This window comes from Atractosteus spatula, unplaced genomic scaffold (assembly GCF_055471065.1).
Source record: "Atractosteus spatula isolate fAtrSpa1 unplaced genomic scaffold, fAtrSpa1.hap1 Scaffold_8, whole genome shotgun sequence".
Taxonomy (NCBI): Eukaryota; Metazoa; Chordata; class Actinopteri; order Semionotiformes; family Lepisosteidae; genus Atractosteus; species Atractosteus spatula.
Genome location: NW_028296912.1, coordinates 443947 through 516035, shown reverse-complemented (window position 1 = coordinate 516035; position 72089 = coordinate 443947). Strand labels below are relative to the sequence as shown.

Here is a 72089-nt window from a genome sequence, read left to right as displayed (position 1 = left end):
CGTGGTTCGTTGGTTTGTCGTAGAAAGACTTACAGTACAGTAAACGTCTTTGCTGTGCCCGTTGTAGATATTGAATTTTACCACTGAAGGGAAATCTTAGTAGCTGAGCATAAAAAGAATAGGAGCATACTGTAACGCGTGTGAAGGCCATAAATGATATTAATTTTGGAACATAGACATACAGTATATAGCTTTTCTTGGTACTTTAAAGAAAAAAATACACACCAGTATTCCATTTCTCCCTAACGATTTTAAGCATCGAAGTATTTAACTAGCATGTGAAATAGCGTGTGAAAAAGTGGTAGTTTTAAGCTTTTCTGCTAATATAATATGGAATCGCGTATCTAAAGAATTTAATAACGGTATTCGTGTGCTGCGACAGGGCTGTGTAGGGCTGTTTCGCCTGCCTGTTCATGCGTGCTGTCTTGTAGCCGACTGGTCTAGGTGCGTGACTACCAGCGGGCAGGTTGTGTGTTCGAATCCAGCTGGTGCTAGACTTTTCTTTTAACAAATATTTCTTCGAAAAAATAGAATAGCGATATTATGGACAATCAATTGACTTTTATATTTCAAACTATCGCAACATGATCGATATTTGCGATATTTTGAACATATCTTCCCTTCTGACAGTGGCTCCTGCTTCTATTGTGTGTGTCTGTGCAACAGAGTAAATTTTTATAGAGAAATGGAGGCTGGACAGTATGCGTTACAATATAAACATTTATATTGATTTAAATCGTGTTCTGATTTAAATCGCAAACGCATGTTTAATTATATGTGTTTTTTAATCATAATCAGGCTAATGCAACATAAATTGATACAGTATCTTTGTCTTCTAAGTATCTTAATAAACTTTCAGCATAGCTTTCTACCCGTCAAGATTTATATTTCTTGGGATTTTGGGATCAAATGTGGAAGGATTAGATTATAATCGTTTTTATTTGTCAAATACGTGATTGTATTACTGAATGTTATGTGACACCTACAGCAGTTCACTGCTTTAAATACATCGAATTAAGAAAGTTATGAGTAGCACTTTAGAACTTTTTTCTGAACCAGGGAAAATCTGATCATGTTTCTCTATAACAATAATAAAAAACTTTATTTTACATATCGCCTTTAAAAGTGGCATCTCAAAGCAATACAGTAGATCGAAAAACAGTTAAAAGGGACCAAATTAAATACCAGACAATCGCAAACGCGTTTTCAATAAAATTATTTTATTCATTCAGCAGTTTGTGAGAGGGACATCCAGCAGGGAGAGACACACACACCGGTTTTCATTGACAAAATTGTTTTTTTTCAATTCCTCTTGTCTAACAGGAATGTTTTGTTTGTGGACAGACTGTTAGACAAAAGGAAAAGACCGCCTCCTCCTATGAAGCATTAATCGCGTATCTAAGGAAAATTGCAGTATACCTTTGTTCATGCACATCATTATACAGTACAGTATCTCAATTTGTATTTCGATTAAAAAAAATCGTTTGCCCAGCCACTACTGTTGTTATTGTTTTTATCCTGTAAAGCGTTTCCTTTTTCTGCGTTTTCCATTTCCTTTTTCTGATCACTCGCTTTCTGGATACACATCTCACCTGTCCTGTTCTTTGTTTTCCTGGTTTGCTGATTATGCCTGCTGCGGTCCACTCCTACCCTCACACCTAAAGAATACTATTTTAAATTTCTTGGCGCAGTTCATTAACCCTTGTATGTGCTGTCCGCGCCGAAAATGCAATTAAAAAAAAGTCAAAAAACGCGCTCAAAATACAATTTATAGCTTAATAAGATACACTCCACAGGCAAATTTAATTGTGTGTTAGTTTCCTGACTCCCAGTATTTAAACTGCGACACTGATCATTCATCTCTAAATAAACTTTATTTTATATAGCGTTTTATGCGAATAGGTAATAAGATTGCTCATAAACCTAATCGCTTTTTCTACATAAACACAGCGTGATTGCTCTCTGAAAATGCTTTTCCTTTATTTTTAAAGTAGGCTCAGATTTCAACTATAGATCGTATTATTATAAACTTTCTTGGAAAAATGTATTTTATGTAAACCATGTTTGCTATTAATTCATTTAGGGCTAAAATACGTTCATTGTCTTCCAATCGAGTCGAGTTGACATTGGAAGCCTGCCACACCCGGACTGTTAAACCAACGCATTAGCACGTCAAAGCCCGTATTGGTATTGAGCCAGTATTGTCTTTAGTATTCCCCCCCTCTCCCCTCAATTCAATTCAATTCAAGGTGTTATATTTGCATGACAGATGGGTACAAGCAGTGTTGGGTATGTATGTTGTAATGCTTTCGGCAGACAGGCACTGTGTAAGAGCCGGCGCACCAGAGGAGCGCACTGAGGGAGCGTCTGCATTTATAACTTAGTTTTTAAAATTAGACAAGCAATATGAAGCATCTCCTTTTACGTTTAAGTCCCTTAAATACATTGAGCCAGCCACTACTGTTGTTATTGTAGTGGTTTGTCATCACTTAAGATTGCTTTTGATACCATCCTTACACAAAGCAGAAGGGAGATCTTAGTGCCTAAGCATAAAAAGAATAGGAGCATACTGCAACGCGTGTGAAGTCCATAAACGATATTAATTTTGGAACTTAAACATACAGTATATGGCTGGTCTCGGTACTTTAAAGAAAACATACACACCAGTATTCCATTTCTCCCTAAACATTTTAAGCATCGAATTCTTTAACTAACGCGATACCGGAGTCAACAAGCATACTTTTAGAATTTGATTAAAAGGGAATATAATATGGAATCGCATATCTCAAGAAATTAATAACGATATAATTATATTCATGTTGCAAAAGAACTGCAACGGACATAAAAACTCCCTTGCTTTTAACAGAGCGTTCCATAATTTCTAACTACGAAAATGCCAGGTGAAAGGATTTGTAAACATATTTTGTTAAAGCGAGTCAGTTTTTTCCGCAACACATAAAAGACATTTTTCCAAGAAAGTTTAGCCTTTGTCACTAATGAAACCACTAAATAAAGACATAAATCTAGAAATCTTAAGATTTGTTTTATTTAATGTTGGTAGCAGGATGAACTGTCAGAGTGTATATTTTGTCGCAGAGTTGCTGCAAGATGTTAACAGTGAAAAAGGTATTTAGAAATGAGTTATTTCAAGATGAAAATTTTCAGAATAATTGCAAATCTAGCAGGATAGAGAAAGCACAGAAAACTGGCAGTTAGATTGATCAGACTAGTATGAAAAGTCATTTAGCAAAGGGAATGAGAAGAGTGACAAACTAGTATACTTTAGATCTTTTTAAATCTGATCATTTTTCCCTATAACAATAATAAAAAACTTTATTTGATATATCACCATTAAAGGTGGCATCTCAAAGCAATACAGTAGATGTAAAAACAGATAAAAGGACCACAGATTACAAAGTAAATGCATATAAGAAAGACAAGCAGTTAGAGGTGCTACCAAAATTAGAAAATGAAGCAGATACAGACACTAAGTCTTCTGAAAAGATTCTGAGGTTAGATTTAAACTGGCCCTGGTGTGTGTGTGTTTGTGTCTGTCTGTCCTGTGATGGACTGGCGCTATGTCCAGGGTGTATTCTGCCTTGTGTCCGTCGCTTACTGGGATAGGCTCCAAATCCTCTGTACTGGATAAAGAGATTAGAAATGGATGGAAGTAAAGGCACTGTGTGGATGGAACTATACACAGTGTTAGAAACCCACTATGAAATGGCAGCATCTCACTGAGAATAAAACATTTTATAGGGCTGGCTTAAGGAAACAGCCTTTCCACCTCTCTTGCACATCAGTATCCATACCTAGTTATTTAAACAAATTGCCTCTAATTATAAACATCTTAATATGCTGGCTCTGTGGATCCGCATCAGCTATGTTTGCCCATTCCTTCAATTCATGTGCATCCAACACACAGTTCAAAGCTAGCAACTACACAAAATCTAAAATATGAGCTCTACTTGCCACTTACAATACCAACAGTACCAGCTAACTTTAGTAGTGACATTTTCATGGATCTTTTTAACAATAAAATTTACAACATCAGACTTCAGACACAATTAAACAGGGCTCAAAAAAGTCTGGTACAAACATTTTCAGCATGGAATAAACCTTTACTTTATGGTATAAACCTTAAATGGATTCATATTCTCAATAAGATTTGGTGCTCAGTAACATGACTTAGAAAATGACAGAAGACATACGTATCATGCTTATCCTTCTATTTTTCATAATTGTAAACTCCTTAAGGCAGTTACATTTTCTCTGTTCTGACCTGGAGTTACAGAGAAATTTAAATTCTAATAAGAGATTTGTAATGAGGAAAGTCATACCAATCACTCATACCAGGATTTGCAATCACAATACAAATACTTTCTTTCTGTATGTGTTTATTTTGCAGTTTGAGTCTATGGCATTCCTTTGGGGGTCTATACTCCAAGGCATGACTTTTTTATGGGAACATGACATTTTTTTTAAAGTCTTTTAATGCAAGCTTCATATAAACCCTTAGCAGTGGTTACTGTCTGGAGCAGGTACTTGAATGGCACAGATTCATTGAAATGATTCAATTTCTTTTGAAAATATTTGGGATAATACATATTCCAGAAATCACAGCCGTTGAATTATCCAGAAATTAATTTCTCTCAGGGTGTATTTAACCCCTCATGGATGGCATTGTATGAAATGAGTTTGAAGTTCCCCATTTGCCTCTATTATGAGATGCTGTGGACACTATTTTATACATTTTAGGAGTGTCCATAGGAAGGTATGTTCTAGAAAGAGTGAACTTCTGTTTTGCCATTATTTTTAATAGGGGCGTTACATGTTTACACTTGGTGCTCCTACTAGAGGAGAGGATATGATTAATCTAGGCTTATCACAGAAACTGAAACACATCTGGTTGGTGAGTCTACTGTGGGTAAAATGTTACTGGTACCGCATGTTGTAAAGCTCGGTATTTTCTCTCTTGGCCTGACTTTTTTTAATGTCTGAGTGTTAGAATCCATGTTGTTGCTGGTAAGGGAATGGTAGGTGCTGTGATTGACACAGTCAAAGCCTTGTACAGAGATACCATTGTAGCTGTTTGACAGTATTTTAGATGCCCTTAGTTAAAAGCATGGGAGGAAGTACTGCCAAGGGAAGGGGGGGAGCAAGGATTTTTTCTTTGATTTTGTGAGGTTATTTTTTGTTATATTGTGTTTCAGAAAGCAAGAAAATAAGATTTACTGTATGATAAAAAGAGAAAGAGCTGGAGTAGATCCTCAGATCAGTTTGCTACCAGCAATCAAACAAAAAAATGGAAAGAATTGTCTCCTCCTGATTGGAACCTTTCTTACTGTCTTATTATAATTTATCAGGCTATCTTTTAATTTCCACTGAGAGAAGGAAGTCACTTGTCATGCAGCTATTTTATTCTTCATTGCACAATATGCTCTAAGTTAGCAAATGAAACATGAAATAAATCAAGAATACGATTAACATGAATGTATAAACATCCAAACTATACTTTATCACATTTAATTATTGGGTTAGCTTTTTATTGAGCCAAAATGTTATAAATGTGTGAACGTCTGTAAAATGGAAATATTTATATTTTTCTCTTTTCTGTTACCTGCCTGACAGCATTTTGTATCCCATTCAGTATATTACTGGAAAATATTAGACCCAACCTAAAGAATTCATGGGGGTAGTGGGACACAGTACTGCAACGAGTCTCCTAAAGGGACAGAGCTATTAGTACTTATGTGTTTGAGTCTGGAGAATATAGTAAACTCTAAACATTAAGGGAATGCATGGAATCGGAAAATATAAATTGCATAGTACACAAGACTTAACTGGTTTTATTCTAGGAAAGCAGACAAGACTGAGTCATGGGACTCAGAGGATCCAAGGCTAGACTGAGTATAATAGGCTTCGGGCTTCTATTGTGACATCTACTGTAAATTACAAAAATGTTAAAAGTAAACAAAATAAAGTAACTAGAATGTGGTCTGAAATCACCCCTTTAGACACCCCTTTTACTTCACTGGAGTCAGATATGAAAGGCAATAGTCTCCCGTTCTGTCTGCTGTGTGTTGCAGCAGAGGGACTCCCTGCAGCTGAAAGGGGCAGAGTAACTTGCATGCCCTCTAGTACAGTTTACACATGCACGACTTTAAAAGCTAGCAAGACAGGTTTCGATTCACATTAGCTGGCGAGCCTTGTTAAAAAACGAATGATAATGTAACATGCCATTTGTTCATGAACAAAGTTATACTGAGATTTCCTAAGATACGTGATTAAAAAATAAATAAATAAAAATTTGAATCTCCTGCGGAACACATTCCATAAGAATCAGCGGTTTTACAGTATATATCGCCTTTAAAGGTGGCTTCTCAAAACGCTTTACGGGATAAAAACAACCAGAACAGCAGCAACAACAATATTGTATTTCGTTGCATTTTGAAAACCAAGTAATAACTTAACTATACAGTACGTGCAAACGTTTCGTATGTTGCTGTCGTGAATGCCTGCGTACCCATAAGTATTTTATTTGCCTTGAGTCTGTCTACAGTATCTCTGTCCCACTACCCCCCTCTCTCCCTCAATTCAATTCAATTCAAGGTGTTTTATTTGCATGACAGATGGGTACAATTCTTGTTGGGAATGTATACTTTGATATTTACACCCGGCGCGGCACCGAGGGAGCGTCTGCATTTATAACTTGGTTTTTAAAATTAGTCAAGCAATATGAAGCATCTCCTTTAACTTTTAAGTCCCTTAATACATTGAGCACAGCTTTCTCACCATCCTTACACAAAGCAGAAACTGTCCGATGACTCACAGTACAAGTGGAAAGATTACAGATTTTAATCGTCTTTAATTTTGTCTTTAATTTTGCCTGTGGAGTGTATCTTATTAAGCTATAAATTGTATTTTGAGCGCGTTTTTTGACTTTTTTTTAATTGCATTTTCGGCGCGGACAGCACATACAAGGGTTAATGAACTGCGCCAAGAAATTTAAAATAGTATTCTTTAGGTGTGAGGGTAGGAGTGGACCGCAGCAGGCATAATCAGCAAACCAGGAAAACAAAGAACAGGACAGGTGAGATGTGTATCCAGAAAGCGAGTGATCAGAAAAAGGAAATGGAAAACGCAGAAAAAGGAAACGCTTTACAGGATAAAAACAATAACAACAGTAGTGGCTGGGCAAATGATTTTTTTTAATCGAAATACAAATTGAGATACTGTACTGTATAATGATGTGCATGAACAAAGGTATACTGCAATTTTCCTTAGATACGCGATTAATGCTTCGTAGGAGGAGGCGGTCTTTTCCTCTTGTCTAACAGTCTGTCCACAAACAAAACATTCCTGTTAGACAAGAGGAATTGAAAAAAAACAATTTTGTCAATGAAAACCGGTGTGTGTGTCTCTCCCTGCTGGATGTCCCTCTCACAAACTGCTGAATGAATAAAATAATTTTATTGAAAACGCGTTTGCGATTGTCTGGTATTTAATTTGGTCCCTTTTAACTGTTTTTCGATCTACTGTATTGCTTTGAGATGCCACTTTTAAAGGCGATATGTAAAATAAAGTTTTTTATTATTGTTATAGAGAAACATGATCAGATTTTTCCTGGTTCAGAAAAAAGTTCTAAAGTGCTACACATAACTTTCTTAATTCGATGTATTTAAAGCAGTGAACTACTGTAGGTGTCACATAACATTCAGAAATACAATCACGTATTTGACAAATAAAAACGATTATAATCTAATCCTTCCACATTTGATCCCAAAATCCCAAGAAATATAAATCTTGATGGGTAGAAAGCTATGCTGAAAGTTTATTAAGATACTTAGAAGACAAAGATACTGTATCAATTTATGTTGCATTAGCCTGATTATGATTAAAAAACACATATAATTAAACACGCGTTTGCGATTTAAATCAGAACACGATTTAAATCAATATAAATGTTTATATTGTAACGCATACTGTCCAGCCTCCATTTCTCTATAAAAATTTACTCTGTTGCACACACACACACAATAGAAGCAGGAACCACTGTCAGAAGGGAAGATATGTTCAAAATATCGCAAATATCGATCATGTTGCGATATTTTGAAATATAAAAGTCAATTGATTGTCCATAATATCGCTATTCTATTTTTTCGAAGAAATGTTTGTTAAAAGAAGAGTCTAGCACCAGCTGGATTCGAACACACAACCTGCCAGCTGGTAGTCACGCACCTAGACCAGTCGGCTACAAGATAGCACGCATGCACAGGTAGGCGAAACAGCCCTACACAGCCCTGTCGCAGCACACGAATACCGTTATTAAATTCTTTAGATACGCGATTCCATATTATATTAGCAGAAAAGCTTAAAACTACCACTTTTTCACACGCTATTTCACATGCTAGTTAAATACTTCGATGCTTAAAATCGTTAGGGAGAAATGGAATACTGGTGTGTATTTTTCCTTTAAAGTGCCGATTCCTGGAATCTGACTGGCTGACACCCCTCTGAAGTGGTTCCATAAAATCTGGTATACGGAAAAGAAAGCGTTGATAAATACAAGTGTCTTTTAATACACTCTTTGCTGTGCTCTTGAGGATCCTTGTGATATTTTAAGCTCTAGTTGAATGATAGGTGTCGCATTTTAAATCATTTTCGTAGTTAGAAATTATGAAACGCCCTGTTAAAAGCAAGGAAGTTTTTATGCCCATTGAAGTAAAACAAAATGCCTGACAAAGTATGGCTTGGACAGATTCCAAGTGCTTGTACAAATGTGCTAAAGAAATTATACTTTGAGTATACAGCTTGTCCAAAGTCATCCATTATTAATACTATTAGTAATATCTTCAGTAAAGGCTTTGATGCATAAATATTTCTGATAAAGGTAGGTTGTGTACTTTTGTCCAACTGAGCAATCTTGCTTTCATAAAATATACCAACATTTTAATGACTGATGATTAACATGCTGTAATACACAGTTCAAAATTAAAGGCTCAAATGCTGTACATGAGAGGTTAAGCTCCCCCTGGCGGTTTTACAAGGCGACGCCGGATAGTTAACCACGTGACACCACGTTAACTGCGTCATACTGCGTGATACTGCGACACGCCCACCGGGGTATGCCGCGAAATACCTCACTCATTTTGAATGGCTGCATCTGTATACTGTCCTACAACTGTTATTATTGATCACCGAATTATTGTACTTGACATGACTTCATTCAGCCTTTCCTGAACGTCTATGACAGGCAGAGAGAGTGCTGTTTCTGGTGCGATCTTTTGCAGCTGACATTTCACTGTTTTAAACGAACAAGAAATTAGATTGCTCATAAATCAGTTATTCTATATAAACACAGCGTAATTGCCCTCCGAAAATCCTCTTTTTCTTGTTCGTTTTAGAGACCTTGATCGAAACTGATTTTAGATGTCAGAAAGGATTTATTTTCTCTGTATTTCCTACATTGCTTTGTCGAGATTTTAACTTTATATCTAACTTTATATCTAGGCTCAGATTTCAACTATAAATCGTACAGTAATTAATAGCAGTAAATACTGATGTTTTGCGCCCTCTTACCACAAAAATATATGTTTTGTAGTTGGGATTAACTTTATTTCGTACGCGTAGCTACTCCGATTCGGACACCGAACAGTTAAAGATGGCGGCAAATCAGACACCCAGAGAGGGGGCGTCTTCTCGCCTCCATAACTAAAATGCCAAATAGGAGTGGCTTAAGCGACATACACAGTCGTGTAACTGACAGTTTGAGGTAGCCTATCGTGTAAATTTCGCTTTGTTGCTGATAGGTTAAGCTTTCGAAACTCTGCCCCAAAGTCATGTGACTGATTTTTCGCCCTGTTTCGTTGGTTAAACGCAATGATCACAAGCACCACCATGGTAACTGGGATGTGTAGTTTTTAATTCCGTTTGAATTATAACTGTACGTACTGTCTTCATATTTGGCCAGGGCTTTAAAGAGAAGGTGCGCCAAAAAATTTCGGTGCCGTCGTCTCCGCTTTAAAGGTACCCCCGTGCTGGAAGAATTTGACCTCGGAACGTTTGCCCAGCGTAGTTATAGTGGACATAAAAACAAGAGTTCGCTGGCATTATATCCTAGAAGACACAGACCGGCACCAGACCGGTAAATGCTTGATGAACTAGGGATTGGACAGTTTCCAAGTGCTTGTACAATCGATGGAAATGTTCAAATAAATGTGCAAAAGAAATAAACAAAATAATCATTTATTTCTTTATCATATTAGCTAGCTAATATCCTCTCTTTGCTAGTTAGTGGCTGTGTTTCTGCGTTGGGTAGCAACGGGTGACTGTTCTCAGGCGGAAGATGTAAACAGCTTAATTTTCGTGTTAAATAATTTTTAAAAATTAAAATTCATTCTATACAGCAATCACATATTTGGGTACCGTTTCATACAACTTTCATGCTTAAAATGTTTAGGGAGAAATGGAAGACTGGTGTGTATTTTTTCTTTAAACTATCAAGACCAGCCATACACAGTACAGTTAATGTACATACAGTAATGTTTATGTTCCTAAATTAATATCGTTTATGACCTTCAGATGCGTTATGCTCCTCTTCTTTTTATGCTCAGCTACTAAAATTTCCCTTTAGTGGTAAAATTCCATATAAATATTCAAAACTAAGCAGATTGAAATGTGCACAGTAAAGACATTAGATGATTAAATCTTTTCACTACCAACCAATGCACCACGAGTGCCCCTGTCGGTCATTTTGGCCAGCCAATCACTTACCGCGGTGCCCTACGGTGCCCTGCGGGTTGGTTACTGTACCATGGGTTTTTACCGCTCATTTTGAATGGCTGCATCTGTAGGTTGTCTCTCGCAGTGTTCAGGAATTGCATTCCGAAACTGAGTCAGATCAAAAGTTGTAAGAAAAGCACCTATGGTGTCGGTTCGAACAGCTTTATTGATTCGATGTTAAAGGCCGGAAATGGGGCACAAGACACGCGACCGCAAAAAGCGTCGCCATCTGCTTCCAGCTGCAAAATGCCGTTTGTGGACGCTGAAGCATTTGAACTTGAACTTTATTGCCATATGTAACCGGTACTGGTACAATGGAATTCTTACTTACAGAAGGTCTCTCGATTGTAAAACAAGTGTAAAAAACAAGACAAAGTGCAAACAGTGCATCAAGACAATGTACAAACAAACAATAGACAATGTGCAAGTAAACATGTAGACATTTCTTTCCAAGGCAGCGGGTACAAGCGATCTCGCGTTTTAAAACCACCAGGAAAAGCAGAAAGGCACTTTTCCTTGCTTGCGCCAGCACACGACGACGTGAGGAGGACACCGTAGTCGGTAGGATTCGAGCCTGCGCGGGGAGACCCCAATGGATTTCTAGTCCATCGTCTTAACCACACGGCCACGACTACAGTGAGCACCGCTGTTGCTGCGTTCTTGCTACAATCTCACATGGATCGCGAGGCGCTGGCGGAAACCTTTTTCAAAGTCGTTCTCCATTAAAAAAAAAACCTTTCCAAAATACAAGCCTTGCAGACAGACACGCCTCAGAGGACTTAAGGGTGGCTTCATGTGGGAATGATAAAGTCTCCCCGTCCGGACAGGAAAATGGCACTTTGTTAGACACAAAGAAACAATCAACAACAGAGAAATGTCCACAAGCATTTAAGAAGCCGCACCATGTTCTTGCTACAATCTCACACGGATCGCGAGACGCCGGCGGAAATCTTTTTCAAAGTCGTTCTCCGTTAAAAAAAAAAACCTTTCCAAAATACAAACCTTGCAGACAGACACGCCTCAGAGGACTTAAGGGTGGCTTCATGTGGGAATGATAAAGTCTCCCCGTCCGGACAGGAAAATGGCACTTTGTTAGACACAAAAAAACAATCAACAACAGACAAATGTCTACAAGCATTTTAGAAGCCGCACTTGAAATAGCTCTTATATTCGTGTTAGACGCAGGAATCGCCTTTTTATTGACGTTCTTACGAACACCATGGAAAGCAAAATAAAGCAAAGCAGAGCAGAACAAAACGAACAAAATAAAACCCTCACGTCCTGCACTTGAATATAATGCCGTTACGTGCCGAAGCGGTATTGGACGTCATCCTAGCACTGCAACCCGGGGCGTACGGTATATGGGAACGAGCACACGTCACGAATCGTCTCTAATCACTCCCTGCACTGTAAGGCGCCTTGAAGCGTGCACCCTCAACATTCATCTTTGCGCATCTGTGAAAGGTAAACTCTTGAGCAAACTCTGAACCAGACGCTCAAACTCCAGCTAGGATTAGGGGTCGCATTCCCATGCTACTTGAACACTTTGTTCAAACCAGGCTGTCCGGACATGAGTTGGCGCGCTCCAGATTTTCTTTTTTATTTTTTTTCCCTCGTACTCGAGGGTCATTTTCCTGTTCCACATGCAATTTCAACATCTTCCTTGGGAGATGTCAAGCCAGCAAGCCACTGCTGTGCTTCAGTGGCCGGTGTGGAGTTCAGTGGCCCTGTTGTACACGGAAAGCACATTGAGCTCCTTGGACATGAAAAGTTCCAGTTAAAAGCCATTTGTCATCCTTTCTCTTGGTGTCGATGTTGCTATTGTATGTAAAGGTGGCAACTTGCTCAGCGAGCAGGCGGAGCGCACAGCGAATGCAGATGTGTCTGAGTTGTGTGCCCAAGTGGCTGCAAAAGGACAGAGCTCCTGGCGCGCTGTGGCTTAGTTGGTTAAAGCGCCTGCTTAGTAAACAGGAGATCCCGGGTCCGAATCCCAGCGGTTCCTTTTTTTTGGTCTGTCTTCTCGAACAGGACTGGTCATTATGGACAACCGCCTACGGCTAGACTTAATTAAATGCAAGTATTCATTTCCTGTCTTGAACGACTTGTTTTTCTTAGAATGCAACTTGCAAAACATGAAATGCAAACCTTGCTAATCAGCGCTCGCGGCTGGAAAACAAAAAAGAAGTCAGCAATGTTTTTTCTTTAACCTTAACCCTGCTAATGGAGAAGAGTTAAACGACCGAGTCTACGCAGCTTAAACGGTCCGCACGTCGGGTTCTTAGCTGAAAGGGTGGTAAATCAGGCTCACCCAGTCCTTAATCTTTTAAAGAGGATAAAAAATTGAACCTAGTCGCCACATCACATACATCCTGTTCAATGATAAGAAGGTGACATCTGTCCTCGCTCCAGAGTAAATCACACGTTGAGGGCATTTTTTTTCCACTTTACCGTGAGTCAGGCTCGGTTGCACACAGGCGAGAGCAGAGCAATGAGGTCACGGGGACAGGGGAGTCACACGCTGGCGGTTTGAACACGCGGAAGATCACTGAGGGATCTACAGTATATGGACCCTCTGTGCGCCACCCGTCCAAACTCTGGACTCTGAATCCTGCCATCCGAGTTTAGATCTCGGCGGAACCTGAGCCGCAGTTCCTTCTTAAAACGTAATCTGGTGAGCATTTCTAGAATCGTACTTGTATAGATGCAGCCTTTAATGTGTTGCTAGGTTAAAATTGATGACTTCTTGAACTTCAGTAGGCAATTGCCCTCTTGATTTCGGATTTAATTGCTTTACTACAGGGGTGCTTTTTTGATGACAGAGTCATGTTCAGGTACTTTGCTGGATGGAGGAAGCTCATTTCGGACTCTGTGATCTGCTCACCTGGAAAGGTCTGCTGTACTACTACAAGAGAGAAGTAGAGTCTGGAAGAAGGGACAATTTTATGATGCTTTGGAAGAAAGTGTTTTTTTTTTCTTTGAAATCGAAATGAATCAGAATATCAGTGCAAAGGACAAACTCTTGGTTTGGTTTAAAGAGATATGGTTTTAAACAGACACAATGTAGAAAACAGGTGTTTCTCACTTTTGGAAAAGAATGGACCGGGGGTAATGTTTTACTAGTTGCAGTGCTGAGCTCACTGGGTTGCAGTCATGCAGTGTGACACCAGGGCCAGTGGCGCAATGGATAACGCGTCTGACTACGGATCAGGAGATTGTAGGTTCGACTCCTGCCTGGCTCGGGTCACTTTTAAACGCATCAGGCTACTCCCTAAGTAGCCTGTGCTACTTACTGTATGTGGGTGTAATCGTACCCAGTACGAGATTTCCTTCATGTAAATGAACTGCACCTGGGCTCAGTACGGTGCTGAGAGCCCAGCGTTGCTGTTCTAATTAGCACGCACTGCATCGGCTATGAACCCGAACATTTCAATTATTCCGATCAGTAAGTCAACACGTAGTCCACATGAAAGGTAGAAATATTCTCTTGTCTGTCTCTTGTTTGTATATAACTGAATGTCCCTGACAATGTACTGTTAGTTTTAATTGAAGAACGGCATTTGTGTTCAAATATAGCAGACAAGTTTACGTAACTGCTCATGCGACACTCAGTTGTAATTAGTCAAGAAATAAAGTCGAACAACAGCTGAGGGTTTGAATGTGAACGTATCAGATTGCAGCGCCTTTTACTTCCATTGACAAATGATAGAGATTCGAAGAGAGATCCTTCAGACTGGCAAGCAAACCCACGGCTTTTTCGGTTTTCTATCTAGGCAACGTTGGTGTCTGCAATAGCATAAATGAAAGCACGATGCAATTTCTGTGGCTACATTTGTTGCACTTCATGCACAGTAAGAGTGTTTCTAACACCAAATAAAAACTCAACAATTAGCGATCACGCCTTCTCCTCAGTTAACCCACTGAAACCCTCGCTGATAAGAATTCTTTACTGCGTGCTTTACGAGCACCTATCTTGTCGGTTCTTTGAGCTTTATTGATCCGATTTTCAAAGGCATAAGTAGAGCACCAGACGTGCGAACGCAAAATGTGTGGTTATCTGAAGAATTGATTTCCATGGCAGCGGGTCCAAGCGATTTAGCGTTTTTATAGTACCAGAAAAGGAGAAGCGGCACTTCGCCTCTGCCACGCAGGCACACTACAACGTGCGGCAGCCGCCGTAGACGACAGGATTTGAACCTGCGCGGGGAGTCCCCACCAGATTTCGAGTCCATCGCCTTAAACACTCGGCCACGACTACGGCGAGCTCGCCACTGCCGCATTCCTCCTATAATCTAACACGAGTGCGAGGTGGCTGGGGAAACCTTTTCAGAGTCGCTCCCCGTTAAAAAAAAATACCTTTGACAAAATACGTGCCGGCAGACAGACACGCCTCCGAGGGTTTAAGGGTGGCTTCACGTTCAAAGGATAAAGTCTCCCCGTCCTGATGTCAAAATGCAACTTTGGCAGACAGAAAAAACATCAACAAACCACAAATGTGGACAAGGATTTTACAAGCTGCACCACACTGCACTTTGAAAAGCATTTAAATTAGTGTTAGACGCAGGAATTGCCTTTGGTTTACGCGCTTACGAAAGCCCTCAGCTCCTGCAGTTGAATATAATGCCGTTACGTGTCGAAGCAGTAACGTACGTCATCCTACCACTGCAGCACGGGGAATATAGGGAAACGAGCACACACTACGAATCGTCTCAATCACTCCCTAGAGTTGTAAGGCGCATTGAAGGGTGCACCGCCATCATTAATCGTTGCGCCTCTGTGAAAGGAAAGCTCTTGAGCAGTCTTTGAAACAGCTCGGATGAAACACTTGATTGCTTCCATGTGCATCTGGAGTTAATTTCTTATTTTCACTTCACGCCGCCCAAAGCATTTCTAAAACAGGAGATTCGCGTTTGGGAATGCGCCCTGCCCTAAAAATAAAACAGGTCTACGGGTCTGAAACCTGCTCCACAGAAAACAGTTTTGTTGCGCTTTTGATCAAAGGGAGATTCGTTGTTCTTACTTTTTGATGACATAACATCCAAAGGGGCTTCTTTGGAGCTGAATTCCAACCAGCATCCTAAAGTTTCTTGGTGGTATCCTTTACAGTCCTCTGTTCGGTCGACAAGGGACTGAAGTGGGCAGCTTTCCTCACACATGCAGTGCAATGTACTGTAGTGTTCCCGTTCACTGAATTCGCAGTTCTGCATCAGACCTCTAACTCGTTTCCTAAGTCTTGGTCAGCTTGAATTTAAGCCACGAACCATGCTTCTACTGTATAAACGTCTAGAGGAATCACAAACTATTTGAGAGGCCATGATTCCAGGGGGAACTGACAAAGTCTATCTCTAAACACCTAGCGCAGTCTCTCGAGAGACTGTCAAAAATCTCTTTCTCCATTTGCGTTGCAAGTAAATGGAAACACAGTCTCAACCCAGAGTCACTTGGCAGTAGCGGCACTTAACCACTGTTATTGTCACTGCTTGATACCAACGTTAGCCTACTATACCATGTTCAGCCACCGCTGGAAAACGTACTGCTCTAGTACCACACGTGTCAGACATGGAGAGCGACAAGTGTGTGATTTGAACCCATGCATGCAGAACACAATGTATCAGTAGTCCATCGCCTTAACAACTCAGCCACGACTACAGCAAACGCTGCTATTGCTGCATTCTTGCTACAAACTCACATGGATCGCGAGACGCCGGCGTAAATCTTTTTCAAAATCGTCTCCGTTAAAAAAAAAAACCTTTCCAAAATACAAACCTTGCAGACAGACACGCCTCCGAGGAATTAAGGGTTGCTTCATGTGGAAATGATAAAGTCTCCCCGTCCGGACAGGAAAATGGCACTTTGTTAGACACAAAAAAACAATCAACAACAGACAAATGTCTACAAGCATTTTAGAAGCCGCACTTGAAATAGCTCTTACATTCGTGTTAGACGCAGGAATCGCCTTTTTATTGACGCTCTTACAAACGCCATGGAAAGCAAAACAAAGCAAAGCAGAGCAGAACAAAACGAACAAAATAAAACCCTCATGTCCTGCACTTGAATATAATGCCGTTACGTGCCGAAGCGGTATTGGACGTCATCCTAGCACTGCAACCCGGGGCGTACGGTATATGGGAACGAGCACACGTCACGAATCGTCTCTAATCACTCCCTGCACTGTAAGGCGCCTTGAAGCGTGTACACTCAACATTCATCTTTGCGCATCTGTGAAAGGTAAACTCTTGAGCAAACTCTGAACCAGACGCTCAAACTCCAGCTAGGATTAGGGGTTCAAGTAACTCCACGCTACTTGAACACTTTGTTTACGCTCAGTGCTGGATTTTGGGAACTTTAGGACGAGTGGGACTTTTCTCCTATCTGTCAATTCGCTTTGTTTTGGAGACTCTTGGCTGTCTGTGTTGTATAGTGCAGCGTGAAGAAAACGTTTTCGAAAACTGTGCCGGCTCAAAAGTTGTAAGAAATCCTCTCCAGCTCTTTTAAGTCTCTTCAGTTTTGTCATTTAAAGTGAAACTAGATGTATAACTGGTGCCTCACTTATGCAAATATTGCAAATTTACATAAGTGAGGCTCCAGTTCGACATCTAGTTTCACTTTATATGACAGAAGTACATCAGACTGTGCCGGACTGGGGGATCACTTCCGGTTATTTTTACCATCTTAAACATTTGAAATTCTCCCCTATGCAATTGTGACACTTTATCTTGGCTCCACCTAGGACACTCTTCAATCTTCCATCACTTCTCTCGTCTCCCACAACACTCTCGTCTGTCGGCAGTATGTGGCGTCTTTGAATTACCACCAATCTCACCACAGCAAGAAAGCAACGGGTTTTGGCAAGAGAGGAGGAGACTACCTGGCCTGAACGGGGATCGAACCCGCGTCCTTGGCGTTATTAGCACCACGCTCTAACCAACTGAGCTAACAGGCCTCGTGCCCGCTGTCCTCTCTGTGCTGCAAAAAATGGAATTCAGGGAAGTTTCTTTTGTCCTTCTTTGAATAGAAAGCCCTGCGATTCAGTGTACGGGCTTTCTCGTGCTGTTTAATGGTTCTTGTAACCCAAATCCTACACTGGCCTGAAGTGCCCCCCCATTTCACAGCATTTTTTAGCTGATTTCAAATGTACCTAAAGGAGAAGCATTATTGAAGACCATCAATTACCAAGAGCTTTTGTCAAAGGTTTTGGTGGTCACTTTTAATGACCACAGAGAGCTATGACCTCGGTTTTACATCTCATCCAAAAGACGGCGCCTTTTACCACACAGCGTCTCCGTCACTATACTGGGGCATTGGGACCCGCACAGACCTCAGGGTGAGCGTCCCACAGCTGGCTCCATTAACACCGCTTCCAGCTGTAAGCTTTGCTTTTCCCTGTAGGTCACCCTCATCCGGGTACTGACCTGGCTCACACCTTCTAAGCTTTAGTGGGTTTTCAGTTGCGAGTTGAAAGGGGATGCAAGTGATGGAGCCGCTCGCTGCAAAAGCCACTGGATTGGCCGGGAATTGAACCCGGGCCTCCCGCGTGGCTGGCAAGAATTCTACCACTGAACCACCAATTCACGCTGAAAGGGGCTCCAAAAAAGACGCGTTTTTACCACTCTGTGCTGGATGTTGGGTCCCAAGGGAACTTCTGGACGAGTGAGAATTTTCTGCTATCAAAATTTGGTTTCGGAGACTTTTGGCAGCCTACAGATGCAGCCATTCAAAATGCGCGGGCGATACCGCGTTATTTTGCGGTACGCTGTACGCAGTCTACCGCAAGCTACCGGTAAATACCGCGAGTTACCGTAAATTCTCCTATAATACGACAAGCAAAATAATAGTATCCGGAATTTCCGCAAGGTGGAGCTAATAAAGCTCAACCTCTCATGTTTGAGCTGTGGCCATCAAAGTCTTTAACGAAGATATTACTAATAGTATTAATAATGAATGACCTTGGACAAGCTGTAAGTGTAAACTCAAAGTATTGCCCTGGTCAACATTCTTTTTTTCATTGACCGTCTTTGTAAAAGTAACACCACAGCATTTCGCAATCACGCATTTGTTTCCAATCATGCAAAGTACAGTAATTTTTGAGAATCGATTCACCATGCCTTTCACATGCTCATAAAAGAGATTGATTTAGGAACATAAACATATTACCGTATGAAAACTGTACTGTATACAGTATGTATATGTATATTTAATGTCTTAACTGTGCCCGTTTAAGTATTGAATATTCATATCTGATTTTACCACTGAAGGGAAATCTTAGTAGCTGAGCATAAAAAGAATAGGAGCATACTGCAACGCGTGTGAAGGCCATAAACGATATTAATTTTGGAACATAAACATAGAGTATATGGCTGGTCTCGGTACTTTAAAGAAAACATACACGAAACATGGTTTCATTATGACCAGAATCGGTCTTGAGATATTTTTAACTTGATTTACAGTATTTGAGAGGTATGTCTTAACACCGATACCACAGTGCTTAAGTACTGCTCACGTATATGTTTCTAGGTTTATATTATGCATTTCATACGGTCAAATTACTTTTGAGCAACTAATAAGAAGCGCGAAACGGTATGCGTTTTAGTTTCGTTTTGTGCTGGGACCCGTGGATTGATTAGAGATATCAAGTACATACAAGTCATTTTTTAAATGTTGTAGTTCGTCTTGAAAAAATGTTACGAGTACATCATCTATCAACAATTACACAGGTTCTGTTTCCATATTGCGGATTTTGGTTACGTAATATTATTTTCTAGATTTCACGTTGTGAATATATGATTTGGGCAAACAGAGCCGCAAAGAAGTACATTATGGGTTGTTGTTGTTTTTTTTGCAGTTTTATCTAGAACAAGCGATGCTTAAACCTTTGTCTGATTCTTGTGAAACTATCCACACGACAGTTACAGTACCTAGGAGTTGACTTCAGTGATGTCACTGATGGGATGTTTCTAAAAATCCATCCTCTGTAAAACGTCTTCTCTAGTTGTCCTGCATATGTATTCGCTAATGAAGCTGTGTGTTCTGAGCCTGGATCTCTACATTTCTGTATGAACCAGCTTAGAGGGCTAAAGACAGCTTGTGTTTAAATTGAGTGTAAGGCAATTTATGCTTCTAAAGTCATGGTCAGCATTTATTATTGTACTGTGCTGTAAACTTGTTCTGTGCCTAGTCACATTATTTTATAGCGTTTTTATAGTGTTATCAAATCCGGTGGCGCTGTGTGTTAGTTTCCTGACTCCCATGTCACATGGTCTGTGATTGAAACCTGTGAAACCGGTTTAATTCGTCACAGCCAGCACTCCGGCAGAGAGGGGGTTGTACTCGTAAAGTAGAAGCAGGCGAGATTTCCAGCGAAAGACACCTCCCCCCCACCCTCATACGATTCGCATTGTAATTACACATTGTAATTGTATTACACATTGTACACATGCTTAAAAGAGAAGAGAGAAAACGCAAGCCTTCTTCAGGTGTGAGGGTCTTCTGCTCAGAATGAAACGCTAAAATGTAATGTAGGCTCTGAATGGGTTCAATTATGATTTGGGCTTGATTAAGGTCGCTGCCTTTCATCTAAAACCCTACTTGAATCCTTCGAAACTAAAAATCAGCATTAGTGAGTTCTAAATAAAGAGGTATCCAGGTAACAGTGAAACGGGCGACAGTCTGGGGAGATCGCCCGTTTTCCATGTAAATAGTTCCCTGGTTCCGCACCCCTTGGTGTTTCTCTCGCTCTCTCTCGGGTCACCTGATCATTAGCTCGAAAGATTTCAGTGCTTTGTGTATATTCTAATGGTAGTGGGGGCAGGGTGTGTGGAAACAGGTTTGGTTGAAATTGCATTGGAGATCTATGTTCTTCACACCTGAAACATTTTCTCTGAAAGCATTTTCTTCGCAGTTTAACCGATCTTGTTACAGCATGTTACAGTTTACTATTATTAACCATATTAATTTTAAGTGCTTAATGCCATTTTTTGACCAGGCACGAATATTCTTAAGTCCATATCTTCGCAAGGGAATCAGTGCGAATTGTAATACTAATTAAATTAAAACTACTAACTACTAACTAATACTAATTAAAACAAACCAGAAACGTGTTGTTCTGTCTAATGACATTACAAGTGGAAAGATTACAGATTTTAATCGTCTTTAATTTTGTTACGTTATACATTTTAGAAACGTTTCATCCATACAAACACCACAAAACTATTTTCGATTGTATTTCTGAATAGTACAGATGCAGCCATTCAAAATGCGTGAGGTATTTCGCGGCATACCCCGGTGGGCGTGTCACAGTATCACGCGGTATGACGCAGTTAACGTGGTGTCACGTGGTTAACTATCCGGCGTCGCCTTGTAAAACCGCCAGGGGGAGCTTAACCTCTCATGTACAGCATTTGAGCCTTTAATTTTGAACTGTGTATTACAGCATGTTAATCATCAGTCATTAAAATGTTGGTATATTTTATGAAAGCAAGATTGCTCAGTTGGACAAAAGTACACAACCTACCTTTATCAGAAATATCAAAGCCTTTACTGAAGATATTACTAATAGTATTAATAATGGATGACTTTGGACAAGCTGTATACTCAAAGTATAATTTCTTTAGCACATTTGTACAAGCACTTGGAATCTGTCCAAGCCATACTTTGTCAGGCATTTTGTTTTACTTCAACGGGCATAAAAACTTCCTTGCTTTTAACAGGGCGTTTCATAATTTCTAGCTACGAAAATGATTTAAAATGCGACACCTATCATTCAACTAGAGCTTAAAATATCACAAGGAAAAATACACACCGGTATTTCATTTCTCCCTAAACATTGTAAGCTTCGAAGTCTTTAACTAACGTGATACCGGAGTCAACAAGCATACTTTTAGAATTTGATTAAAAGGGAATATAATATGGAATCGCGTATCTCAAGAATTTAATAACGGTATGATTACATCCGTGTACTGCGGCAGGGCTGTGTAGGGCTGTTTCGCCTGCCTGATCATGCGAGCTCTCTTGTAGCCTACTGGTCTAGGTGCGTGACTACCAACTGGCAGGTTGTGTGTTCAAATCCAGCTGGTGCTGGACTTTTATTTTAACAAACATTTCTTCGAAAAAATAGGTAAGCGATATTATGGACAATCAGTTGACTTTTATATTTCAAAATATCGCAACATGATCGATATTTGCGATATTTTGAACATATCTTCCCTTCTGACAGCGGTTCCTGCTTCTATTGTGTGTGTGTGTGTGCAACAGTAAATTTTTATAGAGAAATGGAGGCTGGACAGTATGCGTTACAATATAAACATTTATATTGATTTTAATCGTGTTCTGATTTAAATCGCAAACGCGTGTTTAATTATGTGTTTTTAATCATAATCAGGCTAATGCATTTCTACATTTTCTGTATGAACCAGCTTAGAGGTTCATACAGAAAGACAGCTTGTGTTTAAATTGAGTGTAAGGTAATTTATGCTTCTAAAGTCATGGTCAGTATTATTGTACTGTGCTGTACTGTGTCACATTATTTTATAGCGTTTTTATTGCGTTATTAAATCCGGTGGCGCTGTGTTAGTTTCCTGACTCACATTATTTAAACTACCACACTGATCATTCATCTCTAAATAAACTTTATTTTATATAGCGTTTTAAGCGATTAGGTAATTAGATTGCTCATAAACCTAATCGCTTTTTCTACATAAACACAGTGTGATTGCTCTCTGAAAATGCTTTTCCTTTATTTTTAAAGTAGGCTCAGATCGTATTATTATAAACTTTCTTGGAAAAATGTATTTTATGTAAACCATGTTTGCTATTAATTCATTTAGGGCTAAAATACAGATGCAGCCATTCAAAGTGCGCGTCACAGACACGTACCGCAGGTGACGTCGCTCAGTATGACGCAAGATGATGCGTGGCACCGCAGTAAGTGATTGGTTGACCAACAGGGGCACTCGTGGTTCGTTGGTCTGTCGTAGAAAGACTTACAGTAAACGTCTTTGCTGTGCCCGTTGTAGATATTGAATTTTACCACTGAAGGGAAATCTTAGTAGCTGAGCATAAAAAGAATAGGAGCATACTGTAACGCGTGTGAAGGCCATAAACGATATTAATTTTGGAACATAAACATACAGTATATAGCTGGTCTTGGTACTTTAAAGAAAAAAATACACACCAGTATTCCATTTCTCCCTAAACATTTTAAGCTTTGAAGTCTTTAACTAACGTGATACCGGAGTCAACAAGCATACTTTTAGAATTTGATTAAAAGGGAATATAATATGGAATCGCATATCTCAAGAAATTAATAACGATATAATTATATTCATGTTGCAAAAGAACTGCAACGGACATAAAAACTCCCTTGCTTTTAATAGAGCGTTCCATAATTTCTAACTACGAAAATGCCAGGTGAAAGGATTTGTAAACATATTTTGTTAAAGCAAGTCAGTTTTTTCCGCAACACATAAAAGACATTTTTCCAAGAAAGTTTAGCCTTTGTCACTAATGAAACCACTAAATAAAGACATAAATATAGAAATCTTAAGATTTGTTTTATTTAATGTTGGTAGCAGGATGAACTGTCAGAGTGTATATTTTGTCGCAGAGTTGCTGCAAGATGTTAACAGTGAAAAAGGTATTTAGAAATGAATTATTTCAAGATGAAAATTTTCAGAATAATTGCAAATCTAGCAGGATAGAGAAAGCACAGAAAACTGGCAGTTAGATTGATCAGATTAGTATGAAAAGTCATTTAGCAAAGGGAATTAGAAGAGTGACAAACTAGTATACTTTAGATCTTTTTTTTCTGAACCAGGGACAATCTGATCATGTTTCCCTATAACAATAATAAAAAACTTTATTTGATATATCACCATTAAAGGTGGCATCTCAAAGCAATACAGTAGATGTAAAAACAGATAAAAGGACCACAGATTACAAAGTAAATGCATATAAGAAAGACCAGCAGGTAGAGGTGCTACCAAAATTAGAAAATGAAGCAGATACAGACACTAAGTCTTCTGAAAAGAAAGGTTCTGAGGTTAGATTTAAACTGGCCCTGGTGTGTGTGTGTTTGTGTCTGTCCTGTGATGGACTGGCGCTATGTCCAGGGTGTATTCTGCCTTGTGTCCGTCGCTTCATTCAAGTGCATCCAACACACAGTTCAACGCTAGCAACTACACAAAATCTAAAATATGAGCTCTACTTGCCACTTACAGTACCAACAGTACCAGCTAACTTTAGTAGTGACATTTTCATGGATCTTTTTAACAATAAAATTTACAACATCAGACTTCAGACACAATTAAACAGGCCTCAAAAAAGTCTGGTACAAACATTTTCAGCATGGAATAAACCGTTACTTTAATGGTATAAACCTTAAATGGATTCATATTCTCAATAAGATTTGGTGCTCAGTAACATGACTTAGAAAATGACAGAAGACATACGTATCATGCTTATCCTTCTATTTTTCATAATCGTAAACTCCTTAAGGCAGTTACATTTTCTCTGTTCTGACCTGGAGTTACAGAGAAATTTAAATTCTAATAAGAGATTTGTAATGAGGAAAGTCATACCAATCACTCATACAGTACCAGGATTTGCAATTACAATACAAATACTTTCTTTCTGTATGTGTTTATTTTGCAGTTTGAGTCTATGGCATTCCTTTGGGGGTCTATACTCCAAGGCATGACTTTTTTATGTATAAACATCAGTATTTACTGCTATTAATTACTGTACGATTTATAGTTGAAATCTGAGCCTAGATATAAAGTTAAAATCTCGACAAAGCAATGTAGGAAATACAGAGAAAATAAATCCTTTCTGACATCTAAAATCAGTTTCGATCAAGGTCTCTAAAACGAACAAGAAAAAGAAGATTTTCGGAGGGCAATTACGCTGTGTTTATATAGAATAAGTGATTTATGAGCAATCTAATTTCTTGTTCGTTTAAAACAGTGAAATGTCAGCTGTAAAAGATCGCACCAGAAACAGCACTCTCTCTGCCTGTCATAGACGTTCAGGAAAGGCTGAATGAAGTCATGTCAAGTACAATAATTCGGAGATCAATAATACCAGTTGTAGGACAGTACATAAGGAGGATAAGGATTTTGAAGTTGACTCGAAATCTGATAGGTAACCAGTGCAAGGACTTGAAAACAGGTGTAATGCATCCCTGATAGGATTCTTGCTGTCATATTGTGAACATATTGAAGATTGCTCAGTGTGGATTTAATTTCCCCAGTGAACAGGATGTGCATTTATTAATTCTAGAAAAAAAGCCTTTCTTGATTTCTCTAGTTCTTAGTTTCTCTAGTTCCCTTTAAAATAAACTATTATTCCACAATGCAGAGTATTACATGGCCAGTATTTACATATGATATTTGTGATTTAAAGAAATTAACACAAGCAGCTTTTGGAGATTTAAGTGTTGGCTGAGTTATTGCAGGATAAAAGACTAGAGATGTTGGCAAGAAGAAGATAGTTTGGGGAAAGCTGAGGAATACACTTATAACAAGAACACTTCCTAATGGGGTTAGGCATACTTTTGATGAAGATGATGAAGTTAACAGACTATATGTTTACATAGATACTGAAATAAGGATTGTATTTTAGATTATGTGTAGTTGCTGGCATTTAACTGTGTGTTGGATGCACATGAATTGAAGGAATGGGCAAACATAGCTGATGCGGATCCACAGAGCCAGCATATTAAGATGTTTATAATTAGAGGCAATTTGTTTAAATAACTAGGTATGGATACTGATGTGCAAGAGAGGTGGAAAGGCTGTTTCCTTAAGCCAGCAGTATAAAATATTTTATTCTCAGTGAGATGCTGCCATTTCATAGTGGGTTTCTAACACTGTGTATAGTTCCATCCACACAGTGCCTTTACTTCCATTTCTAATCTCTTTATCCAGTACAGAGGATTTGGAGCCTATCCCAGTAAGCAACGGACACAAGGCAGAATACACCCTGGACATAGCGCCAGTCCATCACAGGACAGACAGACACAAACACACACAGACCAGGGCCAGGTTTCCCATAAACTAATTAACTTACCAGTATGTTTTGGAGTGCGAGAGGGAGTCATATCACACATATGGAGAAAAACCATGTAACCCAGAGAGAACATGTAAACCCCACACACACAGGATGGCAGGAATTGAACCTAGGACCCCAGTGCTGCAAGATAGCAATGCTAACCACTTTGCCACCATTATAAATGGATGGATATCTTAGTTATCTTTCTAGTTCACAGGTTTGCATGCATAATTTAATTTTGAAAGCCACTGAGACATCAGGTACTACTGTTGTATTTATGAAAAAGAAACAAAACAAAAAACATACTAACAACTGTGCCATCCTACTCCTTAGCTAATACATTTTATTATTCATAAACAGTTAACATTGTTAGCAAAATATTTTGAATTATATTTAACCCTATTTTTTCTTTAGTTTTGTATTTAACTTATTATATGATAGTCAGACTTAATGTATATTTGAACAATGAAAATATATTTTTACAAGATTTTACATTAAGCACTTAAAATTAATATGGTTAATAATAGTAAACTGTAACATGCTGTAACAAGATCGGTTAAACAGCGAAGAAAATGCTTTCAGAGAAAATGTTTCAGGTGTGAAGAACATAGATCTCCAATGCAATTTCAACCAAACCTGTTTCCACACACCCTGCCCCCACTACCATTAGAATATACACAAAGCACTGAAATCTTTCGAGCTAATGATCAGGTGACCCGAGAGAGAGCGAGAGAAACACCAAGGGGTGCGGAACCAGGGAACTATTTACATGGAAAACGGGCGATCTCCCCAGACTGTCCGCCCGTTTCACTGTTACCTGGATACCTCTTTATTTAGAACTCACTAACACTGATTTTTAGTTTAGAAGGATTCAGGTAGGGTTTTAGATGAAAGGCAGCGACCTTAATCAAGCCCAAATCACAATTGAACCCATTCAGAGCCTACATTACATTTTAGCGTTTCATTCTGAGCAGAAGACCCTCACACCTGAAGAAGGGGGAGGTGTTTTTCGCTGGAAATCTCGCCTGCTTCTACTTTACAACCGGAGTGCTGGCTGTGACGAATTAAACCGGTATTACAGGTTTCAATCACAGACCATGTGACATGGGAGTCAGGAAACTAACACCGCGCCACCGGATTTGATAACGCTATAAAAACGCTACAAAATAATGTGACTTGGCACAGAACAAGTTTACAGCACAGTACAAAAATGGTGACCATGACTTTAGAAGCATAAATTGCCTTACACTCAATTTAAACACAAGCTGTCTTTAGCCCTCTAAGCTGGTTCATACACAAATGTAGAGATCCAGGCTCAGAACACACAGCTTCATTAGCGAATACATATGCAGGACAACTAGAGAAGACGTTTTACAGAGGATGGATTTTTAGAAACATCCCATCAGTGACATCACTGAAGTCAACTCCTAGGTACTGTAACTGTCGTGTGGATAGTTTCACAAGAATCAGACAAAGGTTTAAGCATCGCTTGTTCTAGATAAAACTGCAAAAAAAAAACAACCACCCATAATGTACTTCTTTGCGGCTCTGTTTGCCCAAATCATATATTCACAACGTGAAATCTAGAACATAATATTACGTAACCAAAATCCGCAATATGGAAACAGAACCTGTGTAATTGTTGATAGATGATGTACTCGTAACATTTTTTCAAGACGAACTACAACATTTAAAAAATGACTTGTATGTACTTGATATCTCTAATCAATCCACGGGTCCCAGCACGAAACGAAACTAAAACGCATACCGTTTCGCGCTTCTTATTAGTTGCTCAAAAGTAATTTGACCGTATGAAATGCATAATATAAACCTAGAAACATATACGTGAGTAGTACTTAAGCACTGTAGTATCTGTGTTAAGACATCAGGATGTCTTCTATCTTCTTCAGGATGAATAAAGTGGGCCTATTTATCTATCAATCATATTTAAATAACTAGTGTTCTGTACCGTGGTACCCCTAAAAGTACCACACTTGTACCATACAACAGTAGTACCTGATGTCTCAGTGGCTTTCAAAATTAAATTATGCAATAAATAACCACATGTAAGACTCTGATGCTTAAAATGTTTAGGGAGAAAGTGGAATACTGGTGTGTATTTTTTCTTTAAACTACCAATACCAGCCATATACAGTCTGTAACGTAGGGATTTCTATACGTCTTTATTTAGTGTTTACATTAGTGACAAAGGCTAAACGTTTAGCTTCAGTAACGTGTACATATCTCCCCTTTTTATAAAACGACATGGTTGAAAACTGTTCCAGAGCCACTGTTGTTTCATCAGTGAAAAGTACATCATGAAATGCCTCTCCCTGTTCAATCCACTGGAAAAAAGAAAAGGAGCATAAAGCTTCTGATGGTCATAAACGATATTCATTTAGGAGCAGCATCAGAGGTATGTTTTTAACTGCACTGCATTGGAGAGAATACCATAGTGTGTTTTTTTTTACTCCCTGGCGGAAACTGGCTTCCAGAAGAATCAGTATGGCTCAGAGATTAAATAAAACTTCACTCGCACCAAACAAATGTATATTTCTAAATATCACAACATGATCGAATTTAAGTCATTTTAATAACAATGAATAGTCACCTATGCGTTACAATATAAACATTTATATTGATTTAAATCGCGTTTAAATCACCTTTATTTAAAACCCATAAATAAAGCTGATACTGTTTAGACTTCCAATTATTTAAAACTGTATTAAAGCAGCACGATACACAATGCAACGTAAATCGCTATCTTTGTCTTCTGTGTAATAATGTTCACCTCTCTGTCCAGCAAATTTACAGGTTAAAAACAATACTGTTAGGCTGGGAAAACGATTTTTTTTAAGAAATACAAAATGAGATATAATGATATGTTCCGGCTTAGACATTAACGAAGAGCATAACGCGTGTACTGCATACACTGCAAGTACAACCCCCCTCTCTGCAGGAGTGCTGGCTGCGACGAATTGAACCGGTCTCACGGGTATTTTCAAAGTAGGAGGCGAGATTTCCAGCGAAAGACACTCCCCCCCCCCTCAAAAACCCAGTAAGTACAGTACTTACTAGTTAAAGGCTAGGCTCCCGACTACGGCGAAAGGAACCCTTCTTTCATTAGAATACAATGAACATATTTTAGCCCTGAATGAATAAATAGCAAACATGGTTTACATAAAAGACATTTTTCCAAGAAAGTTTAGCCTTTGTCACTAATGAAACCACTAAATAAAGACATAAATATAAAAATCTTAAGATTTTTAAAATGCATGACTTTGCTAAAATTTATTTGAAAATAAAAACAATTACAACCGCCAGGGGAGAGAGAGAACAGGGGAGGGATGTTGGTTTTGCATAAGGGGCGGGGCTATGGAAATTAGGTCTGTTTGGGAATGTGTAGTTACATGTTCTGGCTGTTTGTGAATTATCGTTGTTGAGTATGGAGTGTTGAGGTATTGATTTTGTGTAATGCTTTATGTTGAAAATTGAGGTGGATTTTGTTTATGATAAACAGGATAAACTGGGATGGGAGGAAGGTTTGGTTTTGCATAAGGGGCGGGATTATGATAATTGGAGGACTTTGCGAGAGTAAAATGGTTTGATATATTTGATTTTGTATTGTGGTTGTTATCTATGTTTTTGGTTGGTATTATGTTTATATGGTTGTTTTTGTTGGTTGGTTGTTATTATGGTTATTAATAATACGATCTATAGTTGAAATCTGAGCCTAAATAAAAAGAAAAAGCAAGTGATTAGGTTTATGAGCAATCTAATTACTTATTCGTTTAAAACGCTATATAAAATAAAGTTTATTATTAATTTGCTGCACAGAGCGGTGAATATTATTATGCATAAGACAAAGATAACGATCCTGATCAGTTTAGAAATCTGTGTACGCTGTAAAGTTTTTACTTCTTAAACTTTTAAAATACACGTTTTGAATAGAAAGAAATCCTCTTCCTGTTACAGTATGTATAGCAAACTAGCACGTCTTTTTTCTCCAATCAGAGGGGTGTCAGATGGTGTCAGCCAATCACCATTCTGCGTTGGGTAGCAACGGGTGACTGTTCTCAGGCGGAAGATGTAAACAGCTTAATGTTCGTGTTAAATAATTTTTTAATATTCAATTAAACGGGCACAGTTAAGACATTAAATATACATATACATACTGTATACAGTACAGTTTGCATACGGTAATATGTTACGCGATTAAAAAATAAATAAATAAAACTGGAAGGTTCAGCACCAGCTGGATTCGAGCACACACCCTGCCCGTTGGCAGGCACGCACCTAGACCAGTCAGCTACAGTCAGCTCGCATGAGCAGGCAGGCGAAACAGCCCTACACAGCCCTGCCGCAGTACACGGATATAATCATACCGTTATTAAATTCTTGAGATACGCGATTCCATATTATATTCCCTTTTAATCAAATTCTAAAAGTATGCTTGTTGACTCCGGTATCACGTTAGTTAAAGACTTCGAAGCTTACAATGTTTAGGGAGAAATGGAATACCGGTGTGTATTTTTCCTTGTGATATTTTAAGCTCTAGTTGAATGATAGGTGTCGCATTTTAAATCATTTTCGTAGTTAGAAATTATGAAACGCCCTGTTAAAAGCAAGGAAGTTTTTATGCCCGTTGAAGTAAAACAAAATGCCTGACAAAGTATGGCTTGGACAGATTCCAAGTGCTTGTACAAATGTGCTAAAGAAATTATACTTTGAGTATACAGCTTGTCCAAAGTCATCCATTATTAATACTATTAGTAATATCTTCGGTAAAGGCTTTGATGCATAAATATTTCTGATAAAGGTAGGTTGTGTACTTTTGTCCAACTGAGCAATCTTGCTTTCATAAAATATACCAACATTTTAATGACTGAAGATTAACATGCTGTAATACACTGTTCAAAATTAAAGGCTCAAATGCTGTACATGAGAGGTTAAGCTCCCCCTGGCGGTTTTACAAGGTGACGCCGGATAGTTTCCGGCAGAGCGTCAAATGACGCGCGATTAACCACGTCACACTGCGTGACACTGCGTGATGCCGCGACACGCCCACCGGGGTATGCCGCAAAATAACGCACGCATTTTGAATGGCTGCATCTGTACGTTCATTGTCTTCCAATCGAGTCGACATTGGAAGCCTGCCACACCCGGACTGTTAAACCAACGCATTAGCACGTCAAAGCCCATTGAGCCAGTATTGGCTTTAGTATCCCCCCCTTCTCCCCTCAATTCAATTCAATTCAAGGTGTTTTATTTGCATGACAGATGGGTACAAGCAGTGTTGGGTATGTATATTGTAACGCTTACAGCAGACAGGCACTGTGTAGGAGCCGACGCACCAGAGCAGCGCCTGCATTTATAACTTAGTTTTTAAAATTAGTCAAGCAATACGAAGCATCTCCTTTTACTTAGTGCCTGAGCATACTGCAACGCGTGTGAAGCCCATAAACGATATTAATTTTGGAACTTAAACATACAGTATATGGCTGGTCTCGGTACTTTAAAGAAAACATACACACCAGTATTCCATTTCTCCCTAAACATTTTAAGCATCGAAGTCTTTAACTAACGCGATACCGGAGTCAACAAGCATACTTTTAGAATTTGATTAAAAGGGAATATAATATGGAATCGCGTATCTCCAGAATTTAAAGACCAGACAATCGCAAACTCGTTTTCAATAAAATTATTTTATTCATTCAGCAGTTTGTGAGAGGGACATCCAGCAGGGAGAGACACACACACCGGTTTTCATTGACAACATTGTTTTTTTTTCAATTCCTCTTGTCTAACAGGAATGTTTTGTTTGTGGACAGACTGTTAGACAAGAGGAAAAGACCGCCTCCTCCTACGAAGCATTTCGTTGATCCGATCACGAATTCTTTTCCAGTCGTACGCAGCAAGGGTTGAGAATCTCCGATTCACCATCGTACTAATGGTTTCCCGGAGATTGCAAGGCAAGGCACTTTTGCCTCTGGACCCATCGAAATTTACAGACGTGGTCCACCCCCAGTAAATTTCAAAAGTCACAAGATTTCGAAACACGAGGGCGGCGTAGCGGTCGGCTCTTGCTTTCCCGTCTATGCCGATGCACTGCAAGTACAACCCCCCCTCCATCTCCTGGGTGATGGGTAGCAGTTGGACATCTGGGAGAATTATTCGTCCCACTGGCATCTGTGAATTCCGCTGTGCTTCCTGGGGGGAGATAGCCGGCGGGGACAGCATCAACAGAGTCCTGCGCGGTGGTGAACTGAGAGGCCGGGATGGAGTGTCCTGAGGCGGTGTGTGCTCTGCGGGGGGCAGAGCTTCCGCCAGGCATTGCAACCTGCGCGGCGGGGAGAGGCACTTTTCAGGAGACAGCTGCTCAACTGTTTGACTGCTGGAACATACTGTCTCCTTCCTCTGCATTTTCAGGAGTGTCTCTAGCCTCCCAGTCCTCCCCAGTAATGCATCGTATTGCTCCCGCTGCTGCCGAAATGTCTCCATACAGGTGCTGCTTCTACAGGTTGGCACCCTGGCCAGTGGCCGAGAGCAGAGACCCACGGCCTGTGGCAAAATAACATAAGTCATGTAAGAAATAAAGTCACACAGTAGTATTCATCAGTCGCGGAACAGAAGTCAAAATAAACTTTTCTTTTTTTCCGTCTTACCGCTTTCTTTTTTACTGTCCTTGTGGTAGATCGTTTCGCCCGTGCGGTGTTTTCTTGAAGAACAGGCTACGAAGAAATAATTATAATTGAATTTAAAATTCAAAACGGCAATAATACCTTGTAATATGCGCTGTAATCGCGTATTTCAGATGAAGTCTGCTGTATTTGCTTACCCTTCGCTCTTTGGAAGCTGGGGCGGCAGAAGCACCTCGTCTCTTCCCGTAAAAGGTCTTGGTCTCCATACTGTACTATGGTCGCTGTAGTGCAGGTTCGCAGTTTTTTTTTTTGCGATGGGAGCTCACCCAATCCCTTGGTGTCTTTTATGCTATATTCACCTGTACGGCTAGAGTGTGTTCATTGTCTTCCAATGAAAGGCGGGTGCCTTTTGCCGAAGTCGGGAGACATTGGGGGCTTGCCACACCCGGACTGTTAAACCAACGCATTAGCACATCAAAGCGCATTGAGGACCCGGGCGCAATAGTTGTTTTGTCCCTTGATTTACTGATCTGCATTAATTAAATCTTGTCAGTCAGGTCTTTTTTTCTCTATTTCAATTGTCGTTTACACATGCACGACTTTAAAAGCTAGCATGACAGGTTTCGATTCACATTAGCTGGCGAGCCTTGTTAAAAAAAACAATGACAATGTAACATGCCACTGTTTGTTCATGAACAAAGTTATACTGAGATTTCCTTAGATACGCGATTAAAAAATAAATAAAAATTTGAATCTCCTGCGGAACACATTCCATAAGAATCAGCGGTTCTACAACATATATCGCCTTTAAAGGTGGCTTCTCAAAACGCTTTACGGGATAAAAACAACCAGAACAGCAGCAACAACAATATTGTATTTCATTGCACTTTGAAAACCAAGTAATAACTTAACTCAGTACGTGCAAACGTTTTGTATGTTGCTGTCTTGAATGCCTGCGTACCCATAAGTATCTTATTTGCCTTGAGGCCTGTCTACAGTATATTTGTCCCCCTATCTCCCTCAATTCAATTCAATTCAAGGTGTTTTATTTGCATGACAGATGGGTACAATTCTTGTTGGGAATGTATACTTTGATATTTACACCCGGCGCGTCACCGAGGGAGCGTCTGCATTTATAACTTAGTTTTTAAAATTAGTCAAGCAATATGAAGCATCTCCTTTAGCTTTTAAGTCCCTTATGGTTTTTTCGTATTATATTCCCTATTAATCAAACTCTAAGAGTATGTATCGGCTTGTCAGTCAGGTCTTTTTTTCTCTTTTTCAATTGTCGTTTACACATGCACGACTTTAAAAGCTAGCAAGACAGGTTTCGATTCACATTAGCTGGCGAGCCTTGTTAAAAAAAACAATGACAATGTAACATGCCACTGTTTGTTCATGAACAAAGTTATACTGAGACTTCCTTAGATACGCGATTAAAAAATAAATAAAAATTTGAATCTCCTGCGGAACACATTCCATAAGAATCAGCGGTTCTACAACATATATCGCCTTTAAAGGTGGCTTCTCAAAACGCTTTACGGGATAAAAACAACCAGAACAGCAGCGACAACAATATTGTATTTCATTGCACTTTGAAAATTGCATTTGAGCACGGTTTTTGACTTTCTTAAAATTGCATTTTGGGCGCGGACAGCACATACAAGGGTTAATGAACTGCGCCAAGAAATTTAAAATAGTTTTCTTTAGGTGTGAGGGTAGGAATGGACCGCAGCAGGCATAATCAGCAAACCAGGAAAACAAAGAACAGGACAGGTGAGATGTGTAGCCAGAAAGCGAGTGATCAGAAAAAGGAAATGGATTTGTCAACTGATTGTCCATAATATCGCTTACCTATTTTTTCGAAGAAATGTTTGTTAAAATAAAAGTCCAGCACCAGCTGGATTCGAACACACAACCTGCCAGTTGGTAGGTACGCACCTAGACCAGTAGGCTACAAGACAGCTCGCATGATCAGGCAGGCGAAACAGCCCTACACAGCCCTGCCGCAGTACACGGATATAATCATACCGTTATTAAATTCTTGAGATACGCGATTCCATATTATATTCCCTTTTAATCAAATTCTAAAAGTATGCTTGTTGACTCCGGTATCACGTTAGTTAAAGACTTCGAAGCTTACAATGTTTAGGGAGAAATGGAATACTGGTGTGTATTTTTTTCTTTAAAGTACCAAGACCAGCTATATACTGTATGTTTATGTTCCAAAATTAATATCGTTTATGGCCTTCACACGCGTTACAGTATGCTCCTATTCTTTTTATGCTCAGCTACTAAGATTTCCCTTCAGTGGTAAAATTCAATATCTACAACGAGCACAGTAAAGATGTTTACAGTAAGTCTTTCTACGACAGACCAATGGACCATGAGTGCCCCTGTCGGTCAACCAATCACGCACCGTGGTATCCCGCGTCATCATACCTGCGGTATCTGTACCGCGGTGTCTGTACCGCGCACTTTGAATGGCTGCATCTGTATGTTACACTTAGTTCACTGTTTTAAATAGATCTAATTAAGAAAGTTAAGTGTTAGCATAAACTATTAGCAATCGATAATATTAAATTTAGCACTGTAATAAGCTGTTGCACTTTCCCCCGCATCTTGTAAAAATATATTTTCATTGTTCAAATATACATTAAGTCTGACTATCATATAATAAGTTAAATACAAAACTAAAGAAAAAATAGGGTTAAATATAATTCAAAATATTTTGCTAACAATGTTAACTGTTTATGAATAATAAAATGTATTAACTAAGGAGTAGGATGGCTCAGTTGTTAGTATGTTTTTTTGTTTTGTTTCTTTTTCATAAATACAACAGTAGTACCTGATGTCTCAGTGGCTTTCAAAATTAAATTATGCATGCAAACCTGTGAACTAGAAAGATAACTAAGATATCCATCCATTTATAATGGTGGCGAAGTGGTTAGCATTGCTATCTTGCAGCACTGGGGTCCTAGGTTCAATTCCTGCCATCCTGTGTGTGAGGGGTTTACATGTTCTCTCTGGGTTACATGGTTTTTCTCCATATGTGTGATATGACTCCCTCTCGCACTCCAAAACATACTGGTAAGTTAATTGGTTTATGGGAAAACTGGCCCTGGTGTGTGTGTGTTTGTGTCTGTCTGTCCTGTGATGGACTGGCGCTATGTCCAGGGTGTATTCTGCCTTGTGTCCGTTGCTTACTGGGATAGGCTCCAAATCCTCTGTACTGGATAAAGAGATTAGAAATGGATGGAAGTAAAGGCACTGTGTGGATGGAACTATACACAGTGTTAGAAACCCACGATGAAATGGCAGCATCTCACTGAGAATAAAATATTTTATAGTGCTTGCTTAAGGAAACAGCCTTTCCACCTCTCTTGCACATCAGTATCCATACCTAGTTATTTAAACAAATTGCCTCTAAGTATAAACATCTTAATATGCTGGCTCTGTGGATCCGCATCAGCTATGTTTGCCCATTCCTTCAATTCATGTGCATCCAACACACAGTTCAATGCCAGCAACTACACATAATCTAAAATACAATCCTTATTTCAGTATCTATGTAAACATATAGTCTGTTAACTTCATCATCTTCATCAAAAGTATGCCTAACCCCATTAGGAAGTGTTCTTGTTATAAGTGTATTCCTCAGCTTTCCCCAAATTATCTTCTTCTTGCCAACATCTCTAGTCTTTTATCCTGCAATAACTCAGCCAACACTTAAATCTCCAAAAGCTGCTTGTGTTAATTTCTTTAAATCACAAATATCATGTGTAAATACTGGCCATGTAATACTCTGCATTGTGGAATAATAGTTTATTTTAAAGGGAACTAGAGAAATCAAGAAAGGATTTTTTTCTAGAATTAATAAATGCACATCCTGTTCACTGGGGAAATTAAATCCACACTGAGCAATCTTCAATATGTTCAGAATATGACAGCAAGAATCCTATCAGGGATGCATTACACCTGTTTTCAAGTCCTTGCACTGGTTACCTATCAGATTTCGAGTCAACTTCAAAATCCTTATCCTCCTTATATACTGTCCTACAACTGTTATTATTGATCACCGAATTATTGTACTTGACATGACTTCATTCAGCCTTTACTGAACGTCTATGACAGGCAGAGAGAGTGCTGTTTCTGGTGCGATCTTTTGCAGCTGACATTTCACTGTTTTAAACGAACAAGAAATTAGATTGCTCATAAATCAGTTATTCTATATAAACACAGCGTAATTGCCCTCCGAAAATCCTCTTTTTCTTGTTCGTTTTAGAGACCTTGATCGAAACTGATTTTAGATGTCAGAAAGGATTTATTTTCTCTGTATTTCCTACATTGCTTTGTCGAGATTTTAACTTTATATCTAACTTTATATCTAGGCTCAGATTTCAACTATAAATCGTACAGTAATTAATAGCAGTAAATACTGATGTTTTGCGCCCTCTTACCACAAAAATATATGTTTTGTAGTTGGGATTAACTTTATTTCGTACGCGTAGCTACTCCGATTCGGACACCGAACAGTTAAAGATGGCGGCAAATCAGACACCCAGAGGGGGGGCGTCTTCTCGCCTCCATAACTAAAATGCCAAATAGGAGTGGCTTAAGCGACATACACAGTCGTGTAACTGACAGTTTGAGGTAGCCTATCGTGTAAATTTTGCTTTGTTGCTGATAGGTTAAGCTTTCGAAACTCTGCCCCAAAGTCATGTGACTGATTTTTCGCCCTGTTTCGTTGGTTAAACGCAATGATCACATGCACCACCATGGTAACTGGGATGTGTAGTTTTTAATTCCGTTTGAATTATAACTGTACGTACTGTCTTCATATTTGGCCAGGGCTTTAAAGAGAAGGCGCGCCAAAAAATTTCGGTGCCGTCGTCTCCGCTTTAAAGGTACCCCCGTGCTGGAAGAATTTGACCTCGGAACGTTTGCCCAGCGTAGTTATAGTGGACATAAAAACAAGAGTTCGCTGGCATTATATCCTAGAAGACACAGACCGGCACCAGACCGGTAAATGCTTGATGAACTAGGGATTGGACAGTTTCCAAGTGCTTGTACAATCGATGGAAATGTTCAAATAAATGTGCAAAAGAAATAAACAAAATAATCATTTATTTCTTTATCATATTGGCTAGCTAATGTCCTCTCTTTGCTAGTTACTGGCTGTGTTTCTGCGTTGGGTAGCAACGGGTGACTGTTCTCAGGCGGAAGATGTAAACAGCTTAATTTTCGTGTTAAATAATTTTTAAAAATTAAAATTCATTCTATACAGCAATCACATATTTGGGTACCGTTTCATAAAACTTACATGCTTAAAATGTTTAGGGAGAAATGGAAGACTGGTGTGAATTTTTTCTTTAAACTATCAAGACCAGCCATACACAGTACAGTTTATGTACATACAGTAATGTTTATGTTCCTAAATTAATATCGTTTATGACCTTCAGATGCGTTATGCTCCTCTTCTTTTTATGCTCAGCTACTAAAATTTCCCTTTAGTGGTAAAATTCCATATAAATATTCAAAACTAAGCGGATTAAAATGTGCACAGTACAGATATTAGATGATTAAATCTTTTCACTACTAACCAATGCACCACGAGTGCCCCTGTCGGTCATTTTGGCCAACCAATCACTTACCGCGGTGCCCTACGGTGCCCTGCGGGTTGGTTACTGTACCACGGGTTTTTACCGCTCATTTTGAATGGCTGCATCTGTAGGTTGTCTCTCGCAGTGTTCAGGAATTGCATTCCGAAACTGAGTCAGATCGAAAGTTGTAAGAAAAGCACCTATGGTGTCGGTTCTAACAGCTTTATTGATTCGATGTTAAAGGCCGGAAATGGGGCACAAGACACGCGACCGCAAAAAGCGTCGCCATCTGCTTCCAGCTGCAAAATGCAGTTTGCGGACGCTGAAGCATTTGAACTTGAACTTTATTGCCATATGTAACCGGTACTGGTACAATGGAATTCTTACTTACAGAAGGTCTCTCGATTGTAAAACAAGTGTAAAAAACAAGACAAAAACAAGACAAAGTGCAAACAGTGCATCAAGACAATATACAAACAAACAATAGACAATGTGCAAGTAAACATGTAGACATTTCTTTCCAAGGCAGCGGGTACAAGCGATCTCGCGTTTTAAAACCACCAGGAAAAGCAGAAAGGCACTTGCTTGCGCCGACACACGACGACGTGAGGAGGACACCGTAGTCGGCAGGATTCGAACCTGCGCAGGGAGACCCCAATGGATTTTTAGTCCATCGCCTTAACCACTCGGCCACGACTACAGCGCGCGCCACTGTTGCTGCGTTCTTGCTACAATCTCACATGGATCGCGAGGCGCCGGCGGAAACCTTTTTCAAAGTCGTTCTCCATTAAAAAAAAAACCTTTCCAAAATACAAGACTTGCAGACAGACACGCCTCAGAGGACTTAAGGGTGGCTTCATGTGGGAATGATAAAGTCTCCCCGTCCGGACAGGAAAATGGCACTTTGTTAGACACAAAGAAACAATCAACAACAGACAAATGTCCACAAGCATTTAAGAAGCCGCACCATGTTCTTGCTACAATCTCACACGGATCGCGAGACGCCGGCGGAAATCTTTTTCAAAGTCGTTCTCCGTTAAAAAAAAACCTTTCCAAAATACAAACCTTGCAGACAGACACGCCTCAGAGGACTTAAGGGTTGCTTCATGTGGGAATGATAAAGTCTCCCCGTCCGGACAGGAAAATGGCACTTTGTTAGACACAAAAAAACAATCAACAACAGACAAATGTCTACAAGCATTTTAGAAGCCGCACTTGAAATAGCTCTTATATTCGTGTTAGACGCTGGAATCGCCTTTTTATTGACGCTCTTACGAACGCCATGGAAAGCAAAACAAAGCAAAGCAGAGCAGAACAAAACGAACAAAATAAAACCCTCACGTCCTGCACTTGAATATAATGCCGTTACGTGCCGAAGCGGTATTGGACGTCATCCTAGCACTGCAACCCGGGGCGTACGGTATATGGGAACGAGCACACGTCACGAATCGTCTCTAATCACTCCCTGCACTGTAAGGCGCCTTGAAGCGTGCACCCTCAACATTCATCTTTGCGCATCTGTGAAAGGTAAACTCTTGAGCAAACTCTGAACCAGACGCTCAAACTCCAGCTAGGATTAGGGGTTGCATTCCCACGCTACTTGAACACTTTGTTTACGCTCAGTGCTGGATTTTGGGAACTTTAGGACGAGTGGGACTTTTCTCCTATCTGTCAATTCGTTTTGTTTTGGAGACTCTTGGCTGTCTGTGTTGTATAGTGCAGCGTGAAGAAAACGTTTTCGAAAACTGTGCCGGCTCAAAAGTTGTAAGAAATCCTCTCCAGCTCTTTTAAGTCTCTTCAGTTTTGTCATTTAAAGTGAAACTAGATGTATAACTGGAGCCTCACTTATGCAAATGGTGAGGCTCCAGTTCGACATCTACTTTCACTTTATATGACAGAAGTACGTCAGACTGCGCCGGACTGGGGGATCATTTCCGGTTATTTTTACCATCTTAAACATTTGAAATCCTCCCCTAGGCAATTGTGACACTTCATCTTGGCTCCACCTAGGACACTCTTCAATCTTCCATCACTTCTCTCTTCTCCCGCAACACTCTCGTCTGTCGGCAGTATGTGGCGTCTTTGCATTACCACCAATCTCACCACAGCAAGAAAGCAACGGGTTTTGGCAAGAGAGGAGGAGACTGCCTGGCCCGAACGGGGATCGAACCCGCGACCTTGGCGTTATTAGCACCACGCTCTAACCAACTGAGCTAACAGGCCTAGTGCCTGCTGTCCTCTCTGTGCTGCAAAAAATGGAATTCAGGGAAGTTTCTTTTGTCCTTCTTTGAATAGAAAGCCCTGCGATTCAGTGTACGGGCTTTCTCGTGCTGTTTAATGGTTCTTGTAACCCAAATCCTACACTGGCCTGAAGTGCCCCCCCATTTCATAGCATTTTTCAGCTGATTTCAAATGTACCTAAAGGAGAAGCATTATTGAAGACCATCAATTACCAAGAGCTTTTGTCAAAGGTTTTGGTGGTCACTATTAATGAGCACAGAGAGCTATGACCTCGGATTTACATCTCATCCAAAAGACGGCGCCTTTTTACCACACAGCGTCTCCGTCACTATACTGGGGCATTGGGACCCGCACAGACCTCAGGGTGAGCGTCCCACTGCTGGCTCCATTAACACCGCTTCCAGCTGTAAGCTTTGCTTTTCCCTGTAGGTCACCCTCATGCGGTTACTGACCTGGCTCACAGCTTCTAAGCTTCAGTGGGTTTTCAGTTGCGAGTTGAAAGGGGATGCAAGTGATGGAGCCGCTAACTGCAAAAGCCACTGCATTGGCCGGGAATCGAACCCGGGCCTCCCACGTGGCAGGTGAGAATTCTACAACTGAACCACCAATGCACGCTGCAAGCGTCTACAAAAAAGACTTTTTTTTACCACTCTGTGCTGGATGTTGGGTCCCAAGGGAACTTCTGGACGAGTGAGAATTTTCTGCTATCAAAATTTGGTTTCGGAGACTTTTGGCAGCCTACAGATGCAGCCATTCAAAATCCGCAGGCGATACCGCATTATTTTGCGGTACGCTGTACGCAGTCTACCGCAAGCTACCGGTAAATATCGCGAGTTACCGTAAATTCTCCTATAATACGACAAGCAAAATAATAGTATCCGGAATTTCCGCAAGGTGGAGCTAATAAAGCTCAACCTCTCATGTTTGAGCTGTGGCCATCAAAGTCTTTAACGAAGATATTACTAATAGTATTAATAATGAATGACCTTGGACAAGCTGTAAGTGTAAACTCAAAGTATTGCCCTGGTCAACATTTTTTTTTTCATTGACCATCTTTGTAAAAGTAACACCACAGCATTTCGCAATCACGCATTTGTTTCCAATCATGCAAAGTACAGTAATTTTTGAGAATCGCTTCACCATGCCTTTCACATGCTCATAAAAGAGATTGATTTAGGAACATAAACATATTACCATATGAAAACTGTAATGTATACAGTATGTATATGTATATTTAATGTCTTAACTGTGCCCGTTTAAGTATTGAATATTCATATCTAATTTTACCACTGAAGGGAAATCTTAGTAGCTGAGCATAAAAAGAATAAGAGCATACTGCAACGCGTGTGAAGGCCATAAACGATATTAATTTTGGAACATAAACATACAGTATATGGCTGGTCTCGGTACTTTAAAGAAAACATACACGAAACATGGTTTCATTATGACCAGAATCGGTCTTGAGATATTTTTAACTTGATTTACAGTATTTGAGAGGTATGTCTTAACACCGATACTACAGTGCTTAAGTACTGCTCACGTATATGTTTCTAGGTTTATATTATGCATTTCATACGGTCAAATTACTTTTGAGCAACTAATAAGAAGCGCGAAACGGTATGCGTTTTAGTTTCGTTTTGTGCTGGGACCCGTGGATTGATTAGAGATATCAAGTACATACAAGTCATTTTTTAAATGTTGTAGTTCGTCTTGAAAAAATGTTACGAGTACATCATCTATCAACAATTACACAGGTTCTGTTTCCATATTGCGGATTTTGGTTACGTAATATTATTTTCTAGATTTCACGTTGTGAATATATGATTTGGGCAAACAGAGCCGCAAAGAAGTACATTATGGGTTGTTGTTGGTTTTTTTGCAGTTTTATCTAGAACAAGCGATGCTTAAACCTTTGTCTGATTCTTGTGAAACTATCCACACGACAGTTACAGTACCTAGGAGTTGACTTCAGTGATGTCACTGATGGGATGTTTCTAAAAATCCATCCTCTGTAAAACGTCTTCTCTAGTTGTCCTGCATATGTATTCGCTAATGAAGCTGTGTGTTCTGAGCCTGGATCTCTACATTTCTGTATGAACCAGCTTAGAGGGCTAAAGACAGCTTGTGTTTAAATTGAGTGTAAGGCAATTTATGCTTCTAAAGTCATGGTCAGCATTTATTATTGTACTGTGCTGTAAACTTGTTCTGTGCCTAGTCACATTATTTTATAGCGTTTTTATAGTGTTATCAAATCCGGTGGCGCTGTGTGTTAGTTTCCTGACTCCCATGTCACATGGTCTGTGATTGAAACCTGTGAAACCGGTTTAATTCGTCACAGCCAGCACTCCGGCAGAGAGGGGGTTGTACTCGTAAAGTAGAAGCAGGCGAGATTTCCAGCGAAAGACACCTCCCCCCCACCCTCATACGATTCGCATTGTAATTACACATTGTAATTGTATTACACATTGTACACATGCTTAAAAGAGAAGAGAGAAAACGCAAGCCTTCTTCAGGTGTGAGGGTCTTCTGCTCAGAATGAAACGCTAAAATGTAATGTAGGCTCTGAATGGGTTCAATTATGATTTGGGCTTGATTAAGGTCGCTGCCTTTCATCTAAAACCGTACTTGAATCCTTCGAAACTAAAAATCAGCGTTAGTGAGTTCTAAATAAAGAGGTATCCAGGTAACAGTGAAACGGGCGGACAGTCTGGGGAGATCGCCCGTTTTCCATGTAAATAGTTCCCTGGTTCCGCACCCCTTGGTGTTTCTCTCGCTCTCTCTCGGGTCACCTGATCATTAGCTCGAAAGATTTCAGTGCTTTGTGTATATTCTAATGGTAGTGGGGGCAGGGTGTGTGGGAACAGGTTTGGTTGAAATTGCATTGGAGATCTATATTCTTCACACCTGAAACATTTTCTCTGAAAGCATTTTCTTCGCAGTTTAACCGATCTTGTTACAGCATGTAACAGTTTACTATTATTAACCATATTAATTTTAAGTGCTTAATGCCATTTTTTGACCAGGCACGAATATTCTTAAGTCCATATCTTCGCAAGTGAATCAGTGCGAATTGAAATACTAATTAAATTAAAACTACTAACTACTAACTAATACTAATTAAAACAAACCAGAAACGTGTTGTTCTGTTTAATGACATTACAAGTGGAAAGATTACAGATTTTAATCGTCTTTAATTTTGTTACGTTATACATTTTAGAAACGTTTCATCCATACAAACACCACAAAACTATTTTCGATTGTATTTCTGAATAGTATGTTACACTTAGTTCACTGTTTTAAATACATCTAATTAAGAAAGTTAGGTGTTAGCATAAACTATTAGCAATCAATAATATTAAATTTAGCACTGTAATAAGCTGTTGCACTTTCCCCCGCATCTTGTAAAAATATATTTTCATTGTTCAAATATACATTAAGTCTGACTATCATATAATAAGTTAAATACAAAACTAAAGAAAAAATAGGGTTAAATATAATTCAAAATATTTTGCTAACAATGTTAACTGTTTATGAATAATAAAATGTATTAACTAAGGAGTAGGATGGCACAGTTGTTAGTATGTTTTTTGTTTTGTTTCTTTTTCATAAATACAACAGTAGTACCTGATGTCTCAGTGGCTTTCAAAATTAAATCATGCATGCAAACCTGTGAACTAGAAAGATAACTAAGATATCCATCCATTTATAATGGTGGCGAAATGGTTAGCATTGCTATCTTGCAGCACTGGGGTCCTAGGTTCAATTCCTGCCATCCTGTGTGTGTGGGGTTTACATGTTCTCTCTGGGTTACATGGTTTTTCTCCATATGTGTGATATGACTCCCTCTCGCACTCCAAAACATACTGGTAAGTTAATTGGTTTATGGGAAAACTGGCCCTGGTGTGTGTGTGTTTGTGTCTGTCTGTCCTGTGACGGACTGGCGCTATGTCCAGAGTGTATTCTGCCTTGTGTCCGTTGCTTACTGGGATAGGCTCCAAATCCTCTGTACTGGATAAAGAGATTAGAAATGGATGGAAGTAAAGGCACTGTGTGGATGGAACTATACACAGTGTTAGAAACCCACGATGAAATGGCAGCATCTCACTGAGAATAAAATATTTTATAGTGCTGGCTTAAGGAAACAGCCTTTCCACCTCTCTTGCACATCAGTATCCATACCTAGTTATTTAAACAAATTGCCTCTAAGTATAAACATCTTAATATGCTGGCTCTGTGGATCCGCATCAGCTATGTTTGCCCATTCCTTCAATTCATGTGCATCCAACACACAGTTCAATGCCAGCAACTACACATAATCTAAAATACAATCCTTATTTCAGTATCTATGTAAACATATAGTCTGTTAACTTCATCATCTTCATCAAAAGTATGCCTAACCCCATTAGGAAGTGTTCTTGTTATAAGTGTATTCCTCAGCTTTCCCCAAATTATCTTCTTCTTGCCAACATCTCTAGTCTTTTATCCTGCAATAACTCAGCCAACACTTAAATCTCCAAAAGCTGCTTGTGTTAATTTCTTTAAATCACAAATATCATGTGTAAATACTGGCCATGTAATACTCTGCATTGTGGATTAATAGTTTATTTTAAAGGGAACTAGAGAAATCAAGAAAGGCTTTTTTTCTAGAATTAATAAATGCACATCCTGTTCACTGGGGAAATTAAATCCACACTGAGCAATCTTCAATATGTTCAGAATATGACAGCAAGAATCCTATCAGGGATGCATTACACCTGTTTTCAAGTCCTTGCACTGGTTACCTATCAGATTTCGAGTCAACTTCAAAATCCTTATCCTCCTTATATACTGTCCTACAACTGTTATTATTGATCACTGAATTATTGTACTTGACATGACTTCAATCAGCCTTTCCTGAACGTCTATGACAGGCAGAGAGAGTGCTGTTTCTGGTGCGATCTTTTGCAGCCTACATTTCACTGTTTTAAACGAACAAGAAATTAGATTGCTCATAAATCAGTTATTCTATATAAACACAGCGTAATTGCCCTCCGAAAATCCTCTTTTTCTTGTTCGTTTTAGAGACCTTGATCGAAACTGATTTTAGATGTCAGAAAGGATTTATTTTCTCTGTATTTCCTACATTGCTTTGTCGAGATTTTAACTTTATATCTAACTTTATATCTAGGCTCAGATTTCAACTATAAATCGTACAGTAATTAATAGCAGTAAATACTGATGTTTTGCGCCCTCTTACCACAAAAATATATGTTTTGTAGTTGGGATTAACTTTATTTCGTACGCGTAGCTACTCCGATTCGGACACCGAACAGTTAAAGATGGCGGCAAATCAGACACCCAGAGAGGGGGGGGGGGGGGCGTCTTCTCGCCTCCATAACTAAAATGCCAAATAGGAGTGGCTTAAGCGCCATACACAGTCGTGTAACTGACAGTTTGAGGTAGTCTATCGTGTAAATTTCGCTTTGTTGCTGATAGGTTAAGCTTTCGAAACTCTGCCCCAAAGTCATGTGACTGATTTTTCGCCCTGTTTCGTTGGTTAAACGCAATGATCACAAGCACCACCATGGTAACTGGGATGTGTAGTTTTTAATTCCGTTTGAATTATAACTGTACGTACTGTCTTCATATTTGGCCAGGGCTTTAAAGAGAAGGCGCGCCAAAAAAATTCGGTGCCGTCGTCTCCGCATTAAAGGTACCCCCGTGCTGGAAGAATTTGACCTCGGAACGTTTGCCCAGCGTAGTTATAGTGGACATAAAAACAAGAGTTCGCTGGCATTATATCCTAGAAGACACAGACCGGCACCAGACCGGTAAATGCTTGATGAACTAGGGATTGGACAGTTTCCAAGTGCTTGTACAATCGATGGAAATGTTCAAATAAATGTGCAAAAGAAATAAACAAAATAATTATTTATTTCTTTATCATATTGGCTAGCTAATGTCCTCTCTTTGCTAGTTAGTGGCTTTGTTTCTGCGTTGGGTAGCAACGGGTGACTGTTCTCAGGCGGAAGATGTAAACAGCTTAATTTTCGTGTTAAATAATTTTTAAAAATTAAAATTCATTCTATACAGCAATCACATATTTGGGTACCGTTTCATAAAAATTTCATGCTTAAAATGTTTAGGGAGAAATGGAAGACTGGTGTGTATTTTTTCTTTAAACTATTGTAGTGGCAATGCTTGTTAATAAGACAGAATTAAGCGTTGGTATGCTCCTAAAGGAGGCCCCATCTCACCCTCCATCTCTGTGGTGCAGCCACAGAGAAAGAATTCATGCAAGCTGATTTAAGATGTTTTTCTTTTGATAAGAAGCAAGCTCCCAGACGGGGATGCAATTAGCTAAGCCTGGCTTTCATGATCAATGGTCATCCACTGGCGCCTATCTGTCTAGGGAGTGCCGAATGGACATCTGGACTGCATTTCTAAGTGTCAAGAGTAAGTGACTTATATCTCACCTTGACCAACCAATCAGGGACTGGCAGGGCGTGGTAATACCACGTGGGTCTCCAATGCCCGCCAAACTCTCAACCAATCAGCACACATCTGGGTCTTGATCAAAAAGGGAGCGCAAGCTCAGTTCTGGGCTCTCCTTGGCCATTTTCACGCATCCTCAGAGACAATCACGTGACAACTGCTGTTGTCTGCAAAAGGACTTGGACTTTGTTCTAAGCTCGAGGCCGAGGATCCCGTACGTATTCAGAATTCTACCAACGTGAATGCTCCGCTTGATCAACGGCAGCCTACAGTTGGACCCTCGTCGACAACCTGAATAGCTTATTCAGAAGCAGCGCTGGACCGGGAACGAACCAGCTTCTTCCCAGGCAAAAGAGTGACTTATGAGGACTCGCGGTCACACTCTGTGCATAGAGACTTTCTACTAGCCAGCCGGACTGCTGGTAGATCCCCTCGGAGCAACGACTGCCCTGCGCGCCGCAGTCAGATTCCTCCGCCCGTCCTACTCCGAGCTGCACCTCGACTGGTTGGCCGGTAGCCAGAGGACGCCGACACAACGCCCATTGGACAACCGCTGCAACAGAGCCTGTCAGCTGGTTTGGTGTTCGTGCCGGGAAATTCCAAATCCAAACACAGTGGATAAGTAAACCCCATGTTCTACATTGCGTCTCGAGAATTTAATTGTACCTCAACACAAGTTGTTATCAATTTAATTCATGAGTAATGTATTTACTTCCGAGTTTAGAGTAACAGTGGGTAATAACACTGATTAGCGATTTGGTAACAGAACGATATATATTGACATATATTCTCTGTTGTGTATCTCTTTGTGTTTGCATCTCTTCGAGATTATATACCTTGTATATTGATAACCCTCACAGTAAGGTCTGCCGCTCGTATCCAGGCAGACTAGTATATGTTTGGTGCACAGTTTATATTAATAAATGTATCTCGTGTATTGAACCCGTGTGTGTGCGTTGTTAGTTGTTCTGACGATTGATTTTCTAAAAGCCCCAACGAACAACCTCGTGATTACTGCTACAATTGATAATTGTCTCAGTAAACCCATCAAACCACTACATTTAATGGCGTCCCTGGGTGGGCGAGTTTAGAATGAAATGAGAATCAATCGCACAGAATAACTGATATTGCTGTGAGTTCAAGTTCAGCACAGCACCGCGGCTTCTATACGCGAATACCGGGTGTGCTGATAACTGCGTAAAGAAATCCCCCTGTTTTCTAGCGTTTAGTGTAACGTGTACTGATTGGAAATCCATCTGCTCGGGTGTTTAGATTCCATACTGTATTTTGGTAAAAGAAAAAAAAGTAATACTCTTAAAGTTTCTCTGACGTAATGACAATGGCTGCTAAAATGTCTGAAGTGGAGTCGCTTATAAGTACTATTTCTAGCGACGACAATCCTGGTTACTGGAGCGGTATCGAAAAGTTGAACTTTGATGATATTGAGAAGCTGCAAGTAGATTTAGTAGCTAAGGTAGCGAACCAGCTTAACACAGGAGGGTCCGTGAACGCAGTTCAGGTCCTATCGAGTTTCGCCTTAAATCTAGCTAAACAGCTGGAACTGTCTTTGTCCGAGCTGACAAAGTTTCAAAAGCTTCAGGGAAAGCTAGAAAGATATAAGGCGGAGCGAGTTGAGTTGTTGGATATAATCAGAGAAAAGAGAGTGAAAAATGAGGAAAGTGAAGACAGACTCAGGGAAGTTTTAGGTAAATTAGATGACCTGTCTGCTAGAGAAACTGCGGCTGAGGTAGCTAGGAGAGACCTGGAAGCGAGCTTGAAAGAAAAAGAAAAAGAAATTGAGCGTTTAAATGAGCTCAGCCAGGAAAGGCAAAAGGAGTTAGATGCTGCCGTACTGGAAGCAAAACAGGCTAGATCCCACTTGCATGCCAGCCCACCTAGCAGCCCGGAGCGCTCACCCAGCGCGCCGGGAGGAGGTTTCTCCCGGCCAGGGTCTGTGGTCGGATCGGCATGGGGGAGATCGCCGAGTCCTGCGCGAGACGCAAGGGCGATGCAATTCAGGCATAGACCCCCTGCTCCTGATCACGGCCGTCCCCCTGCCCGCGGAGAAACCGTAAAAATTAACCTCCACTCCCTGAGGCAGTTAGCCAAAGATGTAGAAAGGTTTGACCCGTCAGTGTCAGGGAATAATGTGGAAACCTACATCGATGAGCTGAGACATACTTTGCAGTTTATGCCCGGAGCGTCCGAACAGGAAAAGGCTATGTTAGTAAGGAAAACTACTAGCCGAGCGGTCCACGAGTGGATGTCTAGACAAGGACCGGAGGTCTGTAATAGCTTTGAGGAGCTGTGTCAGGCAATGATCGGAGAATTTTCGGCTTTTATCGATCCCATAGCTGCCGTGGCCGCTGCGCACCATATTAAGCACGAAAAAGCTGAAGCCCCTCGCGACTATTATGAGAGGCTTAGGCGCACTTATTTTGCAGGGCGGAATGAAGAGGGTTGCGAAGAGAACGTGAATTTCAAAGGTTTATTCATTGCTAATCTGCATCCCTCAATCAGGAAAATGATTGTGATGCACACTGATGCAAAAGCGATGAAAATGGCTGACATTAGAAGGTTGGCTCAAAAAGCCTGGGGAGCTGAAGTCTCTGCTTCCTCAGAGCGAAAACCTGCTAAAACGGCCGTGTTCGCCACTAAAGCCAGCAGGGTTGACGACTCGCCTCAGCTCGAGGGAGCTGAGGTTCCTGAGCCCGCTAAGCCCCGGCGCAAAATAGGCAGGCAGGACCGCACTAAGCGTCAGAGCCGCCGTGAGCGCTACGGGGAAGGCAAGGGCACAGGCAGAGCCTATCAGAAGGCTGGACGAAGGGAGTCGACTGCAACCCGCCTGGCCAGGCTTGAACAAGCCCTGCTTGAGAGATCAGGACAGGGTAAACCTTCCGCACTGAATGCCGGAAGCGTGAATGAGCTTAGTGGGACCACGCCCCTTCTCACTGGAGGAGGCGGGGATCCATCCCAAACCCCTCCCTCAGTCTATCTGATTGGGTGGGAGGGTTCCTGCCTGGAAGAAGGCTGTGACTCTGAGTTGGGCGCTGACCCCGCCCCTGAAGTCAAAGAAAAGGCAGGCTTCCAACAATTCTTAGGGAATCTCAGCCAGAAAGGCAAAGCAAGGCGTATTTATATCAAGGTTTCTCTTGAAAACGTCTTAGATAGAGAAGCACTGGTTGACACTGGGGCTGAAATTAGTTTGATGTCAGCTGATCTACTCAGCGAGCTCAAACGAGTAGCGAAAGGAAAAGGCATCAGACTTAAGGTAGAACCGTGTAAGATAGATATTTCCAGCTATACCCAGGATCATGCCAGGATCACACACCGAGTGTGGGTGGCACTTAGGTTCGGGCCAATGAACGTGGTGCATCCTGTTTACATCTCTAGGTTTAAAACAGAGCCACTACTCATTGGCCAAGACCTGCTTGACAGGCTGGAGCCTCTGGTGGACTGCCAGCGTGGAAAATTGTGGGCTCAGGTCAAGCACCCTAAGCCTGTCGTACAGCAAAAAGGGGGGTTCAGTGGTTATGCTGTGATCACACAGTGCCCACTGAACACCATAGCTGAGTTGGAGGATTCGCCTGGTTCCTCTGGACGAGAAATAAATGTCTCTTCTTGCTTTCCAAAACTACAGGGAAGTCCTGCCCAGGCCAGCACTCCCACGGTCTCCCAACTACAGGAGCAGTGCTCGGAGCAGCTGCTTGACCCGCCAGGTAAAGCACACCCCTTTTTCATCCCTGAAGAAGAGTGGATCTCCCTGTCCGGTAATGAATGGGAGTCCTTTCTGTGCGCCCTGGTACCTCAGGGGGACAAGGACTACCACCCCATGGTGGTGGGAGGGGTCCAGGTGGCAGAAGTGCAGGTTGATGATGTAATTCTCAGCCTCAGCTCTGAGAAGTCCATAATCAGTGAAGGTCTGTTCGAGGACCTGTCGCGAAGCCGTCAGGTGACCCTGGTGACGCAATCACAGGGTCTGTGGTGGGCACCCCCACCTCATAGGTCCATTTGGAGCAAAGGAAGCTGTGCAGCTTCCATCTCCATCGGAAAAAGGAAGTTTGCTCACTACTTCCAGGTAGCACCTCAGCTGACCCATTCGGTCTGTATTGGTGCAGACCTGTTGGTTCGACTGGGCGCCCAGCTGGACACAGTAAACAGTGTGCTGTGGACACGGGTGAACCCAGATGCCCACTCTCTAAGCGGCGACCCCGAGAACATTCGGTCAGGTCAGACGATTCCTCAGGCCTGCCAGGTAGTAAACGAATCGGACCTGATCGTTCCTGCGTCAACAGCAGGGTTTCCGGTACGCCTTGTCCTAAAGAAGGGACAGAGGATGGATGCTGAGATGGTTTTCTTCCAACCATCAGCTCAGTTTATCAGACTGAACCTAGCAGTCTGTGGTACCCCCAGACTGGAAAGGAATGGCCGAGCCACCTGCCTGTTGGTGCAAAACATAGCAAAACAAGATGTCAAAATCCCTGCTCGCACTGACATGGGACTGGTAATTGACAATGGGTTCTATGATTTCGAACTGGCCATCCCAGTACTGGGGCAGCTCCCTGGTCCCTTGGCCAGGGAGGGGGGGACCGAGCAGGTGTACTACACCTACCCCCGGCAGATGATTGCAATTATGCCAATAGAGGGATTCTGCAACCAGGAGGTGTGCAGAGTGGACCTTAGCGATAAGGATGAGATGGTTGTGTATACAGTACACGCAGGGGTTCCGACGGACCACTCAGCCGAGAGTGCGACCCGGGATACCGCCATGCCGTCAAAAGCGGGGTTCCTAGAGCAGGTACAGGATCAGGTTGGTAAGGCAGATGCCCTGGAAACGGAAAACCAGCGTCAGCAGCTGCATCAGATCTTCCAGGATTTCCAGGAAGTGTTTGCACGGGACGCCTATGACTGCGGGGTGACGGATTTGCACACAGTGCGCATTCCTACGGCCCCTGGCGCCCGCCCAACCTATGTCAGGCAGTATCGCATTCCCCTCACGGCATACGAGTACATAAAGCAGACGTTGGATGCTCTACTAGAGCGTCAGATCATAAGGGAGTGTAACTCCACTTATAACTCCCCACTGTGGCCGGTGCTGAAACCCAATGGTAAGTGGCGTCTGACCATTAACTACCGGCAGTTGAATAAACAGGTTCCTTTGTCACGATGGCCAATGATCTACCTAGATCAGGAGTTAGCCAAGGTGACAACAGCAAAATATTTCACCACAGTGGATGTGGCCAATGGGTTCTGGACCCTTAAGGTAGAACCGACAGACCAGTACAAACTGGCCTTTTCCTTTGGAAACAGGCAGTTCACCTGGAATCGATGCCCCTTTGGGTATTCCAACTCCCCAGCGGAGTTCAACATATTTCTGCACAAAGCCATGAGTGATGCAGCCGCCAGGGGCAACCTGGTCTATGTGGACAATATTCTGATGCGGAGTCAGACCTGGGAAGAACACATGGCCGAGATCAGGCATGTGTTGACCCAGCTCTCCCGTGCAGGGGCCAAACTGTCTCTGGCTAAGGGACAGTGGTGTAGGACCCAAGTGGAGTACGTGGGACTATTGGTTGGAGCCCAAGGCATACAGCCACAGTCCAGCAGAGTCCAAGCTATCCAGAATATGAAGTCGCCCACTAACCTGTCTGAACTGCGCAGCTTTCTGGGAGTATGTAATTATTCCCGGCAGTTCATTGAGGATTACGCTGAAATAGCAAGGCCCCTCCACAAGCTGCTGCAGAAAGACGTGCCCTTTGAGTGGGGACCTTCCTCAGAACAGGCTGTGATGGAGCTGAAGCGCAGACTCGGTAGTGCGCCGTGCTTGGCCTACCCTGACAAAAATAAGGTCTTCTACCTTGAAGCAGGGTTCTCAGAGCACTGCCTTGGGGCTGCTCTGAGTCAGGAATATGACCAAGAGCGAAGGGTGGTGGCGTATGCCAGTCGAGCCCTGAACCCAGTGGAGCAAAAGTTCTTGGACTGCGAGAAGGCCCTGTTGTCTACGGTCTGGTCGGTAGAACACTTCCGTAGTTATGTAGGGGGACAAAAGATCATCATCGAAACCTGCCACCAACCTGTGACATTCCTGCATAGCCAGAGACTCAAAGCGGGCAGGGTGTCAAATAGCAGGATTGTGGCATGGATGATGGCCCTACAAGGCTATGAGATAGAGGTACGTTATGCACAGAGCAAGAAAATGTACCTGGGACAGGGCCTGGCTTTGGGCCAAGTGTGTCACGGCTGTGACACTGAGATGGAAGCTCCAGAAACAATTCCCGCTGCTGAGCTACCGAACAATCACCGGTACTACGATGAAAACGTGGGCCAGGGCTTACCCATGGCCTATGTTGACGGTTGCTCTTTTCGCCACAAACAGCAGGTGCTAGCAGGGGTAGGAGTAGTCTGGCAAGACAATACTCCCTGTGGGCCGACCCGCTATAAGCTAGGACCAAAGACTAGTCAGTATGCGGAAGTAGCTGGGGTGCTGATCACCCTCCAGCAGGCCCTGACAAATGGCCTTAAACAATTTGTCATCTGTAGTGACTCGAACTACGCCCGACATAGCTTCGTGTCCCATCTTCCGTATTGGAAGGGTAACGGCATGAAAAATGCCCGGGGCAAGGAAGTAAAGAACAAAGAGTTGTTCCTGGCCAGTGACAAGCTCACGACCGAGGCTGGAATGATGGTTTACTGGAGGAAGGTGAAGGGACACTCCCAGGTGAAGAGACTCGACAAAGACGGGAATGATGAGGCCGACCGGCTGGCTAAATCTGGCGCCTTAGAGGGTGAACCCTGGCAGTTCCAGCAGGAATGGCTACCCCCAGAAACCGTGGCTGAGGTCAAGGCGGTCACCCGAAGCAGGGCTAGACAGGATGTCGGAGCTGACCCTCAATCTGTAGTGCTTGGGTCACAGGGTTTTAACACCGATCTTGCGGAAATGCAGAAACAGGACCCAGCAATTGGGCTAATGTATCAGCATATCGCTGACCCAGTGCGTCAACCTCTTTCGGAGCAGGTGCTGAGCCAGTCTCCAGAGTTGAAGGAGCTGGCAGAGGTGAAAGACAACCTAAAAATTATAAAGGGGTTGTTGGTTTGTGTACCAGTTGCACAAGGTGTCCCAAAGTGGGTAGTTCCCCGCTGCCATCGGGGGGTCATGATCCAACACGCTCATGACGAGCCCTGTGGGGGTCACCGGGGAATCAAGGCCACGTACGACACTATCCAGCAGGTGGCATTCTGGCCTCACATGGGCCAAGACATCGCCGCGTATGTAAAGGGGTGTCTGACGTGTAGCCAGTTCCAACCATCACGGCCCTTGCACCGTGCACCACTCCAGAAAAAGGGCATGACATTCCCCTGGTCCAATCTACAAATGGATTGGGTGGGGCCGCTGGTGAGGTCATCCAGAGGGAACAAATATTTCCTCACGGTTACGTGTGCATTCACAAAATGGATTGAGTGCCTCCCAGCACCCAACGACACGGCAGAGACAACTGCAGTGCTGTTGGTGAACCATGTGTTCAGTCGATGGGGACTCCCCCTGACCGTGGACTCGGATCGGGGAACCCATTTCACAGCTACAGTAATGGCAACCCTGTGGAATATGCTTGGGGTCAAGGCCCAGTTGCATATCTCCTACCACCCTCAATCCTCGGGCCAGGCAGAAAGGGCAAACCGAACGGTGGTTAGTATGCTCAAAAAGTTTGTCTCCACCAGCAGTAGGGACTGGGACATTAAGCTGCCCCTGGTTCTGATGGCCATCCGAGCCACGCCCCATTGCTCTACGGGGGTCCCACCTTTTGAGATGATGACAGGTCGGAAGATGACTCTTCCCCTACACTGTCTTTATGGGGTGGAGGACCTGAGCACGACGGGGGCTGCTACGGCCCATCAGTATGTGTCAGCAAGCACATCTGCAGGCAACCTTTGCTTTTGCCCAGAACAATCTGGGAAGGAGTGCAGAGGGTAGGAAAGCATACTATGACCGAAAGGCAGTTAACCAGGAACTCCAAGTAGGAGACAAGGTCCTGTACTTCCAATTTGCCAAACCCACAGGGGTGGCCCGGAAATTCTTACCCAGTTGGACAGGACCCCACGAGATTGTCGATAAGGTATCACCGGTAGCTTATCGAATTCGGATTGAAAAAGGAAGGCAATCTCTGGTCTATAAGTGGGTGCATCGCAACCACCTCCGGTTGTATCGCCCACCTCAAATGGCGCCGGAGGACACAGAATAGGGTTAAAAGTCTAAACCCGATCAAGAGGGGGGTGCCCCTTTGTAGCTGCAGGTAGTTAGGTACTGTAGTGTAGGTCCTCCTAGGAAAATATATTCAAAATTATAGTGGAACTGTACCATGTGCCTCATCTGTGTTCCAGAATGGGAATCCTAAAACTGCCACGGCTGGTCCTGACAGTGCTGTGGATCGCTTCGACACAGCCCCTTGAAGTTGTGGAACCCGGTCCTCCTACCGGCATAGTCCTGCAGGACGCTCCCGGATTGTTGTTAACAAATTGCAGAACATATACTCAGCGAGTGTATGTGCGGCTGGACCCAAGTGATGTGTTTCGGAAGCACATCAACATGAACAGTAGGGTGTCCCATCATGGCAGGCAGTGGGCTAAGGATGCTGTATGGCATGCCCAGCTAGACACTATACACATGCTCCGCCAGCTGAGGAAGGCAACAGTCAGCCAGGAGGAGATGACAGGCCTCAGCCGCCCCAAAAGGTTCTTGGGGGGTCTGATTGCTGCGGCCTCCGCCGTGGGCTCGCTATTTTCAGCTGGTCTGTTTGCTGCTTACACTGTCACCCTGACCACCCTGAGAAGGCAGGTGTCTGGGTTACTTAAGGAAATGCCAGAAATTCAGGACAGGCTGTATCAACAGCAGCAGCGGCTGGAAAGCCTAGGGAAAACCTTACAGGGCACAATATTAGCAGTAAACCTTCATGCAGCAGTGTTAAATAACACCCTCCACACCGTGGGCAGGATTGTCGACGTGTTACAGTGGGATTATGCTTACGTGCAACAGGTCAGGATGCTGATGCAGGATTTGCTTAGGGAGCTTAGTGCCACGATAACTAGCTTAGCCATGGGACAGATTCCAACTTACTTGGTTCCACTGTCCTTAGTAGAAGAAGTACTTAGGACAACCACTTCTGAGATGGTGCAGCCATTACAGGTACATTTTGCATACAGTCTAGGCAGTGCCATTCCTATACATGTCAACCCTGAAGCCAAGGAAATAGGTTTCCTGTTGAACCTTCCCATCGTGAGTGGCAAGGATATCTATAGACTCAAGTCTATATCGAACGTTGGCTTCTGGAGGGGGGACATGCATGTGAAGTTGACCACCCCACCGCTCGTAGCTTACCAGGAGGATGATCCAAATTTGTATCTTGTTCCAAACCTGGAACTGTGTATATCAACCAAGGATATCCACTGGGTATGCCCAAGTAAGCCATTCCTTAGGGACACAACTCAGAGGTTGTGTGGTATCAGAAAGGGGGCTGCCACTGAAAAGTGTAAAGCCACAGTGACGAGCAAAAGTGAGGTTAACGAACCCCAGGTTGAGCAGGTGGGAAAGAATGGCTGGTCAGCACACCACAGTTAACGGTTACAATAACATATGACAGGCATGATACAGCTACCGAAGTGCAGCTACCCAACCAAACAGTTTTTCTACAAGTTCCTGAAGGAGCGATAGTGCATCTCAACGATTTAGCACTGTATCACCTGGAGTCAGAACTATACGAAACGGAACTCGAGATTGTGGACGCTTTCAGAGGACACGGCATTGACTTGGATGAGAGAATCCAAGAGACAGTAAGTCTTGAGGGTGTACAGGTAGTCGAATTTGTTCTTAACGACACAAACTTAAAAACTACACTGGTAGGTCCCAAGCACAGTCGTTGTGGATCCTCTGGGGCGCTAGGAACAATAAACGTGGTCATCTTGACACTGCTGCTGGGTAGCTGGATCATGGCTGGGGTAATGTGTTGGATGCTGTTCTCTTGTATCAAAGCCTTGCGGGGTAGTTTGAATGAGACAAAGGGAGCAATGGTTTATCACCGAAATCAGGTAACCACTCCCAAACGTCTGCCTGCTGCAGAGCTATCCGATACTGATAGTGAACTGCCGGAAGTTTAAGGTCTAGAGCTAATGATGATGCCCAATGCCTCATTCCTAGGTACCTTATAACTGAGAGCAGGTATACGCAACGTTCTTTCCAACACTATTTCCTGTACAAATTCTCGAGAGGTAATGTGAATATTGGGTGGTAGAATCCACCGTGGTACAACAAACATCACTTAACTCTGTTTTTGTTTTGAAGGCAACAACGCCTCAGGACCTCGTGACCTTCAAAAAGGGGGGATATGTAGCGGCAATGCTTGTTAATAAGACAGAATTAAGCGTTGGTATGCTCCTAAAGGAGGCCCCATCTCACCCTCCATCTCTGTGGTGCAGCCACAGAGAAAGAATTCATGCAAGCTGATTTAAGATGTTTTTCTTTTGATAAGAAGCAAGCTCCCAGACGGGGATGCAATTAGCTAAGCCTGGCTATAATGATCAATGGTCATCCACTGGCGCCTATCTGTCTAGGGAGTGCCGAATGGACATCTGGACTGCATTTCTAAGTGTCAAGAGTAAGTGACTTATATCTCACCTTGACCAACCAATCAGGGACTGGCAGGGCGTGGTAATACCACGTGGGTCTCCAATGCCCGCCAAACTCTCAACCAATCAGCACACATCTGGGTCTTGATCAAAAAGGGAGCGCAAGCTCAGTTCTGGGCTCTCCTTGGCCATTTTCGCGCATCCTCAGAGACAATCACGTGACAACTGCTGTTGTCTGCAAAAGGACTTGGACTTTGTTCTAAGCGCGAGGCCGAGGATCCCGTACGTATTCAGAATTCTACCAACGTGAATGCTCCGCTTGATCAACGGCAGCCTACAGTTGGACCCTCGTCGACAACCTGAATAGCTTATTCAGAAGCAGCGCTGGACCGGGAACGAACCAGCTTCTTCCCAGGCAAAAGAGTGACTTGTGAGGACTCGCGGTCACACTCTGTGCATAGAGACTTTCTACTAGCCAGCCGGACTGCTGGTAGATCCCCTCGGAGCAACGACTGCCCTGCGCGCCGCAGTCAGATTCCTCCGGCCTTCCTACTCCGAGCTGCACCTCGACTGGTTGGCCGGTAGCAAGAGGACGCCGACACAACGCCCATTGGACAACCGCTGCAACAGAGCCTGTCAGCTGGTTTGGTGTTCGTGCCGGGAAATTCCAAATCCAAACACAGTGGATAAGTAAACCCCATGTTCTACATTGCGTCTCGAGAATTTAATTGTACCTCAACACAAGTTGTTATCAATTTAATTCATGAGTAATGTATTTACTTCCGAGTTTAGAGTAACAGTGGGTAATAACACTGATTAGCGATTTGGTAACCGAACGATATATATTGACATATATTCTCTGTTGTGTATCTCTTTGTGTTTGCATCTCTTCGAGATTATATACCTTGTATATTGATAACCCTCACAGTAAGGTCTGCCGCTCGTATCCAGGCAGACTAGTATATGTTTGGTGCACAGTTTATATTAATAAATGTATCTCGTGTATTGAACCCGTGTGTGTGCGTTGTTAGTTGTTCTGACGATTGATTTTCTAAAAGCCCCAACGAACAACCTCGTGATTACTGCTACAATTGATAATTGTCTCAGTAAACCCATCAAACCACTACACTATCAAGACCAGCCATACACAGTACAGTTTATGTACATACAGTAATGTTTATGTTCCTAAATTAATATCGTTTATGACCTTCAGATGCGTTATGCTCCTCTTCTTTTTATGCTCAGCTACTAAAATTTCCCTTTAGTGGTAAAATTCCATATAAATATTCAAAACTAAGCGGATTGAAATGTGCACAGTAAAGACATTAGATGATTAAATCTTTTCACTACCAACCAATGCACCACGAGTGCCCCTGTCGGTCATTTTGGCCAGCCAATCACTTACCGCGGTGCCCTACGGTGCCCTGCGGGTTGGTTACTGTACCACGGGTTTTTACCGCTCATTTTGAATGGCTGCATCTGTAGGTTGTCTCTCGCAGTGTTCAGGAATTGCATTCCGAAACTGAGTCAGATCAAAAGTTGTAAGAAAAGCACCTATGGTGTCGGTTCTAACAGCTTTATTGATTCGATGTTAAAGGCCGGAAATGGGGCACAAGGCACGCGACCGCAAAAAGCGTCGCCATCTGCTTCCAGCTGCAAAATGCCGTTTGCGGACGCTGAAGCATTTGAACTTGAACTTTATTGCCATATGTAACCGGTACTGGTACAATGGAATTCTTACTTACAGAAGGTCTCTCGATTGTAAAACAAGTGTAAAAAACAAGACAAAGTGCAAACAGTGCATCAAGACAATGTACAAACAAACAATAGACAATGTGCAAGTAAACATGTAGACATTTCTTTCCAAGGCAGCGGGTACAAGCGATCTCGCGTTTTAAAACCACCAGGAAAAGCAAAAAGGCACTTTTCCTTGCTTGCGCCGGCACACAACGACGTGAGGAGGACACCGTAGTCAGCAGGATTCGAACTTGCGCGGGGAGACCCCAATGGATTTCTAGTCCATTGCCTTAACCACTCGGACACGACTACAGCGCGCGCCGCCATTGCTGCGTTCTTGCTACAATCTCACATGGATCGCGAGGCGCCGGCGGAAACCTTTTTCAAAGTCGTTCTCCATTAAAAAAAAAACCTTTCCAAAATACAAGCCTTGCAGACAGACACACCTCAGAGGACTTAAGGGTTGCTTCATGTGGGAATGATAAAGTCTCCCCGTCCGGACAGGAAAATGGCACTTTGTTAGACACAAAAAAACAATCAACAACAGACAAATGTCTACAAGCATTTTAGAAGCCGCTCTTGAAATAGCTCTTACATTCGTGTTAGACGCAGGAATCGCCTTTTTATTGACGCTCTTACAAACGCCATGGAAAGCAAAACAAAGCAAAGCAGAGCAGAACAAAACGAACAAAATAAAACCCTCATGTCCTGCACTTGAATATAATGCCGTTACGTGCCGAAGCGGTATTGGACGTCATCCTAGCACTGCAACCCGGGGCGTACGGTATATGGGAACGAGCACACGTCACGAATCGTCTCTAATCACTCCCTGCACTGTAAGGCGCCTTGTAGCGTGCACCCTCAACATTCATCTTTGCGCATCTGTGAAAGGTAAACTCTTGAGCAAACTCTGAACCAGACGCTCAAACTCCAGCTAGCATTAGGGGTAGCATTCCCACGCTACTTGAACACTTTGTTTACGCTCAGTGCTGGATTTTGGGAACTTTAGGACGATTGGGACTTTTCTCCTATCTGTCAATTCGTTTTGTTTTGGAGACTCTTGGCTGTCTGTGTTGTATAGTGCAGCGTGAAGAAAACGTTTTCGAAAACTGTGCCGGCTCAAAAGTTGTAAGAAATCCTCTCCAGCTCTTTTAAGCCTCTTCAGTTTTGTCATTTAAAGTGAACTAGATGTATAACTGGAGCCTCACTTATGCAAATGGTGAGGCTCCAGTTCGACATCTAGTTTTACTTTATATGACAGAAGTACGTCAGACTGCGCCGGACTGGGGGATCACTTCCGGTTATTTTTACCATCTTAAACATTTGAAATCCTCCCCTAGGCAATTGTGACACTTCATCTTGGCTCCACCTAGGACACTCTTCAATCTTCCATCACTTCTCTCTTCTCCCGCAACACTCTCGTCTGTCGGTAGTATGTGGCGTCTTTGCATTACCACCAATCTCACCACAGCAAGAAAGCAACAGGTTTTGGCAAGAGAGGAGGAGACTGCCTGGCCCGAACAGGGATCGAACCAGCGACTTTGGCGTTACTTGCACCACGCTCAAACCAACTGAGCTAACAGGCCTTGTTTCTACTGTCCTCTCTGTGCTGCAAAAAATGGAATTCAGGGAAGTTTCTTTTGTCCTTCTTTGAATAGAAAGCCCTGCAATTCAGTGTACGGGCTTTCTCGTGCTGTTTAATGGTTCTTCAAAAATTCAAATTCAAATCCTACACTGGCCTGAAGTGCCCCCCCCCATTTCACAGCATTTTTCAGCTGATTTCAAATGTACCTAAAGGAGAAGCATTATTGAAGACCATCAATTACCAAGAGCTTTTGTCAAAGGTTTTGGTGGTCACTTTTAATGACCACAGAGAGCTATGACCTCGGTTTTACATCTCATCCAAAAGACAGCGCCTTTTTACCACACAGCGTCTCCGTCACTATACTGGGGCATTGGGACCCGCACAGACCTCAGGGTGAGCGTCCCACCGCTGGCTCCATTAACACCGCTTCCAGCTGTAAGCTTTGCTTTTCCCTGTAGGTCATCCTCATCCGGGTACTGACCTGGCTCACAGCTTCTAAGCTTCAGTGGGTTTTCAGTTGCGAGTTGAAAGGGGATGCAAGTGATGGAGCCGCTCGCTGCAAAAGCCACTGCATTGGCCAGGAATCGAACCCGGGCCTCCCGCGTGGCAGGCGAGAATTCTACCACTGAACCACCAATGCACACTGCAAGGCTCTACAAAAAAGACGCTTTTTTACCACTCTGTGCTGGATGTTGGGTCCCAAGGAAACTTCTGGACGAGTGAGAATTTTCTGCTATCAAAATTTGGTTTCGGAGACTTTTGGCAGCCTACAGATGCAGCCATTCAAAATGCGCGGGCGATACCGCATTATTTTGCGGTACGCTGTACGCAGTCTACCGCAAGCTACCGGTAAATACCGCGAGTTACCGTAAATTCTCCTATAATACGACAAGCAAAATAATAGTATCCGGAATTTCCGCAAGGTGGAGCTAATAAAGCTCAACCTCTCATGTTTGAGCTGTGGCCATCAAAGTCTTTAACGAAGATATTACTAATAGTATTAATAATGAATGACCTTGGACAAGCTGTAAGTGTAAACTCAAAGTATTGCCCTGGTCAACATTCTTTTTTTCATTGACCGTCTTTGTAAAAGTAACACCACAGCATTTCGCAATCACGCATTTGTTTCCAATCATGCAAAGTACAGTAATTTTTGAGAATCGATTCACCATGCCTTTCACATGCTCATAAAAGAGATTGATTTAGGAACATAAACATATTACCGTATGAAAACTGTACTGTATACAGTATGTATATGTATATTTAATGTCTTAACTGTGCCCGTTTAAGTATTGAATATTCATATCTGATTTTACCACTAAAGGGAAATCTTAGTAGCTGAGCATAAAAAGAATAGGAGCATACTGCAACGCGTGTGAAGCCATAAACGATATTAATTTTGGAACATAAACATACAGTATATGGCTGGTCTCGGTACATTAAAAAAAACATACACGAAACATGGTTTCATTATGACCAGAATCGGTCTTGAGATATTTTTAACTTGATTTACAGTATTTGAGAGGTATGTCTTAACACCGATACTACAGTGCTTAAGTACTGCTCACGTATATGTTTCTAGGTTTATATTATGCATTTCATACGGTCAAATTACTTTTGAGCAACTAATAAGAAGCGCGAAACGGTATGCGTTTTAGTTTCGTTTTGTGCCGGGACCCGTGGATTGATTAGAGATATCAAGTACATACAAGTCATTTTTTAAATGTTGTAGTTCGTCTTGAAAAAATGTTACGAGTACATCATCTATCAACAATTACACAGGTTCTGTTTCCATATTGCGGATTTTGGTTACGTAATATTATTTTCTAGATTTCACGTTGTGAATATATGATTTGGGCAAACAGAGCCGCAAAGAAGTACATTATGGGTTGTTGTTGTTTTTTTTGCAGTTTTATCTAGAACAAGCGATGCTTAAACCTTTGTCTGATTCTTGTGAAACTATCCACACGACAGTTACAGTGCCTAGGAGTTGACTTCAGTGATGTCACTGATGGGATGTTTCTAAAAATCCATCCTCTGTAAAACGTCTTCTCTAGTTGTCCTGCATATGTATTCGCTAATGAAGCTGTGTGTTCTGAGCCTGGATCTCTACATTTCTGTATGAACCAGCTTAGAGGGCTAAAGACAGCTTGTGTTTAAATTGAGTGTAAGGCAATTTATGCTTCTAAAGTCATGGTCAGCATTTATTATTGTACTGTGCTGTAAACTTGTTCTGTGCCTAGTCACATTATTTTATAGCGTTTTTATAGTGTTATCAAATCCGGTGGCGCTGTGTGTTAGTTTCCTGACTCCCATGTCACATGGTCTGTGATTGAAACCTGTGAAACCGGTTTAATTCGTCACAGCCAGCACTCCGGCAGAGAGGGGGTTGTGCTCGTAAAGTAGAAGCAGGCGAGATTTCCAGCGAAAGACACCTCCCCCCCACCCTCATACGATTCGCATTGTAATTACACATTGTAATTGTATTACACATTGTACACATGCTTAAAAGAGAAGAGAGAAAACGCAAGCCTTCTTCAGGTGTGAGGGTCTTCTGCTCAGAATGAAACGCTAAAATGTAATGTAGGCTCTGAATGGGTTCAATTATGATTTGGGCTTGATTAAGGTCGCTGCCTTTCATCTAAAACCCTACTTGAATCCTTCGAAACTAAAAATCAGTGTTAGTGAGTTCTAAATAAAGAGGTATCCAGGTAACAGTGAAACGGGCGGACAGTCTGGGGAGATCGCCCGTTTTCCATGTAAATAGTTCCCTGGTTCCGCACCCCTTGGTGTTTCTCTCGCTCTCTCTCGGGTCACCTGATCATTAGCTCGAAAGATTTCAGTGCTTTGTGTATATTCTAATGGTAGTGGGGGCAGGGTGTGTGGGAACAGGTTTGGTTGAAATTGCATTGGAGATCTATGTTCTTCACACCTGAAACATTTTCTCTGAAAGCATTTTCTTCGCAGTTTAACCGATCTTGTTACAGCATGTTACAGTTTACTATTATTAACCATATTAATTTTAAGTGCTTAATGCCATTTTTTGACCAGGCACGAATATTCTTAAGTCCATATCTTCGCAAGGGAATCAGTGCGAATTGCAATACTAATTAAATTAAAACTACTAACTACTAACTAATACTAATTAAAACAAACCAGAAACGTGTTGTTCTGTCTAATGACATTACAAGTGGAAAGATTACAGATTTTAATCGTCTTTAATTTTGTTACGTTATACATTTTAGAAACGTTTCATCCATACAAACACCACAAAACTATTTTCGATTGTATTTCTGAATAGTATGTTACACTTAGTTCACTGTTTTAAATACATCTAATTAAGAAAGTTAGGTGTTAGCATAAACTATTAGCAATCAATAATATTAAATTTAGCACTGTAATAAGCTGTTGCACTTTCCCCCGCATCTTGTAAAAATATATTTTCATTGTTCAAATATACATTAAGTCTGACTATCATATAATAAGTTAAATACAAAACTAAAGAAAAAATAGGGTTAAATATAATTCAAAATATTTTGCTAACAATGTTAACTGTTTATGAATAATAAAATGTATTAACTAAGGAGTAGGATGGCACAGTTGTTAGTATGTTTTTTGTTTTGTTTCTTTTTCATAAATACAACAGTAGTACCTGATGTCTCAGTGGCTTTCAAAATTAAATTATGCATGCAAACCTGTGAACCAGAAAGATAACTAAGATACCCATCCATTTATAATGGTGGCGAAGTGGTTAGCATTGCTATCTTGCAGCACTGGGGTCTTAGGTTCAATTTCTGCCATCCTGTGTGTGTGGGGTTTACATGTTCTCTCTGGGTTACATGGTTTTTCTCCATATGTGTGATATGACTCCCTCTCGCACTCCGAAACATACTGGTAAGTTAATTGGTTTATGGGAAAACTGGCCCTGGTGTGTGTGTGTTTGTGTCTGTCTGTCCTGTGATGGACTGGCGCTATGTCCAGGGTGTATTCTGCCTTGTGTCCGTTGCTTACTGGGATAGGCTCCAAATCCTCTGTACTGGATAAAGAGATTAGAAATGGATGGAAGTAAAGGCACTGTGTGGATGGAACTATACACAGTGTTAAAAACCCACGATGAAATGGCAGCATCTCACTGTGAATAAAATATTTTATAGTGCTGGCTTAAGGAAACAGCCTTTCCACCTCTCTTGCACATCAGTATCCATACCTAGTTATTTAAACAAATTGCCTCTAATTATAAACATCTTAATATGCTGGCTCTGTGGATCCGCATCAGCTATGTTTGCCCATTCCTTCAATTCATGTGCATCCAACACACAGTTCAATGCCAGCAACTACACATAATCTAAAATACAATCCTTATTTCAGTATCTATGTAAACATATAGTCTGTTAACTTCATCATCTTCATCAAAAGTATGCCTAACCCCATTAGGAAGTGTTCTTGTTATAAGTGTATTCCTCAGCTTTCCCCAAATTATCTTCTTCTTGCCAACATCTCTAGTCTTTTATCCTGCAATAACTCAGCCAACACTTAAAATCTCCAAAAGCTGCTTGTGTTAATTTCTTTAAATCACAAATATCATGTGTAAATACTGGCCATGTAATACTCTGCATTGCGGAATAATAGTTTATTTTAAAGGGAACTAGAGAAATCAAGAAAGGCTTTTTTTCTAGAATTAATAAATGCACATCCTGTTCACTGGGGAAATTAAATCCACACTGAGCAATCTTCAATATGTTCAGAATATGACAGCAAGAATCCTATCAGGGATGCATTACACCTGTTTTCAAGTCCTTGCACTGGTTACCTATCAGATTTCGAGTCAACTTCAAAATCCTTATCCTCCTTATACAGATGCAGCCATTCAAAGTGCGCGTTACAGACACGTACCGCAGGTGGCGTCGCTCAGTGTGACGCAAGATGACGCGTGGCACCGCAGTACGTGATTGGTTGACCAACAGGGGCACTCGTGGTCCGTTGGTCTGTCGTAGAAAGACTTACAGTACAGTAAACGTCTTTGCTGTGCCCGTTGTAGATATTGAATTTTACCACTGAAGGGAAATCTTAGTAGCTGAGCATAAAAAGAATAGGAGCATACTGTAACGCGTGTGAAGGCCATAAATGATATTAATTTTGGAACATAAACATACAGTATATAGCTGGTCTTGGTACTTTAAAGAAAAAAATACACACCAGTATTCCATTTCTCCCTAACGATTTTAAGCATCGAAGTATTTAACTAGCATGTGAAATAGCGTGTGAAAAAGTGGTAGTTTTAAGCTTTTCTGCTAATATAATATGGAATCGCGTATCTAAAGAATTTAATAACGGTATTCGTATGCTGCGACAGGGCTGTGTAGGGCTGTTTCGCCTACCTGTTCATGCGTGCTGTCTTGTAGCCGACTGGTCTAGGTGCGTGACTACCAGCGGGCAGGTTGTGTGTTCGAATCCAGCTGGTGCTAGACTCTTCTTTTAACAAACATTTCTTCGAAAAAATAGAATAGCGATATTATGGACAATCAATTGACTTTTATATTTCAAAATATCGCAACATGATCGATATTTGCGATATTTTGAACATATCTTCCCTTCTGACAGTGGCTCCTGCTTCTATTGTGTGTGTGTGTGCAACAGAGTAAATTTTTATAGAGAAATGGAGGCTGGACAGTATGCGTTACAATATAAACATTTATATTGATTTAAATCGTGTTCTGATTTAAATCGCAAACGCGTGTTTAATTATATGTGTTTTTTAATCATAATCAGGCTAATGCAACATAAATTGATACAGTATCTTTGTCTTCTAAGTATCTTAATAAACTTTCAGCATAGCTTTCTACCCGTCAAGATTTATATTTCTTGGGATTTTGGGATCAAATGTGGAAGGATTAGATTATAATCGTTTTTATTTGTCAAATACGTGATTGTATTTCTGAATGTTATGTGACACCTACAGCAGTTCACTGCTTTAAATACATCGAATTAAGAAAGTTATGTGTAGCACTTTAGAACTTTTTTCTGAACCAGGGAAAATCTGATCATGTTTCTCTATAACAATAATAAAAAACTTTATTTTACATATCGCCTTTAAAAGTGGCATCTCAAAGCAATACAGTAGATCGAAAAACAGTTAAAAGGGACCAAATTAAATACCAGACAATCGCAAACGCGTTTTCAATAAAATTATTTTATTCATTCAGCAGTTTGTGAGAGGGACATCCAGCAGGGAGAGACACACACACCGGTTTTCATTGACAAAATTGTTTTTTTTCAATTCCTCTTGTCTAACAGGAATGTTTTGTTTGTGGACAGACTGTTAGACAAGAGGAAAAGACCGCCTCCTCCTACGAAGCATTAATCGCGTATCTAAGGAAAATTGCAGTATACCTTTGTTCATGCACATCATTATACAGTACAGTATCTCAATTTGTATTTCGATTAAAAAAAATCGTTTGCCCAGCCACTACTGTTGTTATTGTTTTTATCCTGTAAAGCGTTTCCTTTTTCTGCGTTTTCCATTTCCTTTTTCTGATCACTCGCTTTCTGGATACACATCTCACCTGTCCTGTTCTTTGTTTTCCTGGTTTGCTGATTATGCCTGCTGCGGTCCACTCCTACCCTCACACCTAAAGAATACTATTTTAAATTTCTTGGCGCAGTTCATTAACCCTTGTATGTGCTGTCCGCGCCGAAAATGCAATTAAAAAAAAGTCAAAAAACGCGCTCAAAATACAATTTATAGCTTAATAAGATACACTCCACAGGCAAATTTAATTGTGTGTTAGTTTCCTGACTCCCATTATTTAAACTGCGACACTGATCATTCATCTCTAAATAAACTTTATTTTATATAGCGTTTTATGCGAATAGGTAATTAGATTGCTCATAAACCTAATCGCTTTTTCTACATAAACACAGCGTGATTGCTCTCTGAAAATGCTTTTCCTTTATTTTTAAAGTAGGCTCAGATTTCAACTATAGATCGTATTATTATAAACTTTCTTGGAAAAATGTATTTTATGTAAACCATGTTTGCTATTAATTCATTTAGGGCTAAAATACGTTCATTGTCTTCCAATCGAGTCGAGTTGACATTGGAAGCCTGCCACACCCGGACTGTTAAACCAACGCATTAGCACGTCAAAGCCCGTATTGGTATTGAGCCAGTATTGTCTTTAGTATTCCCCCCCTCTCCCCTCAATTCAATTCAATTCAAGGTGTTATATTTGCATGACAGATGGGTACAAGCAGTGTTGGGTATGTATATTGTAATGCTTTCGGCAGACAGGCACTGTGTAAGAGCCGGCGCACCAGAGGAGCGCACTGAGGGAGCGTCTGCATTTATAACTTAGTTTTTAAAATTAGTCAAGCAATATGAAGCATCTCCTTTTACGTTTAAGTCCCTTAAATACATTGAGCCAGCCACTACTGTTGTTATTGTAGTGGTTTGTCATCACTTAAGATTGCTTTTGATACCATCCTTACACAAAGCAGAAGGGAGATCTTAGTGCCTAAGCATAAAAAGAATAGGAGCATACTGCAACGCGTGTGAAGTCCATAAACGATATTAATTTTGGAACTTAAACATACAGTATATGGCTGGTCTCGGTACTTTAAAGAAAACATACACACCAGTATTCCATTTCTCCCTAAACATTTTAAGCATCGAAGTCTTTAACTAACGCGATACCGGAGTCAACAAGCATACTTTTAGAATTTGATTAAAAGGGAATATAATATGGAATCGCATATCTCAAGAAATTAATAACGATATAATTATATTCATGTTGCAAAAGAACTGCAACGGACATAAAAACTCCCTTGCCTTTAACAGAGCGTTCCATAATTTCTAACTACGAAAATGCCAGGTGAAAGGATTTGTAAACATATTTTGTTAAAGCGAGTCAGTTTTTTCCGCAACACATAAAAGACATTTTTCCAAGAAAGTTTAGCCTTTGTCACTAATGAAACCACTAAATAAAGACATAAATCTAGAAATCTTAAGATTTGTTTTATTTAATGTTGGTAGCGGGATGAACTGTCAGAGTGTATATTTTGTCGCAGAGTTGCTGCAAGATGTTAACAGTGAAAAAGGTATTTAGAAATGAGTTATTTCAAGATGAAAATTTTCAGAATAATTGCAAATCTAGCAGGATAGAGAAAGCACAGAAAACTGGCAGTTAGATTGATCAGACTAGTATGAAAAGTCATTTAGCAAAGGGAATGAGAAGAGTGACAAACTAGTATACTTTAGATCTTTTTAAATCTGATCATGTTTCCCTATAACAATAATAAAAAACTTTATTTGATATATCACCATTAAAGGTGGCATCTCAAAGCAATACAGTAGATGTAAAAACAGATAAAAGGACCACAGATTACAAAGTAAATGCATATAAGAAAGACAAGCAGTTAGAGGTGCTACCAAAATTAGAAAATGAAGCAGATACAGACACTAAGTCTTCTGAAAAGAAAGGTTCTGAGGTTAGATTTAAACTGGCCCTGGTGTGTGTGTGTTTGTGTCTGTCTGTCCTGTGATGGACTGGCGCTATGTCCAGGGTGTATTCTGCCTTGTGTCCGTCGCTTACTGGGATAGGCTCCAAATCCTCTGTACTGGATAAAGAGATTAGAAATGGATGGAAGTAAAGGCACTGTGTGGATGGAACTATACACAGTGTTAGAAACCCACTATGAAATGGCAGCATCTCACTGAGAATAAAACATTTTATAGGGCTGGCTTAAGGAAACAGCCTTTCCACCTCTCTTGCACATCAGTATCCATACCTAGTTATTTAAACAAATTGCCTCTAATTATAAACATCTTAATATGCTGGCTCTGTGGATCCGCATCAGCTATGTTTGCCCATTCCTTCAATTCATGTGCATCCAACACACAGTTCAAAGCTAGCAACTACACAAAATCTAAAATATGAGCTCTACTTGCCACTTACAATACCAACAGTACCAGCTAACTTTAGTAGTGACATTTTCATGGATCTTTTTAACAATAAAATTTACAACATCAGACTTCAGACACAATTAAACAGGGCTCAAAAAAGTCTGGTACAAACATTTTCAGCATGGAATAAACCTTTACTTTAATGGTATAAACCTTAAATGGATTCATATTCTCAATAAGATTTGGTGCTCAGTAACATGACTTAGAAAATGACAGAAGACATACGTATCATGCTTATCCTTCTATTTTTCATAATTGTAAACTCCTTAAGGCAGTTACATTTTCTCTGTTCTGACCTGGAGTTACAGAGAAATTTAAATTCTAATAAGAGATTTGTAATGAGGAAAGTCATACCAATCACTCATACCAGGATTTGCAATCACAATACAAATACTTTCTTTCTGTATGTGTTTATTTTGCAGTTTGAGTCTATGGCATTCCTTTGGGGGTCTATACTCCAAGGCATGACTTTTTTATGGGAACATGACATTTTTTTAAAGTCTTTTAATGCAAGCTTCATATAAACCCTTAGCAGTGGTTACTGTCTGGAGCAGGTACTTGAATGGCACAGATTCATTGAAATGATTCAATTTCTTTTGAAAATATTTGGGATAATACATATTCCAGAAATCACAGCCGTTGAATTATCCAGAAATTAATTTCTCTCAGGGTGTATTTAACCCCTCATGGATGGCATTGTATGAAATGAGTTTGAAGTTCCCCATTTGCCTCTATTATGAGATGCTGTGGACACTATTTTATACATTTTAGGAGTGTCCATAGGAAGGTATGTTCTAGAAAGAGTGAACTTCTGTTTTGCCATTATTTTTAATAGGGGCGTTACATGTTTACACTTGGTGCTCCTACTAGAGGAGAGGATATGATTAATCTAGGCTTATCACAGAAACTGAAACACATCTGGTTGGTGAGTCTACTGTGGGTAAAATGTTACTGGTACCGCATGTTGTAAAGCTCGGTATTTTCTCTCTTGGCCTGACTTTTTTTAATGTCTGAGTGTTAGAATCCATGTTGTTGCTGGTAAGGGAATGGTAGGTGCTGTGATTGACACAGTCAAAGCCTTGTACAGAGATACCATTGTAGCTGTTTGACAGTATTTTAGATGCCCTTAGTTAAAAGCATGGGAGGAAGTACTGCCAAGGGAAGGGGGGGGAGCAAGGATTTTTTCTTTGATTTTGTGAGGTTATTTTTTGTTATATTGTGTTTCAGAAAGCAAGAAAATAAGATTTACTGTATGATAAAAAGAGAAAGAGCTGGAGTAGATCCTCAGATCAGTTTGCTACCAGCAATCAAACAAAAAAATGGAAAGAATTGTCTCCTCCTGATTGGAACCTTTCTTACTGTCTTATTATAATTTATCAGGCTATCTTTTAATTTCCACTGAGAGAAGGAAGTCACTTGTCATGCAGCTATTTTATTCTTCATTGCACAATATGCTCTAAGTTAGCAAATGAAACATGAAATAAATCAAGAATACGATTAACATGAATGTATAAACATCCAAACTATACTTTATCACATTTAATTATTGGGTTAGCTTTTTATTGAGCCAAAATGTTATAAATGTGTGAACGTCTGTAAAATGGAAATATTTATATTTTTCTCTTTTCTGTTACCTGCCTGACAGCATTTTGTATCCCATTCAGTATATTACTGGAAAATATTAGACCCAACCTAAAGAATTCATGGGGGTAGTGGGACACAGTACTGCAAAGAGTCTCCTAAAGGGACAGAGCTATTAGTACTTATGTGTTTGAGTCTGGAGAATATAGTAAACTCTAAACATTAAGGGAATGCATGGAATCGGAAAATATAAATTGCATAGTACACAAGACTTAACTGGTTTTATTCTAGGAAAGCAGACAAGACTGAGTCATGGGACTCAGAGGATCCAAGGCTAGACTGAGTATAATAGGCTTCGGGCTTCTATTGTGACATCTACTGTAAATTACAAAAATGTTAAAAGTAAACAAAATAAAGTAACTAGAATGTGGTCTGAAATCACCCCTTTAGACACCCCTTTTACTTCACTGGAGTCAGATATGAAAGGCAATAGTCTCCCGTTCTGTCTGCTGTGTGTTGCAGCAGAGGGACTCCCTGCAGCTGAAAGGGGCAGAGTAACTTGCATGCCCTCTAGTACAGTTTACACATGCACGACTTTAAAAGCTAGCAAGACAGGTTTCGATTCACATTAGCTGGCGAGCCTTGTTAAAAAACGAATGATAATGTAACATGCCACTGTTCATGAACAAAGTTATACTGAGATTTCCTAAGATACGTGATTAAAAAATAAATAAATAAAAATTTAAATCTCCTGCGGAACACATTCCATAAGAATCAGCGGTTTTACAGTATATATCGCCTTTAAAGGTGGCTTCTCAAAACGC

General features: G+C 41.1%; 6 non-coding genes across 6 annotated transcripts; 1 reads left to right on the top strand and 5 right to left on the bottom strand.

Annotated features, from left to right (window-relative positions):
• The first annotated feature begins 13951 nt into the window (after nt 1-13951).
• On the top strand, nt 13952-14024 carry trnar-acg (transfer RNA arginine (anticodon ACG)). The gene has a single exon. It is a non-coding gene; the product is annotated as a tRNA-Arg (tRNA).
• Nucleotides 14025-14958: 934 nt separating this feature from the next.
• On the bottom strand, nt 14959-15040 carry trnas-cga (transfer RNA serine (anticodon CGA)). Its single transcript has one exon. It is a non-coding gene; the product is annotated as a tRNA-Ser (tRNA).
• Nucleotides 15041-17651: 2611 nt separating this feature from the next.
• On the bottom strand, nt 17652-17725 carry trnai-aau (transfer RNA isoleucine (anticodon AAU)). Its single transcript has one exon. It is a non-coding gene; the product is annotated as a tRNA-Ile (tRNA).
• Nucleotides 17726-38689: 20964 nt separating this feature from the next.
• trnaf-aaa (transfer RNA phenylalanine (anticodon AAA)) lies at nt 38690-38771 on the bottom strand. Its single transcript has one exon. It is a non-coding gene; the product is annotated as a tRNA-Phe (tRNA).
• A 1449-nt stretch (nt 38772-40220) lies between these two features.
• On the bottom strand, nt 40221-40294 carry trnai-aau (transfer RNA isoleucine (anticodon AAU)). Its single transcript has one exon. It is a non-coding gene; the product is annotated as a tRNA-Ile (tRNA).
• Nucleotides 40295-61291: 20997 nt separating this feature from the next.
• On the bottom strand, nt 61292-61362 carry trnag-gcc (transfer RNA glycine (anticodon GCC)). The gene has a single exon. It is a non-coding gene; the product is annotated as a tRNA-Gly (tRNA).
• Between the last annotated feature and the right edge of the window lie 10727 nt (nt 61363-72089).